The sequence below is a fragment of the Malania oleifera genome, chromosome 7 (assembly GCF_029873635.1).
Source record: "Malania oleifera isolate guangnan ecotype guangnan chromosome 7, ASM2987363v1, whole genome shotgun sequence".
Taxonomy (NCBI): domain Eukaryota; kingdom Viridiplantae; phylum Streptophyta; class Magnoliopsida; order Santalales; family Ximeniaceae; genus Malania; species Malania oleifera.
In genome coordinates, this window is record NC_080423.1 from 42,187,093 (window position 1) to 42,259,181 (window position 72,089).

Genomic DNA, 72,089 nt, shown 5'->3' on the forward strand with positions numbered 1-72,089 from the left:
TGGGTACCAAGTGATAGACATTCCATATTGATTCTCCACAAAACCCCCTAAAGACAGCAAATGAAGTCTCCCTGCGATTATGTCCATAAAGCCACCCTGAGCTAACACCAATCTCCCTATAACTCTGTCCACAAAGCCACCCTGAGATAATACCAGTCTCCTTGCAGCTTAGTCCATTTGAATCAGCAAACCATACCCAACACATTCATATCAAAAACTTTCAACAGAATTCTAAGCTGATCAGCCTCATTCAAAGCCTTTCTAGCCAATAACATGTCATTCACACACAACAGATACATCACTCCATTGCATCTTATCACCCTTTTCCAAACTGGAAGCCTCACCAACTCACACATCTGATACGTATGCAATACCTCCATTTCCTCCACCACAACACTTATCCTTTTATTTTCTCCTTTGTCATGCATTGCAACTTTAAAAATAGTAGGAACCTTGCTATTGGAAGTAATGAATGCATAAAACTCTAGAATGCTAAATTTATACTTGAGTGGTGGTCTGATAATGTACATGAGCCTGCCGTGATTTTGCTGGTCTTCTAAGCTAAAACTCCCTACATATAAACTATGTCATCTCTGCCCTGAGTCTGTTCCTCCACCTCCATCACATGCCCATTCATACCGTAATACTATTTATCTGAGATAGAAATCCCTGCATTTCTGCCTTGAGTCCCTAACTCAACCAAAATAACATGATTGCTGTTGCCACAGTTTTCTGGAATTTGTTTCTCTTCTTTTACCTGAGTACGCTGCCCCATGACTTTATCACCAAAATTCATGATCTCGATCACCCCTTTATTTTCCACAGGATCACCCAACCTGCACCCACCTTTCATATACCCCATAAAGTGTACTATTCGAGCATAACACCAAGCCTAGATCCTACATCACTAGAAAAGTGCACCGGTGCACATCCACTCATAACGGAGTAGTCTATCGCAAAGCATGCCCTTAATTCACTTACGACTCTCCCATCTAGTGATACCTTTCGTGATCAGTCACACAAGAAACACGTCATACTCACTTACTTCACCAAGAAGTACCTTTCAAACCCTATACATAACCTACGTTGCTTAAAAAACTTCTTGAATGAAACCAGCGTACTCAGCCCCAATGTTTGACCTAAGAATTTCTCTCCTAATCTAGTTCTCCACCTCAAACACAAGTTAAACCTAGGACACACACTTGGCTTGTGCGACATGAGATAAACCACAACCTTCGTACTACACCCACAAAAATCATATGTCTACCTCATGATGCCATCCTCACTGGTCCCCAAACATCTGAATACATGTAGTCATCCATATGCTCTAACCACATATGCCATGGAACATCTGACTCAGATTCAATAGCTGCAACTCCACCTACAACCGTAACACCCTACAGTGCATAGATATTTCCCATTATCTTTTCTCCTTTCATCACTATTGAGTCGCCTTCACAAACTTTCATTTCTCCACTTTCAAACTTGTAACTATATCAAATATAGTCTAATGTACCCAATGAAATAACATTCTTCCTTAGACCCGGTACATGCTTTACATCACATATGGTTCTTACAACACCATCATACATTTTGATTTTGACATTTCCAATAACAAATATTTTGCATGAAATATCATTTCCTATCAAAATACAAACAGCATAAACTGACATGTAGGTGTCAAACCATTTTCTAGGATAAGAGCATCTGGTGTATAAGATCCAAGAATCACTCGTGAAACAATCTGAACCCGATGAAACACATAGCATATATCCATCACTGCATTCTGAATCTTCCTCCACTACACTTGCAAATTTTGACGAAACCTTAAACATGTATTGGAATTCCAATTTTCGCCAAACTAATGCTGGAGAATCCTCATTCATGACATGATACAACACGTCATTGGCCAAACAAATTCGGATGGTTGATACTTCTGTTGCTCCCAATTCATTCCAAGTCGCTACATCAATGTTATCCGGTTGAATCCTGTATAAAACCTTCACCATGCCTTGCTGCACCAAAAGATCCTTTACCCTTCTTTGCACAAACCGAAATTCTCGGTTCCATTAAATTTGACAACATTAAATTTTTCAAACGAAGATGCAGATGCCATTACAACAATGCTCTAATACCAATTTTTATGTAAAAGCCCTTAAACAATGCACATCGGAATAACAATTTGTGTGAAGGATCAAACATAAACAATGCAACAATCTAAATGGTGAATATAGAATACTTCCATAACCATAGCAATATAAAGAAAGCAGTAAAAAGATTAACGACACCAGGAATTACGTGGTTCAGCGAAACCTACATCCATGGGAGCAAATGACAAGAATTCACTATCTCCTTGTCCAAGTTGCATAAACAACACATGAATCCTCTCAAGAATACTCTCAATCAATCATTGGCACCCTTGGCACACAAAAGGCACAAAAGCACACCAAGGCACAAGAGGCACACAATATACAACGTATTCTATGTATATATATAAGCCTCCTCAGAAGTTCCCCCCCCCCCCAAAACCCAACCAAAGTAACACCCAAATATTCAAAATTCAAAATCTGCATAGGTTCTACCGAGCAAATCGTCGACGATTTTCCTAAAATCGTCTACAATTTTCCTCCGTTCTACTGCACCTTGATTTCTTTCATGCTTTCCCTTAGTATGTGAGACATAATTCACAACATTCAGAACCATCGACTATTTCACTGCACCTGGGCAATCCGTCGATGGTTATAGGGAAACCGTTGACGCTTTGATCCTGCAAACTAGCTTCTTGTTTTCTACCATGTTTTCTCATTGTACATACATTCCACTCACTATATGAGTCATATATCACAACATAAATAAAGAGGAGGAAATTTTTAATCAGCATTTTTTCTATTTCTTTTTTATGATTTGGAACTCTATCTAGGCAAGTCCTTTGGATCCACCCATGCACCACCTAACCAAGGGGATCAAAAATATTACAATCCGCCCATTGACGCATCCCTGTTAATTTACTAGGTAAATCATAAGCACGAAATTAAACTTGAGACCTTGAGATCAGTAAAACTCAACTTTGCCCTTACCACTTGCACCAACCTAGTTGGGCTAATCAACATTTTTTTCTTATTATTGATCTCCTTTACTAGCAAACCTAGTTGGGCTAATCAACATTTTTTCTTATTATTGATAGGATACTCCTACACAAGTTTTTTTACAAGATTTAGAAACCAAGGATGTATAAGTTACTTAATAAAATAAAGTTTAAAATTTTAAATTACTTTTGTGACTCTAAAAAACTATTCATCACAAGAGCAAATAACAACATGACATCCCATTATTTGTTAGAATTAATTGACTTTTTCACACTTAATAGATTTTAACAAATCATGTGATGCCACATCAATGCGATTTTTTCTTGTGATACTTTCTTCTAACAGGTAGAGTTTTCCTTTTCCTAATAGCTACATCATCTACATATCTTCACTCCCATAACTAGTTGATGTGTCTATTATTTTCTATTGGAATTGGTGTATTCTCAAGAGGGGGGGGTGAATTGGATATTTTAAAAAAAATCTCTCCTGGGTTAAGTTCAGATTAACAGTCAGTAATTCACAACTTAGAGTCTTTCTATGTAATAACTGAGCAGATAAATAAAAACAGATATAGCAGGCTCAATATTTCCCAATCATTCACACTATTAAGGATATAAACATTCAAGTACTGAAATTAAAGTGTGGAAATTTAAAGCGTAGGGAAGAGAAAGCAAACACAAGATATGATATCGAGATTCGGCCAATACTTCCTACGTCCTCGCGTCAAGCAAACAAGTTAGAGGACTCCACTATCGTTGCTCACTTTTGGGTGGAGTGTCACTATTTACACTACCCTTTCCATACTGGGCAAGGGAATTGTAACACCCCAACCCCGAGGGGCCTGGGATATTAACTTTTTACTACGGATTTACAGCGGAAGAAAATGAACCCAATTTTTATTAAACCAGAACACTAATTATCCATATTACAATCATTTATTTCAAAAGAAGAAAAATTACACAAGCATAAATATCTGACATCATACTAATATTTCTAAGAAAATCTTTATTTTTCTATCCCCACCCGCATGCTTGCTAAGCCTGATTTCCAACATGCTCTTCAGAGTTATCTGAAATAAAAATATGATTGGAGTGAGACGACGCTCAGTAAGTAAATAAGATTATTATTAGTGTGTGGTCAAAATGAGCTTTTTTAAAAATTTTCGTAAAACAATATTTAATACTATAACTTCAAAATTTCTTTTATAATAAATATAAATTTAAAATTTTTTGCATAAAACTTTTGTCATCAATTACAACAGTAAAATTTTATAATTATATATTATAACTGTTAAATTAAACTCTTAACTTTAAAACTGTATAAACATTTAATGATAAACGTACATATACTTTTCCTTATACGTTTTCCTTTTAAGCACCAAAATGATCCTTTTCACGTAAACTTACACTTTTCCTTCAAATCATCAGTAACTTTGTACACGTAATTAAATATGTATAAACATATATTATAAAAACCACCCTTAGGCCTGTTTGCCGTAAGTCATGTTTACCCCCATGACTGGGTTGTGCGGTCCGAAGACTAGACTTAGCTGGCTGGCCGACTAAACTAAATCAACGTACGTAAACTTTAAGTGAGATTTTCCTTATTAAGTAATGATCCGGAACCAGGTGTGCACTCAGGAGAAATCCACTAACATAAATAACCACTCTGTAAACAGTGTGGGTGCACTCTGATTCGTATAAACTTTAAGCTGCGGTACCGAACATTTGTAACTTTGAACTTTCGTTGCCATAAGGGGTTTTAAAATCATCTTATTATAATTTATGCTATTTAAAATAATATCGTGAAAATCTCATCTTTACTCATATTTTCATAAAAAAATGCAACGTAGAAATAAACTCATGCCACACAATTTTTGTGTTAAAAATATATATAATTTTATTTTTGAATAGAAAGAAATACTGAAAATTTACCCGAGGGGATTAGAACATTTCTTAACCCAAAAATAGATGCAAGTATATTAAAGATAGAACTGATATAATTAAATATGCGTAAAAATGAACTCATAGAAATTTTGTGGAACTAATTAACATAATTGAAATTTACTTATAAAATAAACTCGGGTATGAATTTTAAATAAAAAAAAAAACTAACATAATCAAAATTTACTTACCTTCTTCCTTACGAACACTGTAACTATCTCTAAAAAATGAGATCGGAAAGAGTGGGTGATTGAGAACTTATTCAAAAATTCTCTCTCCACCACAAATTCTTTCACTCACTAATCATTCTCTTTCTTGAAAAATTGTTGTGAAAAATGAAGGTTGAGAGCTTCCTATTTATAGGAAAATTTTGGGGAAGAAATGGAATTTATAAAAGTATGGGGAGATGGGTGAAATTATAATTTTTTTTAAAATTAAAGAATTGGCAAGGGATGGGCAAGGTATAGGTTGAGTATGGGATGGAGATGAAGGCCATGTGAGAGTGCTTGCCACCATTCCCATTAAATAAATTTTTAATTAACCACTTACCTAATTAATTAATCAATTAGTTAATTAATTATTTTATTATTTTATTATTTTTCTTAATCATTATTATTATCATTGTTATTACTTTTAAACTATTTTTAGTATTTATTTATTTTTAAACAAGAATTAAATTTAAATTTTGAAAACTCATGTGGGCCTCACATGGTTTTGTGGGCCCCACACAACTTCGAGACCTGAATGGATCCTACATAACTCAAATAACTCTTATACGATTTTATGCATCCTATATAGCTTTGAGACTCATGTAAACCTCCATACGGCTTCGGGACTCATATGGGCCCCACACAGTCTTGTGGGCCCCGCATATGATACCTATATTATTATTATTTTATCATATATTTCTACAAATTATATCAGTCAAAACATTATTTTATGTACTTATTTATGTATATAAACAGTGTCTTGTGGCTTTAGGACTCATGTGGACCCCACATAGTCTTGTGGGCCCCACATATGATGCCTATATTATTATCATCTTATTATGTATTTTTACAAATTATGTCTGTCGAAATACTATTTTATGTATATATACAAACAATGTCTATCCTGTTTATCCTGTGAAATTCCATTTTGACCAGGCCGACCTCCAGGGGGCTACTGAGCCACAATGGTCTCTGAGCACTCGCTAAGACAAGGTCTTTCTTAGGCATCAAACATGGAATCAAGGATCCTACATAAAAACACTTTTGTATTGATATTAACTTAATGACCATTTTTATTATTTTATTATTATTGTACTTTAATTATATATATATATATATTTTTTTGGGTCATCATAGGAATACCCCAGGTCACATTTACAGAGCTAACCCCAACCTTTACAACTAAACCTTAGAAAGGTGTGCCTAATTTTCCTAACCTGGTCTAAACCATTTGGTGCTCTCCTAATCGAGTATGAGCAATTCGGGACTTTTCATAAGGCAAGTCTCCATCTTCTGACCACACATTGGGAATACAACAGATATTCAAATAATTTTTGTGTACAATACAAAGCAGATAAGAACACCACTAAGCACAATATAATCAATGCACTCACGAATGAGAAAGATTTAATGCTCAATTGAGATTATGTACTTAATCTCTTAAAAAGATATGTCAATCAGGTAATATAAGAGATGATGTTAAGATTGATCTTTGAATCAAATAGGTGTAAGTCAATAATGGTATTTCAAAGATCTATACTCTAAATAACTTTATCTCCACAAAATATTTTTCAGCAATAAAATCAGGAGATAGTAAAGATTAGCTTCTCAAAAAATATTTTTACAATAAGCGCAAAACCTAGCCTTTGAATCTTACAACAAAGATGCAAAGATTCTCAAACTGAAAAGAGTTATCCAACGATAGTATTTATCAATGAAATAATTTGGGATCAACTCAAGCTAACCCTCTAAAAATAATTTCAACAATAATGAATGAGAGAGTATACTAGCTTTGAAGTATATGTATGAAGCTCACAAATATACTCACTCTTCAAGTTGCAACAATAATGCAAATGAAGAGGATGAAATAAATGCTCTTTAATAAGATAATTTTGCAAAGAAGAATCAAAGAGAGACAAAATATACTTGATTTTGAAATATATAAACAATAATAGCTCAAGAAAATTTTAGAGAAATTTTTGCTAATCAAGTGCTAATCATCTTACTAATCTGGACAAATGAAAGGGTATATATAGAATTCCCACAAAATATAACCATTGGGGACATATTGGTAATTTTATAAAAGTTTAATTAAATTTTAACCCCGGATTAGTGCAATAAAAAATCCAGAACCTAATAGATTCGGTCGACCGAGTGTCAGCTTTGGTGTAATCCCAAGAGGGGGGTGAATTGGTATTTAAAAAATTTATCCCCTAAGTTCAACTAATCCAACAATCAGTATTACATAAGCCTAGGGTCTTTCTATGTAATTGCAAACCCAATCAGATATTCAGACAATAAACATAAACATACAGGTGCAGAAAATCAATTGTGAAAAATAAAATTGACACTAGATATGTTAATGAGGTTCGACCAATACTGCCTACGTCCCCGCCTTGGCACACCCGCACAAGGATTATACTATAAGCTCACTTAACGGGTGGAGCGGCACCATTTACAACCAAGTAAATTAACGGGGCTGACCTCAACCAACACCTTACCAAGATGGTGCACCTAACTTTCCTAACCGGGTCTAAGCCAATCCGAGACTATTCATCAGGGCTAGTATCCCTCTTTAAGCCCACACCTAGAATATAACAAATGTGTATAAAATTTTGAGTACAAGGAAATATGCTTCTTCAAAAGCCGATATGTATACCAGTATAGCTCAAGAAATAATGCAAACACAAACGATATGTAAATATGCTCAGTGCTTAAATTTGTGTGCAAAATACTCAATCAAGTAATAATAATCAATCAAGGTCTAGAGTGCATATCAAAGCAAGATTTGAAATACAATATTTGAATATCACAATATCATATCATGGTTTCAAAAAATGCTAGCAAGATTATTCAAACAACCTTAATAAGATGTTTTCAATATACTAATCACAAGGGATGTTTGAATGCAAGCTTGTAAAACAATTTTTGCACACAAAAATATAGGCTAAAAAACTTACAATGACAATGCAAGAACCACAAGCCTCTAGGTCTTCCCACACAAGATTTATCAAATAAAATCAATGGGAGAACTTAATGTTTTACTCTCAAAAAAATCAATCAATCACTACAACAAATGAGAGTACAAGAAAAATAGAATGAAGCACAAGCACACTAAATATACTCACAACACTTGAATGATCAAGGAAAATGAAGTGTATGAGTGTATGGGAGTAGTATGGGCTAAAATATGATTTTTGAATTTGTGAGAATTTTGGCCTTAATGATCTTGCTAATCCTTGCTAATTTTTGCAAATGAACAAGTATATATAGGCAAGGGCAGATTTATAAGCATTGGAGACCTAATAGGAATAATTAGATAATTTTTAAACCTGTTTAAAGAAAGTAACCCCATTCAACCATTTTAACTACGGTAAATATTAATTCAACCCGAGAGCTTTCGGCTGCCCGACCCAAGGGTGCCTGAACAGACACAACACAAAAAGGTATTTTTGAGGTTCAGTCACATGAAAAGTAGTTCAGTTTGTTGAATCGAGCGATTCCTCAAAAAATCGCAGTTCGAGTGCCCGGTCTAAACTTCAGTTGACCAAACTCACATGTTCTGTCGCCCAAGGCCATTTTGAATGCAAAGATTAAAGCACCCGGGTTGGTGAAAAGTACTATGACAGGGGTTCAGTTGACTAAGGAAGATGTGTACAATATGGTTCAGTCTGTCGAACAAAAGTCAACAAGTTGACCTATTCATGGTTCGGTCGTCCAAGGCATTTTGAATGCCACAAGTTTGGTTGCCCAACCTCTCAGTAGATTTTTAATTAAGTCCAATTTTGCTTCAGTTAATTCCCCTGATATATTTAAGTGATGTTGGGGACTTAGTGCACTATGTGTAGGTACCTAAAGTCCAACTAAGGTCGTTTTGAGCATCTACCTATCATGCATGATGCAAATTATTACAAGTCATATGGGTGTACAGTGCATAATAAAATTACATCCCAGAGTGAAGAAGATGAATAATAATTAAAAAAAACAACACATATTTCTTCATTCTTTTGCTTGATCACCGTACACCATAAATATGTGTCTTTCAGTTCAAATACACACATAAGGTTAACCTGCATGAATGTCTCAGTATAAACATCAGTACCAAGGGTATATGTCATTATCAAAACTAGGTGTGACCTATCATGTCAATAATCTCTCCCTTTTTAATGATGACAAATACTTTATGCAAAAGTGGGTACAGCCAAGAAAGGCTCCCCCTGACTTTAAGCATAAAGAGAATTAAAGCTCAAAGTACTCAATTTAAATTTAAATTGTTCATTGATGTACCCAATTTTGCCTCTTCTCCCCCTTTTGGAAACAATAAAAAGGGCTAAAAAATATAGCATGAAGGCAAAAGAAATCATTTAGATACAAAAAAAAAATACATTGGGAGGATTTCTAAAAAAAAAAAAATTCGACAGCATGCTATTTGAAAATAGAGCAATCCCAACATAACTTTGTACCTAAGTGACCTATTTTGAGTTACAACAAACAATATAGAGAGGATTTCATGCAACAACTCAAACAGATGATTAAGCAAGGATAATCATGCAGCATACAAGACTTAGGACATCAATAGATACCAATTATAAGTTGTTACAATTTTGCCTACTTTCCTAAGTGATGATTAAGCAAGGATGAAGATTAATTTTCATTTGGCTTTCACTCATCCTTTCAAAAAAAAAAATTTAATATTTAATTTATCATAATCATCTTTTATTTCCACTTGTCAGCAAAAAAATGCTTTCCCACAAGATATAAAGCAAAAAAAGATATGTGGGACTGATACCAAATGTAGGAGTTTTCAAATGTACGCATTGATACCAATTGTTAGTGTATTCCAACAAGATGTAGAATTATAGAACTGAATACATTTCATTTTCTCAGAGTCGTATGTTTTTCAAAGTAAAATGACTTCCCCTAAGAATGTGCATTTTCTTTAAATTTATACCTTGAACACAATGCAAGGCTTATTTTAGAAGCACAACTTAGGTTTTAAAACATTCATCATTTATAAAAGATATAGGATATGTGCAGTGATTTTTAAAAATTTTAACAGCAATTTGTCTAAAAATGTGATTTATCCTATAAAACCTTCCAATTTCAAAACATTTAAATATGTATGCACAAGCATCTCCAGATGATACAAATTAAAATGAGCTAAGTGCAGACATTTTAAAATCCAAAAATAGATTTTTCATGCACGTCCATTTTCATTTTAGAAAAAATTTCAATATTTTTGGGAAGATGTCTACCAAAAATCCGACAGCATGTCGTCTGTAAACAGGTTATTTCCCAAATTAACCTGCACAAGAAGATTCTCAACAGACAGTATTTCACAAGTTTTGAGCATGCTAGAACCTAAATCTACCAGCAGACAATACACAACCACTGCATTCGCCATGCACGAGGCTTTCATCACAAATATGCATTTCAGTAGTATAATCATGTAAGTATATTAAAAAAAAAAAAAAAACATGCAAGCCTAAATACCATCAGATATATATATATAATTATAAGAAAAATCACAATCACCACAAGATAGTATTTGTATGTATCTATGTATGTGTGTACGGCCAAAAAAGTAAAAACAAAAATTGTTTTAATTATTACAGACCGAATGTAAGCGTATGTAAATAAAGCATAAGATAAATCAAATAAAAATGAAATATGGAACAGTTGATCCCCACAATGCACCTCTAAGTCTCCCCGTCATCGTGATCATCATCCTCATCACCACTTATCTCCATCTAATCCTCTTCAATATCCTCCTCATCATTCATCTCTCTCAAGCGCTCATCGAGGATGTGAAAGTTCACCCGCACATCAGACTGGAACTCAGAGAACTCGCCATAGAGAGCATCAAGTCTAGCTTAGGAGGAGGACGCCTACTCTGTTATGGAAATCCTAAACTCTTGAAATGTTGTGAGATTGGTGATGGCCACCATGATCTCGACATTAAACGGCACATAGGGCAACTCTTGTGGGATCTCCTGAACGTCTGGACCTCTCTCAGGAACAGTGGGCAACCACATGTTGTTGGCGAGCTCATACCCCATTAACTTCAGGGTAGCAGAGGTGAAGATGTCGAAGGGCTCAACCTTCTTAATTATAGCTTGTGTAGTCCTGGTGACCCTCTCCCTAACAAACAGCCTAGAAAGAATACCACTGTAGGGCAGTATGATCCTCTTTCCCACAATCTTAATGAACATCCATCAGAGGATCAATTTAGGGAGATCCATCCTTGTGAACAGACACCGCATCACGAAGCAATTCAAATAAGACACGTGATCCCTAGATCATGACTTTGGCAATATATTGTACGAAATCAGGTGGTGTACCACCTTTGCCTCCAAAGTCAAAGATATGTAACTAGGTGCATGTGCTAGGTCAGCTGCAGAATGCGACATAACAAGGTTCACGAAGGTGCTCACCATAAAGTCCTACTCATTAATCTAGGTGGAGGTCGAATTAGGACAAACGAAGTCGCCACGCTAGATGTCAAACACGTCCGCTAGGTATGCATCATCGAAGCGGATGTCAGTCTCAAACACCCGAGAATAATAACCTTGGCCATCCTGCCCAAGGTTGGCATAGAACAGCCAAACGAGCATAGGATACATGCCCCTGGTCTGGAAAGTGATGAACTCGTACCAACCCTGGTACCTGAACATGTCCAACACATTGTTGAAGTGAGTTTGCATAAATTCGATGTCTAGAATCTTACTAAGGATGGGATCCTTGAGGCGGAAAACTTTATCATACTTGATCCATCTCTCAAGTGTACGGAACCATTGATCAAGCGAAATGCCTACCGTAACACGTCTTTGGTCTCTAGACATGGTGGGAAGAAGTTTTCCTAAAAGGCACTAGGCTGGAAATGAAAATGGAGTGGTTGGAAATGAGGAAAACCAAAGAAGCTCTCAAGGATGGATGAAAAATGACACTGTTTATGCGGGTTTTCTATATATAACAGCATGGTTCGGGCACCTGAACAATGATTCGGTCACTCGAATTGCAATAATTACAGAGGGCACTAAGTCTGTTCGGTTGACCGAACATGAGCTCGGTTGGCTGAAGTTCAAACTCTTTTTTAGTTTACCAATGCTTGGTAGCCTGAACTCAATTTGAACTGCAGAGTTCGGTTGGCTGAATTAATGATTCGGTTACCCGAATTACTCTCAGTAACCCGAACACTTTTGAACAATGAAGTTCAGCTGCCCAAGTGATGGTCAATGCACTGGTCAAACTCCAAGTTCGGTCGCCCGAACTGTCAAGGCACAAATGGATTCAGCGGCCTGAACTTGGTCAACATTTTTCCTTTGATCAAATCTCATATGGAAAGACCCCCTATGATTTAAATATGAGACCTAGGGTTCATGGAGTCTTTTTAACCTACCTTATGGACACTAGGGAACATATTTGTTTCAAGAAGAGTTGGGATCAAATTTGTCTTTCACTCTCCAAACTTGTTTCATTTTAACCCCTTTTCTTTTAAATGCACAATCAAATTTGGTATGTCCCTTATTTTTACACAACGCACAGTAGGTATGGGTATATGGACCAAAGAAGGTACTAGCATAATTATCGGCTTCTCTCACAAAGTACCCTATATACAGATTTTTCTTCTTCCTATTTCTAACTCCATTGTATCCTATACCTTCCCTATCTAAGGTCATCTTCTGTGATCCTAACAACTTATCAAAGTTGTCCTTTCCTCTAGTGAGCGTACGGATGATCTTAGTTTGGTATTCTATTTTCTTTTCTAGCTCTTGCATTTTCAAGTTTTTAAGACCTTTGCAAACATCTTATAATTTGATAAACTCTTTAGTCATATTGTTTGCTTTTTGTTCAAGTTCTCCAATCAAAAGATCTTTAATATTATCATTAGAAATTTTAGATTTCAAGATAGTCATTTCTTTTTTCTAATGATTCATTCTTGCTCACTAATCTTTTGATTTTCAGGTCATTTTCTCTTTCACCAAGAATTTTAGATTCACATTCTTTCATGCATGCTTCATACTTGTTTTCCAAAATAGTATATTTCTTGTTAGATTTAACAACTTATGAATTCTAACACACTCAATTTGCAATTCTTCACAAGTTGGCATGCTTTCATCATCAAAACTATCATATGATTCAGAATCAGATATATCATTTAAATCAGCACATGAATCATTTCAAGATTTATCTACTAAAACAGAAGGAGTAGAGTTTACCTCATTATTAGTTAAAGCAACAAAACATTGGTGTAGTGGCCCAAAAAATAATAGTATTTAAATAATAAGAGAGAGAGAGAGAGAGAGAGAGAGAGAGAGAGAGAGAAACAGATACAGAAACAGAAGGAGGTCATAGACTTCGTCGACGAACGCTTTACGTTTGTCAACAACATTGCATTTTGAGGGAAATAAAAATTTCAGAAATTTCCAGGGCTTCGTCGACGAAGGTATAAAGGATTTCGTCGATGAGAAAATACCGAGAGATGGTTCAGGCTGCTCTGAATTTCGTCGATGAATACAAGGTTTCGTCGAAGAATTTTATGAAAGACTCGTCGACGAGGTGACGTGTCTCGTCAACAAACCTGGCCCTATAAATAGAGGAAACCTGAGATTTTTATCATTTTCACCGTGCCTCTCTCTCTCTCTCTCTCTCTCTCTCTCTCTCTCTCTCTACGTCTCCCTCTCCCTTCTCTCTTTGATTCCGGCCCCACCAGTCACTGGATCGACGATCCAAGGCTACCACGACGCTCCTAATGGAGTTCTCTACAAATCTGCTGGAGCGGATCCTCAGGAAAATAGAGTTGGAATTCATCCCAAATTCAGGGTAAGATCTTTTAGTCCCTTTTTGGCCTTATGGTAGTTATAGAAAATAATGTAGGCAGAGAAATACTGATATTATGTTCTGGCGAATATTATTTTCAGGGTATTTTGTAGGAGGCCCTGCGGGTGTTAGGCTAGTATTTCGTAAGGGCTTTCCAGTAATCAGGTAAGGGAAATATGCTATGCTAGGCATTTCTTAAAATATGATACAGTTTATGTAATTACGAAAATTATGTATTTAGTATAGTGTGGCTTGTGAATATGTATATGGTACGGGGATATGTTTTACGAATTTAGTTTCATGATTTTCTGAATTTTAGTATTATGATTATGCGAATTTCAGTACCATGATTTTATGGATTTTGGTACCATGATTATACGGATCTCAGTACCATGATTACACGAACATCAGCATTATGACTATGTAGTTTTAGTGTTATGATTATTCAGTTCTCAGTATTACGACATATGAATTACAATACAGTTTATGCAGCATCATGGTTATTACGATTACTTCAAAATCATGTTAAATCAGATAGATTTGTATAGAAATATATTAATATGATATCAGACCCTGTTGGACTTGCAGCTATAGAGCACGGTACCGTTGCCACAGATATTATGTTACTTTATCAGTGCAACCACCTATTCAGATAATACATGGTAAGGTCGATCACCTAGGCCCTTGAAGAGGTTAGGCTCCCCATCCAGATATGGGTTGAGGTGGGCAAATCGACTAACAGAGTTCAATGATTTATTCCTGGTTGGCCAACCAGGGTAAATCCAGCCTACGGGCCACACAACCCTATCATGAGGGGGGGCAAGTCATGACACACAGATAGCCACATGGAACAGTTTCAGTTATTATTACATACGTACGGATTTACAGAAACAGGGACTATATTTATGTACACTAGAAGTACTTTGAATTATAACCATAATACTGTTATGTTAAGCAATAGGGAAAATGGGAGGTGTATTTTATTATTAGTATGATATTTTCGTATTCAGTTAATCATGTTTATATGGAAATAGATTTCATGATATATATATATATATATATATATATATATATATAGTAGCTCATTTGCCACACACTAGTAATAGCATATTTTGTCTTACTGAGCAATGGCTCATCCCAGTGTTGAAATATTTTTCAGGTGATCCAGGTAGGCGAGCAGATCAAGCTCGCAGATAGAGGGGCTTCAGTAGTGCCGTACCAGAGAGTGAGTATCATTTTTGGGAGCGTTTTTGTATGGCCCTTACCAGTGAGGTTATTTTGGGAACAGTGATATGTGTATATTTTGGGGAACATGTAGTAATCTGGTATTGGTTTTTGTATTGTATATATTTACATATGGATATGTTTATTCAATTCTGCTTCTTGCTGCTTAGGTTTATGGTTGGGCTATCCCAATATGGTATCAGAGTATGTTGAATGTTATGGTATATAAAAAAAAAAAAAGTTTATTTAGCAGGTCGTTACAATTGGTTACCTTCTTCAAGATCTGAAGGGCTTGAGTCACAAGTAGTGATCACTTTATTTTGCATGGATCTCCATATCTCTTCTCAAGTTCATCCCATATCTCCTTAGCACTGCTACATGCTATAACCTCATATAGAACATTAGAATCTAAAGGAAGTAGTAAGGTATTCATAACATCAAAATTTACTTGCACTAAGTTCCTATCAGTATCATTCAATTCACATTCAGATTTAGGAACATCATCACAATCAATGGATTTAACAGGCACATTATCACCCTAATCAATGGCTTTCCAAAATCTCAAATTTAAAGCTTTCAAATATATAGTCATTCTAAATTTCCATACAACATAGTTTTTACCACAAAATACTTGTGGGTGTCTGACTAATCTTCCCTCATATGAAGGGAAAGCACTAACATGAGTCATCATGATCTTTTACTAAATAACGTTTAAGTCTAAGTGACAAGACTCTGATACCAATTGTTAGCTTTGGTGCAATCCCAAAAGGGGGGTGAATTGGTATTTAAAAAACTTATCCCCTAGGTTCAACTAATCCAACAATCAGTATTACACAAGCCTAGGTTTTTTCTATGTAATTGCAAGCCCAATCATATATTCAGACAATAAACATAAACATACAGGTGCATAAAATCAATTGTGGAAAATAAAACTGACACCAGATATGTTATTGGGGTTCGGCTAATACTGCCTACGTCCTCGCATTGGCACACCCGCACATGGATTACACTATAAGCTCACTTAATGGGTGGAGCGGCATCGTTTACAACCAGGTCAATTAACAAGGCTGACCTCAACCTACACCGTGCCAAGATGGTGCATCTAGCTGTTCTAACTGGTTTAAGACAATCCGGGACTATTCCACAGGGTTAGTATCCCTCTTCTGGCCCACTTCTAGAATACAACAAATGTGTATAAAATTTTGCGTACAAGGAAATATGCTTCTTCAAAAGCAGATATGTACACCAGTATAGCTCAAGCAATAATGCAAACATGAATGATATGTAAATATGTTCAATGCTTAAATATGTGTGCTAAACACTCAATCAAGTAAGAATAATCAATCAAGGTCTGGAGTGTATATCAAAGCAAGATTTGAAACACAATATTTGAATATCACAATATCAGATAATGGTTTCAAAAAATGCTACCAAGATGATTCAAATAACCTTAACAAGATGTTCTAAATATACTAATCACAAGGGATGTTTGAATACAAGCTTGTAAAACAATTTTTGCACACAAAAATATAGGTTAAGGTAACTTACAATGACAATGCAAGAACCACAAGCCTCTAAGTATTCCCACACAAAATTTATCAAATAAAATCAGTGGGAGAACTTAATACTTTACTCTCAATAAAAATCAATCAATCAATACAACAAATGAGAGTATGAGCAAATTAGAATGAAGCACAAGCACACTAAATATACTCACAACACTTGAATGATCAAGGAAAATGAAGTGTATGAGTGTATGGGAGTAGTATGGGCTAAAATATGATTTTTGAATTTGAGAGAATTTTGGCCTTAATGATCTTACTAATCCTAGCTAATTTTTGCCAATGAACAAGTATACATAGGCAAGGGCATATTTATAACTTTTTGGGACCTAATGGGAATTATTAGAAAAGTTTTAAACATGTTTAAAGAAAATAACCCCATTTAACCATTTTAACTACGGTAAATATTAATTCAACCCGAGAGCTTTCGGGTGCCTGGTCCAAGGTTCGGGTGCCCCAACAAACACAACACAAAAAGGTATTTTTGAGGTTCGGTCACCTAAAAAGTAGTTCGGTTTGCTGAACCGAGCAATTCCTTAAAAAGACCGCAGTTTAGGTGCCCGGTCTAAAGTTCGATTGACCGAACTCACATGTTCGGTCACTCAAGGCCATTTTGAATGTAAAGGTTCGGGCTCCTGGGTTGGTGAAAAATACTCTGATAGTGGTTTGGTTGACCAAGGAAGATGTGAACAATATCGTTCGGTCTACTGAACAAAAGTCAACAAGTTGACTTGTCCATGGTTCAGTCATCCGAGGCGTTTTGAACACCACAGGTTCGGTCACCCAACCTCTCACAATATTTTTAATTAAGTCCAATTTTGCTTTAGTTAATTCCCCTTATATATTTAAGTGATGTTGGGGACTTAGTGCACTATGTGTAGGTACCTAAAGTCCAACTAAGGTCGTTTTGAGCATACCTACCTATCATGCACGATGCAAATTATTACAAGAATAAAATTACATCCCAAAATGAAGAAAATGAATAATAATTACAAAATACAACACAAATTTCTTCATTCTTCTATTTGATCACCGTACACCATCATGATGTGTCTTTCAATTCGAATACAAGCGTAAGGTGAACCTACCTGCAAGCCTCAGAACAAACATTAGTATCAAAAGTATTTGTCATTATCAAAACTGGGTGTGACCTATCATGTCAATACTGAGGATAGAGCCGGTTGCTTGAACACTCACAAAACTTTGAATTAAAAAAGAGGGTTCAATTTGCCGTAGGAATTACCAGTCGGCCGAGCCAAAGTGATTTTCCAACCCTTCGTGAGTTCAGTCGGCTAAGCGGCTGGCCGATTTGCCTAGTGGTCAAGTTCGATTGACCGAGGTGTTTTTTAACTGAAAGTTCGGTCGGCCGTGGTAACTATAAAAAGTCATTTTAAAGGTCAGTCAACCGTGAAAGTTTAGTTCAAAATAGTTCGAACGGCCGAGCGAAGTCAAACATTAACTGTCTAGTCAGGTTGGTCGACTGAGTTGTAAAACATCATGAAGGGTCAGTCGATTGAGGCTTTTTAACTAAGCCTAAAAAACGCAACGTCCGTCGACCTTTGTGATATTAATTTTGGCCCTACTTTGCCTTTGTACTTATCCAACCCTATGTGAACAAGTTATGGCATTTTAATGAAAGGGTCGTGAAACCTAATGGTCAATCTATGATCTTATGTATTTGAGCATTCAATCCTTACCATGCATGAGATGCAATTATTACAGACCATATGATTATTACAGACCCAAAGAAAATACAATGCAATTACAATTGACAGATTTTGTCTCCATTCCTTTTACACTTCGTATTGCCATGTCATACGCCAGATGATGTTGAATTTTAGCCCCTCATGGCTTCTATTTTATCCTTACCATTCGTGCATGCAAAGTGATAATCCTACTCACATACTCAATGCACAGGTAAGATACTTTGTATTTGTCATTATCTAAACTGGATATGACTCAAAAAGTCAACATTTTCGTATTTTGGTGTTTCCCTTTCTAGAAGATAATGGATAAATATTGCTGCTCCTGTTTCTATTAATTTTGGCCCTGTTCTGTATTGCAAAGTCCTAGCTAAGATTATATGTTCTATTTTATTAATTAATCCTAGCACCACAATGATTCAAAAATTTGGGGAGCTTTTAAAATAATTAAAGTTTGATTACATGATTATAATAAATTTTATTATTTTACTGTCTTGTTCATTTATTAAACCTAGACATATTATTTATTATGATTTTTTTTATTATTGATATGGTTGTCTACATTCATTATTCAAAATTTAATGTAATAATAACTACTTTTACAAAACCTATATAAAGGTGTTTTGTTAATTGTGAAAGAGATAGAACTATTAGTAAACAGATATGTAGAGGTGAAATGAAAGATATATAGATATCAATGAATTCCTTGTTTAATTTCTTTGTTTTAGTTGAGATTGGGTTCAACTTACCAAAAGCTATACCTTATTGAATCCTAAAGACCAAATGTTGACTACCAATTGCATTGAAGTGACTGCAAATTTGGTTTTAGGCCAACAAGTCACTATGCTTTAGCCAACAAATGCTACTACTTTGTATTATGATTTTTAATTTATTTATAATTTCATTTTTATTTACAATAATAATTTTTATTCATTATGTTGAATATAAATATTTCTAACAACTTAAAACTGGATTCTTTTATGCACAATGAGTACAAGTTACATAATAATAAAATTTATCGCAGCATGCATTTTTTTTTTTTAAATATATCTAACCATCTCGACATCTTGATTTGTTGTATTTAGATCTTGGTGTTTTCATTAGGTCATATACATATTATTATGCTATTATTGGTTTCAATCATTATTATGTGATTTAGTTTCCTTTTTTATGTGGAATGGCTCAATTTTGATCCAATGCAAAAGAATAGACTGAATATGCAAAATTGGATGCATCTAGTTTCTTGGGATAGATTGCAATTCCTTTCTTTGTATTCGTTAAACATCAGATGTGATATAGGTAACAAGTTCAATCACATCTTATCCTTTTGATTACATGGAACTAACAAAATTTCCATATATCTTTTGATATTAGGATAAGCTATCGCTTGTTGAGGTATTGAAATGTTGATTTTGTTGTTGTTTTTCTTCTCATTTGCAGATTTGACTTTTTATTTGAAGAACTCGTAGGAATTATCATGGCTACTCAAGAGATTTCCTAATTTCTACATACATATATAAATTAATATTTTGAGCTAAAATAAAAAGGAAGAAAAAAGAGGTTCAAAAGTTGATTTTAGCAAAAGAATGGAAGAGAATACATTAGAATGGATAGGCCTTAGAAGGGAAGGCAATGAATGCTTTTGTATTCCTAAGAAACAAAACACACACACACACACACATACAATAGAGAAGGGTCAAAAAGTGTAGTGAGAGAACTTAGAGATCATTTGCATGCTGATTGGAGGGATTAAATGATAGGGGGATGCTTGTAAATAAAGTGAGGCCAACAAAACAAAGCTGAGAGAGAGAGAGAGAGAGAGAGAGAGAGAGAGAGAGAGATTCACCAGCATGGTGACCACAGACAATATCACCATCCTCGACGACATTATTGTGTGGTTAGGGAAAAAGACCTACTAGAACAAGTTAGTTTAACTTGAGCCATGGTTGGTTAGGTAGTACAACCACCTCCCTACCTTAAAAAAAGCTTGTAAGGAATAGTTCCTCTACATAAAATTCATAATCTAGTAATAGAAGGATGAAGTGTAGTAAGGAAGTAGATATGGAGGAGAATCCCTATTCCCTCCCCAATTGGAAAATGTCCTTCTTTAATAAATTAAATAGGGGTAGGTTTGACCTAGCTTCACCAAACAAGTAGTCAGGTTGTGTTGGGGTTATCCTACGTCGGTTGTGGAAGGGGCTGGTGGTCAGTTATTAAATGTGAGGGAAAATCTCATCTCATGAGCTAACTTTTGGGGTTGAGAAGATCCAAAACCACCCAACATTGGTATCAAAGTCAAGGTTCAACATTCACCCCGAGATGCCGGTTATGTGGTGCCGCCGATTCGTAACCCAATATGTGAGGAGGAGATTGTTGGGGTTATCCCACATCGATTGTGGAAGAGGCTGATGGTCAATTATTAAGTGTGAGGGAAAGTATCATCCCATGAGCTAACTTTTGGAGTTGAGAAGACCTTGGTCCGCCCAACAGGTTGACCAAACACAAAACCCCTTTTCACTGCTTCATTCATGAGTTGGATGACCCAGTTCGAACTAGGTCATCAAATTGGTTTGATCAAGTCTTCCTCTTTTATTTATTTATTTATTTAATAAGAATGCCTCAAAATCATAAATATCCTTAAAATTTAAAAAAAAAAATCATAAAAATGTTAAAATTTTGATTAGAAATTAGAGAAAATTGGGGAAGCAAACTCACTGGAAATAAGAAAAATAGAATTTAGAAAATAATGAGGAAAAATAGGAAATTTTGTTAAAAGCCAAGAAATATTTAGAAAAATCAAGGAAAGGAAAAAAAAAAAATAGATTTAGTATTTTAAAGAAAATTTTGAGGCCCCTTTATGGTTGTGGAGTCTCCTAGAATCTAATGTAACTTTTCTTGTTTGCTTCAGAATTATAATAATTACCTTTTGTACATAGATACGTACACACATACATAAATACATGCTCTCACTCTTTAGATAAAATTAAAAATAGTGTGAAATATTTTTGAATTGAAATTTTATTTTTATTCTAAATGACACATCTGTTTTAGTATATAGATTTATTAATGATTATTAATTTTATATATGTAGATCACATCTATTAATTAAAAAGAGAATAAAATAAATTTAATTATAATTATTATTTTAATGTTTTCAATCCTTGTCTACTTTATTTCTTTTAATAAAAGGAACTTATATCTACAAATTTTTCACACTAATTAACATTTATTCTTTTTAAGGTAGTTATATATACACAAACGTATATATAACTAATTTCACCCTAAATAATACAATATATTTTATCTTATAACTAAAAATAATAACTCATTAAATTTTATTTATTTTAACCTATCTAGGAAAACATGAAAGTATTCTAATTTCAAAGAGGTATAAAATTAATTTAACCTCAAAAGCGTTCGAAATTTGAAATATTTAAATTCTTTCAACTAAAAAAATTTACATACAACAATCTTAGGTGGGTTAAAATGATTAAATTTTTATGTGTATATGTTAATATTAATGTTAAATTACATGTGACATTCATCCAATTTCTAGCATAATTTGTACTATATACAAATGTTGTGTGAAAAATTTTTGGAGTGAAGCATTCCAAAGTTTTTCTTAAATATCGTATCACTTTTTTTCTATGTAGATTCAATAACCTTAATCTTCAAATTGATATTATATCTGAATGAAAATAAAAATGATTTGATTTTAAATAAGTTGTTTTGCAATTCATATATTGTATTAATTGATGAAACTAGGGACGGAATAGAGGAAAATATAAAATGACACTCATAGTTAGAACTATGGAGAGAAGTTTTGAAATCTAGAGGCTTTAGAATAAGTAGAAACAAGATAAAATATATAAAATGTAATTTTAGTAATGATATGAGGAATATTGGAGACGAAGTTAAACTTAATGATGAAGAAATAAATAGCACTTGTAGATTTCAATACCTTGAATCTATTATGCAAACTGAGGGAAAAATTGAAGATGATGTAATGCATAAAGTTAAAACAGGTTGGGTAAAATGGAGAAATGCTTCAAGTGTACTTCGTGATCGTAAAATACCCCTAAAATTAAAAGGGAAGTTTTATAGGACAGTTATAAGATCAGTTATGTTATATGGATCAGAATGTTGGGCAACAAAGAAACAGAATATCCAAAAAGTAAAAGTTGTCAAGATGAGAATGATTAGATCGATGAGTGATATAACATTGAAAGATAATTTAAGAAATGAACATATTCGTGGTAAATTAGGTGTAACTCCTATAGAAAATATATAAGATAAAGAAGGGACGACTCATATGGTATGAACACTAACAACGTAGGCCACATAGTGTATCAGTGAAGAAGAGTATGTTAGTTACTGTGAGGGATAATATAAGGGGAAGGGGTAAACCTAAAATAACTTGGGAAGAGATAGTCAGTAAGGATTTAATATCCTTAAGTATGCCAAAAAACAATGGTCAATGACCACATAAATTGGTAGAAAATGATTGATATAACTAACCCCACCTAGGACTTAAGGCTTGGTTTTTTTTTTTTTTTTTGTTGTTTTTGTAATTCTTTTGCTTTTTAAACTTGATTTCTAACATTTAAGAATTCAGATTAATACTTTTTTTCACATTGATTAATATCTAGTATTGATTTGGATAGAATAAATATTTTCACATTTATCCTAAATAGTGTAATATCTGTCTTATGTATAAATTCGTATCTGGTCTCCAATTCTCCATCTAGCCAAACAAAAATAATACAATTCAACCTCGAGAAGACTAAAAAGCAAAAGTGATTTAATTCCGATAAAATTATTATTTTAAAATTGCATCTGATCTCCGTCTAGCCTGAAAGGAAACAAAAGTAATATAATTAAATCTCAAAAAACATATTAAAAAAAGTAATTTAATCATTATTTATTAATGTATTTTATATCTACATATATATATATATATATATATATATGAATATTAATTATTAAATTTCTTGTGATCCTTGGAGCATTTTTAAATTAACGTGCATATTCTTTTATAAAGCTTTAGTTGATCTTTTATCAAAATGTCAATTTGATTCTGAATAATAAATTTTCTATGCTGATTTGTTTTATATTTGTTAATCCAAGTATCTTAGCCTTCGCCAGGCACTCATGAAAATCAACCCACATCCATTCAATTCAAATTTTCATACCTAAAGTGGGAAGATGAGAACCAGTGAGTGAGTCAATGCCAAGATTATGCTTGTTTATTTCATATTTATTCCGTTCAATTGGTTCTCTGTGCGCTTGAATTCTTGCTCTAGTCGAATGAGCGTGGACTCTTTCTCCAGGGAGGGTTATAATTGCAATAGAAACAGAGAAGAGTTGAACCTAGGTGCCACTTGGGCAAAACCAATTAAAGGATTAAACAAAAAAAAGAGTGTGTGGAGATGATTCCATGTTTTTCTTTTATATTATTTATTGAGTGAACCCTGTTTCTTATCCATATACATAAAATATTTGCTCTTTTTTATCACCCAGAAGTTTATCCAACTACATGAGAGATGCAAAGGGCAGCAGCTCAAATCATCATCACTTGTTGTATTTCTGAGTTTATATTGTGCAATGTATCTTGGTTTGCAGATAAAGCAAAGACTGATCATCAGAAGCACTGGGAGATGGCCCCTTTGCACCTCTTCCCCAGCTTTTCCCCACTACGAGGATGCATACAGAGTTGAGAACAATGGGAAGGGAAGGAAAGGGAGGAAAAAGAAAAGTGAAACAAATTAAAAATCAAAAAGAAAATCCTTTGGGCATTCTGAATCTGATATCTAACCAGGTGGCCATTTCAACTGTCTCCCGCCAAGTACATGCAAGTGGAGATGATAAACAGATTGACCTGCACAGAGAGAGAGAGAGAGAGAGAGAGAGAGAGAGAGAGAGAGAGAAATTATGCATTTTGGAATCAAAATGCATGAAAATTCAAAATTCTGTGACTATTCCAAGTTTTCTTCACCTATCCCCACGGTCAGATGGGGTCATGAGAAAAAAAAACCAAGAAAAGGAAATATAAGAGCAGGAGATTATAGCTTACATGCAGCTGGACCATTGTTAATGACAACACGAAAACCGTCGAGGATACCTTCTTTCTCTGCCACAATTTTGGCAGCATAGAGAAGATGGCCTAATATCTCTCCATGCCTTGCGTCAGCCTAAAAATAATATGAACACAAATCAACACAAGGGTGCAAGGCAATATCCAATATACACAAATGTATATGAAAAGAAACAACAAAAAATAAATAACTAAATAACAGAGAGAGAGAGATAGAGAGAGAGAGAGAGGAGAGGGTGGCAATCTTTGCTTCGCATTCTTGCTTTGAGAAGGTCATTTTCTCCTGCATGTCTTCTGCTCAGCAGGTCAGTATTTCAAATTGCTAGGAATGTCTTAATTTGACAAGCTTGCAATTTATATTGTGTGGGAAGCTGATGGGCTCTCCACCCCCACTATGGCCATAACCACGTGCATGAAATTTGGAGATGAAACACAATTTTATGCAGGTTTCATATAGCTTTTGGATGACGTGGTTTATGTTGGACTTTCTCAATCCTAAAAAGGTTTTACAGCATGCACAATAAAATTATGGGTAAAACACACTAACCACCCCTAAAGATTTGACAAACAGACAAAAACCTCCCTAAGGTTTCAAAATCTCAAGGGCCTCTAGATTTCAAAATTTTCATAGACCATCTCTAAGACTTGCTAAAAAGGCACATACCTTCCCTTATATTTGGTAAGAAGACTTTTTTTAGGAGTATGAATATCCCAAAAATCAAATATCAATGGAGGTCTATGGAATTTTAGAATCTCAAGGTCAATGGAATTTTTAAAACTTCTAGGGAGGTTCTTGTCTTTTTACCAAACCTTAGAGGAGGTTAGTTTCTTTTGCCCTCAAAATTATTTATCAAGTTGAGATCTGGCCAAGGGGAGGCAACGAGGGGATGTTGACTGTAACTGTCCAGTCATAAACACCTCAAGAATATTAAAGTATCTGTAGTGTGTTACTATTTTTGTAATAGCAATGTTGAGTTTTCAGTTCATATAATTTAATTCTTCAATTCCTAGAGGTCTACCTTCTATTAATACTTGATTATAACCTGGACTGCACAAATTCTTCTTTGAATCTCTATACATGCAATAAAAAACAAATAAATGAACATGTATCCATCTCCGTAATAGCAAAGATGCTATCATTCATAGTGACAATGAATAAAGTAATATCTACAACTAAGAAGACAAAGAGGCACCTTTAACATAAAAGGTGTAACATAAGGCAATCAAGGGAAATGAAGGGAATATAACTCCTAAATAAAGAAGGAAAATAAAGACACATGACAAGACTTGATAGCTCCTTACAAATTAAAGGCACTCAACATTGAATACTTTGAAATCAATGGCCGACTCCACTTAGGGCCTAACTTTGGTGATCAAAGAAATCATTGGCGGACCCATAAGCAAGACCCAAGAGTCGATACCTATACCATTAGATGCGCTTTTCTATCATGGCCAGTTCAAACAGCCATGCCAGCCATTAGTTTCACAAGAGATTTGTATGGACACCCATCGATCATGGCTGATAAAAGCAACGCTACGTTTTGTTCAATGTTTTGCTTACAGCCTCCAAAAATGTTCATATGATCTTCTCTCACTTGGGATTGCGCAAGTGTGATTGAATAAAGCGGGCATGGTGATCAAGGACCACAAGTATGTCCTCCATTTGTTACTCCATGTTCCCACAAGAAGTGCGCATTAGGTGTTTGTTAAAAGTCCCAATCAAGGGGCCAAGGACTCTATTGGATCCTATGGCTCCTTTGAGGTTAAGGCTGTCTTGGGACTGATTTGAGGCAAAATTCTCATCCTAGAATGGTGTCTGCTAAGACTTTGCTAAAAGATCTCTTATGTACAGCTATTGGCTCACCATGCATTACCATCCCATAAGGAATTGCACATTGAATAGTTGTGTGCACTGAGCTCTGGTAAGGCGCCAGCATTGAGTAACATTAGAGTATAACATCCTCAATTCTCATTTGAAATTGCCCATCTTCATCGCCCAGTTCTCAATTATACATAACTACTTGTAACTAACTACTTTGGAATGCCCCATGGGCTCTACTACACTTGGCCTCCATTTGGCACATTTACACCAAGACAACAATAAAGCAGTAAAATTGATGCTAAAGACTCAAGAGACTTCGACCCAACGCCCAGCCCAGCTTCCACGCGATTAACACTCTCGGCCCACGATGACCCGGCCCACGAAGAGCTCGTCTTGTGAAGAGACGTCACACCTAAGCCCCTCAAGCTGCTTGGCATCTTCTGTTTGAGTCCCACTGCGAAGCGCCTCAACCTGCTCGGTCCACATACAAAGATCCGAGCTCCTCAGCGAAGAACAGCTCCTTTGTGAAGAGCCGTCCGTTCATCCCAGCTGAAGAGCATCAGTTCGTCCGAGCTGAAGAGCAGATCTATTTGTCCAAGCCCCTTAGTCTGCTCGAACTCCCCCCCTTGGCTTGAGTCTCATAATCTCCCTTCTGGTCGTCTACTCATAGCCTCCCGCCCGAGCCACTTCTCCTCTCTGGTCGTCTGCTCGGACTCCCCGACCTTCCTCGGTCTCAGCCCGTAGCAATACCCTCCCCTTTTGAGCACGTTACCCACAAGGTGAGGAAACTTCTCCTTCCACTTATGATACCACTTCCACGCATCCTCCTCCTCCTGTCCCTCGGCAACTTCAACAGAAGCTTACTTCAAAACTTCCCCTACTCTGACTTCTTCAAACCAGAGCTCAAATAACAGCGAAGCCACCTTCTCTTCTTCATCCTCAGCTTTCTTCAAGGCTGCAATTGCTTTCACATTGATACCTGCTTTAATGTAGAAATTAGCCACCATGGTGGAAGTGCTCCAATCCATGGAGATGTAAGGTTCACTCTTCATTTCTTCTAGAAGCTTCTCCATGTTCTCAATATCAGATCATGTCCCATACGAGTTACTGCAAATTCTATAGCCACAATTATTAGGAGAGGATCCAGTCTCCTTCGTCCCTGATAGCACGTTAGGAATTTTCTCAAGCATGCCAGCCTATGTGTAGAGAACCCATGAGGTTATTGTAAGTGAGATTTAAGGAGATAAAACCCATCTCATCCATTGTTATGCTAGTCTCTGCAATATTAGTTGCAATTATAACCTTTTGTATGTCATGAGGGGGCCATAGAAACACTTTTTCCTGATCTGCAACAGCCATGAATGACGGTAAAGGAAGAATCCAATCAAAAGATGCCCCACCAAATTGGTATGTAGCAGTTAGTCTATCAAGCAACACATAAATTTTTGAGACTCCGGGCAAAAATATGAGTATGGCACCTTCGGCATCAATTTCATCAATATGGCAAACCAAGTCTTCAAGAAGATCATAATCAATCACACCTTCATTCAATCTTTTCAAGTCTGCTCGCTGAATGATTGATAATTCTCAGGAATATAGTATAATTTAATATAATTGTCAGAGAGCAAAGATTTGTCACCCCAAGCAGATAAGATGAGATTTTTCTACCCCCTCTAGTAGCTCATAGGACCTTTTGGAAGCTTTGCTTTCATGAATGATGTATTTGGTATAGATGCTAGAGAATCTAAAGCAAGATGATAGTTGAGGCTTTGATATGTATCCTCCAAGAAGTTTGTGTAACAGGATGTGTTCGGCCTTGAGCAATAACAATTGGGCAATGAACAAAATATCTTGAAAATAAGTTTGAATTGACTGTTGCCGACATAAGGATAACTTTCAACTTCTGAGTGCCATCAGCAGATCGTTTCTCAACCAAGTTCGTCAAAACAATAAGCAGAGAATCACCCAAAAGAGACTGCTCATGCACTTCATCAACAATGACATGAGTAACACCAGGCAAGTTGTTGTCAGTTGCAATTTTCCTCAGAAGAATGCCTATTGTGCAGAATAGAAGCTTCATTTTCTCATTCCTTCCACTATCAAGACGAACTTGATAACCAACGAGAGAACCATCCAAACCAAGTGAAGGTTCACAACCCTCATGAGCAACTCTCTCAGCCACAGAAATAGTCTGCTCGTCAGAACCCACACTGACTACATTATCCTTCCACATTTCAGATTCATCCTCTTCCTGTTGCTCCACATAGTGACGAATCCAATCTTCTTGAGATTTATGGTGTGACTCTAGAGTATCATCATCCCACCGCAACATATTGTCTGGATCCATCAATTCAGGTGTATAGTCTCTCGGGTCAAACACAACAGATTTGTAGTTTGCTTGAAGGAATAGATCTTTGTTGCAAGGCTTAATTTTCTGCATCCTTCTTGGAGGAGGAGGAGGAGCTTTTGTCATGTTGCATGTGCACAGAAGCACTGGATCTAGACACTTTCTTGCTGGATTGGACAGACTCAATCCCTTCTCGATCAGCTGAGTGAGTCTGGGACTGCAACTGGATTTTTGTTGATGCAAATTTCTCTTACCATTAGGTCCACTCATTTCAGTCACCTTTTTGGACGACATATCCGAGTCTACAGTAACTGGAGTTAAGGGGTCTGCTCTCTCTGTATTGTGTTGCTCTCCATCATAGCCCTCATAGTGTTGATGTTTGAAATCATTGCCAGATGTCCCTCCTGGGCTTTCTTGGTTGATCTTCTGCTAGCCGAGCCGCTTCCCACTCTCGGAAAGAGCTTCCAACTATTGAGTAATAGTGATCTGACAAGCGGTAATGGATTCCAAAATCTGGTTTATGCGAGTTCCCTCTCCCATGGTCGCAGGAACCTGGCTCTGATACCAATTGTAATGAATCTGCTAGTGTGTGTTGTATGATTGGATGAATTTCAACAGGAAAATGGAATGAATGGAATGAATGATTGAATGGAGATTTACTGAATGCAATAAAAATGGAAATGAAGCTACAAGTTGGCTGGTTCGAGAGAGCCACTCTCCAAAGAAACAAAGAAACAAACAGATTCCCAATTTTCTAACTGACCCCCTATTCCCGCTAGCCCCCCAGCTTTATACAAAACAACTTGTAACTAACTACTCTAGAATGGGGCTCTTCTACACTTGGCCTCCATTTGGCCCATTTACACTAAGACAACAATATAGCAGTAAAATTGATGCTGAAGACTCAAGAGACTTCGTCCCAGCGCCCAGCCCAACCTTCACGTGATTAACACTCTCGGCCCATGATGACCCAGCCCGCAAAGAGCTCATCCTGCGAAGATACGTCCCACCTGAGCCCCTCAAGCTACTCGGCATCTTCTGTTCGAGTCCCCCTGCAAAGCGCCCTAGCCTGCTTGGTCCACGTACAAAGATCCGAGCTCCTCAGCAAAGAACAGCTCCTTTGTGAAGGGCCATCCGTTCGTCCCAGCTAAAGAGCCACCCATTCTTCCGAGCCCCTCGGACTCCCCCCCTTGGCTTGAGTCTCGTAATCTCCCTTCTGGTCGTCTGCTCGTAGCCTCCCGCCCAAGCCACTTCTCCTCTCTGGTCGTCTACTAGGCCTCCCCGACCTTCCTCGGTCTCGGCCCATTGCAGAAAGAAGTAGAAAATGGTGCATTTGCCAACCAAGGGTCTTTCCAAAAACGACTAAGAGAACCCCTCCCCATCTCAAGTTTAGTGTGAGGAGTGAAAGAAGGATATATCTAAGAAATGGACTTCCATGGACTCCCCAAAGAGCATCATAAATTAGCATTGGTATCCCACCCGTTCTAACAGCTAATTGTATTCAAGATTATCTTGTGCAGTTTTGTCAATATGCGTGTTTAGTCTCCAACATGCGATGTGACAAAGACAGTCAGACAAATCATATTACAGCAGATAACACAAAATAACGCAGTAACCCAATTATTGCATTACAAAACCTTAAAACTGTTCTGTTAAATCAAAACTTTGTGCAGAGCATATGACAAGCAGTAGGATGTTGCCTTGAAGTATTTCATTTCATGCATGCAAAAATTTGTCTCCTAAAAGGAAAAAAAGCATGTGTAGCATCCATTTAAAATTGGTTCGTGCATAAAATATGGTAGCAACAAGAAAAAATAATTACCTTGCCAAGCATTGTCAATCCATCCCTAAACTTCGGAATGACCAAAATATGAACGGGGGCTTGTGGGTTGATATCCCAAAAGGCTAGGACCTTTTCATCCTCGAAGACTACCCTTGAAGGGATCTCCTTAGCTATGATTTTGTCAAATCTGTCAATGAAAAAAAAAATCTTTTATATGACATTCCAGTGCTAACTAGGAGTTGGAAGGTTTAAATACCAATAACAATACCACAGCATTTTTTATAGTATCTTTTTTTTCAGAAATCCTCTTTAGTTATTGAAAAGGCATTTAAATTCTAGTAAAAAAATTATGAATTTGTATTACAACCTTCTGATAAATATAAAAAATCCAATCAATACCATTTCCAATTATTTGACAGATTTTCAATAATCTTGCCAATATAATCGATCTTCCTCACCCCCTATTTGCTTTTTATTCATTTTTTCATATGGACTTCCATAATCCAGCTTCATCGCATATTCTTTTAAATATAAAGGCATCCAAATCCATTTCAATCAAAATTCAAAAAGTATAATCACGAATAAACAATTGCATGATACAAATAAATATTATAATTTAATGTTATCTGTTGATGAGGATGATACATGGTTGGAGATCCACTGTCAGCATCAGCTGCAGCCGCTTTGGCAGAAGTCTCTTCATTGTTTGTAGGACTAACACAACATATAGACCTGGAAAATATAAATGAACAAGAAATTTTTCAATACATGTACAAAATAATCTCAGTTTACACTGATGGAGATCAAAAAGAACATTTTGAAATACAAACCTAGAGATGAACTTAGAAGGCAAATTATAGATGTAGTACTCATTGCTAATGAATGAGTGGACATAGTTCCATGGACTTAAATTGTGAGGGAGTAAATTCCAATAATTGGGAGTTCCAGTTGAACATTTTGATGTACAAGTTTTATGGTGGTTTAGAGGAAGCAAAATCCTCACTGTATCTCCACTTCTAGATGCTCCGCACTTGAAACAGTTGCCCAACAAAATTTTCCCACCTCCATGAAAAGTCCAAGGGTAGGGAACCTGGACACCTTTTCTCCCCTTCTTCCCTTCTTGCTCATGCTCCTCATGGAAGTTCTTGGCAAAATGTCGAGTGAGTCTTTGAGAAGGGTCTCCTTCATGGTCTCCAAATTGAGAAAAAGGGTGGTAAAGAAGTTCCATTTCTCATCTCCACTCTACCAATGATACCATCGAGTCTCATTTATGCAGATTGTGATCAAATCTCTTACTTGTAGAAGTATTTTTCTTTTAGAAATATTATCACGGTACAAATTCAAACTTTGAAGGAGGACCATGTGTTGGGTAAAGCGGAAGCATAAAACACACTGAGATCAATGAAAATTGATAAAGCACATATGCACAAACAAGTTTGGCTAATACACCTACATCCATTAATTAGAAAGATATATTACTGCCATAAAGAAATTATGTCAGTACAAACAAAAAACTCAACATCTATAACCTAATCCCCAAACACTAGCTTCTCCCTAGTGTTTAAAACCATGGAAAAAAAACCCAATCCCATGTAACCTGGTGTTTCCCTAATCTTTCTACGTCTCTAAACCCTTGCCAAAACCCTCACAAGTCCCTCACTTCTTATATCCTCCTTAATGGTTAGAACCTCTATTTTTAAAGAAGACACTCTGGCCACCATGGTCTTTGACATGTCATCAAGCCAACTTTCTCTCTTCCTAAGATGCTCGGTCCTCAAGTAATACTTGTCCACCAAGTGCTTGACACACACAACAAGAACAATTAATTACCAGACACTTACAACCAAGTAGAAGTGCTTGATCTTCTAAGCAACTTAGGAAACTAAATCTCTCATCAATAAAACAAAAATACGATCCAAAAATTCCAATAATCTCTACCTTGGCGTGTATCTTGCCACCTTGAAGAGTCCTTGCAGCTCTACATCAACAAAAGACTGGTCAAGATAACTTTCAATCATCCTATAATGAGCCATACTGTGCATACAATAGGTACCCACACCATCTGATCCAATGGCTTTCTATTGCTTTCTACACAAGCAAGATCATTCTGCAAATTCCATTTACAGCACAGAAACTCGATAGAAGATCATTATCTGCAAAAACAAAAGAAACCTCCAAGCTAATTGCTTCCATTCTACATTTGTTTCGACTTTTACATGCACCATTTACAACCATGTGTCAATGAAGATGAATAACTCGCCTGCCAGTAAGTCACAAAAACAGAACCATTACAAATTATCAGAATCAGCTCTGGCTTCACCTGGTTCATGTAATGCAGCCAATACCCATCTGCAGCCACCAAGTCAACTATACCCGCTGGCTTAAGAGACAAACCTCAATCCAACCTCCCTCCTGTAGGAATTTCTCTCTCTCACCCACACTTGCAGATCTGATTTATCACACCATCAAGATTTTTCCATTGTGTATCCAAGCCAAACAAGTTCACTGGTATCATAGAGAGAGTGTATGAGTCATACACAATTATTTCTTTGCAGTTATCCTAGATATATTCAGAACTACTCCATCTGTAAGTGAAATCCTACTGCAGTCCATCTCCTCTAGTGAGTTTCCAATGTCACAAACATAACCTCTTATGAACAAACCAACCTTTTATTCCTCTTTGTTGGGTAGAGCAGAAGGATAAAACACACTGAGATCAATCAAGTGCAACAAATGACACACACAATAGACGACAATTTCACACAATTCAACAAATACAACTACACTCCTGAAGAATAGAAATAATCCACTATTGTGGAGAAACTGCAGATGTATAAACACCAAATATCTGACAACCAGAACCCAAGTCTCAAAACAATATAGTTTCAAGCACCCTAGTGCATAAAACATGGGATAAAACCCCTCCATGAAACCAGCATTTCTCAAACCCTTCGTGTATCTCTACAACCTTGTGAAACCCCTCACAAGCCTCCCATCTCTTATATCTCATCTCCAAAATGGCTAGAACCCCCTCAATTTATACCTCAGCCACCAAGCACTCTGAGATCAAGTCAACCTGCTTGTTCTCCCAGACGCCTTGTCACCAAGAAATACTTGGCCTTGAGTACTTGACTACACACCAAGCATAATAAATTACCAATTTACCAAGAATAGCTAACTACCAAGTACTTTCTAACCAAATAAAAACTGTTTGATCTTGGCAGCAACTCAAGAAACCAACTCTCTCACCATTAAGATGAAATATATACTATATATATATATACGAATAGTGTAAATCATTTTGTGGACAAATATATCCTTATCTTTAAAAAATAAGACCAAACATTCCTAAAATAAGTCAATTTACATGTTATGTGTAGAAGTATGATTATTGTCAATCATTTTGTGGACAAAACAACCTTACCCTTTAAAGGTAATGTGTTACGTATAGAAGTATGATTAGCGTCAATCATTTTGTGGACAAAATATCCTTATCTTTTAAAAGTAAACAAAACACTCCTCAAAGAAAGTAAATTCAATCAATATTAGATAAAATTACAGTGCATTTAGAATATCTAGAAATTAATGTTTGAACCTAAAAGGGAAAACATTCATTTGGTTAAAAAAATAAAATAAACTAAAAGCAGATACACAATAAATAAAAGTATGAGTACTGTAAATAATTTTGTGGCAAAAATATCATATAGTCTTATACATATTAATGAACTCTTTCTGTTTCTTTTCTTATGTTTGTATTAGGAGGATATCTTGTCCTCATTTCTCTATAATTCTCTCTCATACATATTAATGAATTTTTTATTCCCATGCAATCACATGCAATGGACAGGACATATTTACTAGCACGCACCAAAAATCCCAATAACTTGTTTCTTGGAAAAGCAAGTAGTTTTACTTTGAATATATGTGGTATTAGAACGTCACAAATCACAATATCAGGCTAACTATACAGCCTTTTTATTAAAAAGGAAACATCTAAGAAGAGTTTGTTTAAAAAAAAAAATCTCAAATCCCTAATACAGCCAAAAGGAAAAATAAAATATACCTTTGAGATTTGTAGGTGGTACCGATGGAGTTCTCTCCTGAAGCTTTAATATTTGACATGGCTCTTAATGACAAAGAAATGCATATAGTTGTTGAAGCATTCCTAAAAATGAGGAATTAAAATGAAATAATATTACACTTCACAACCAATGTGCAGCAGCAATATAAGAGAATTCTTAGCATTAACACAGCCTTGGTAAATCATTAAAGGTAGAGAGGATTCATACGGTGAATTCATTTAATAGGGGGATTAAGCCTTAGATGAGTTTAGTCTAGTTGTAAACAACTAATTTTTGGTAATGTGAGTCACTGAATGGTGGATAGATAACATCTTAATGTTTAAATGTGTATGTGTTTATACAAGCAAGATCATTATTTCGACAATATAATGCATGAACCATTTGAAACTCATTGGTGATTGCTTCAATTAAGAAGAATTTAATTTACCATCATTGGGCACTGAAAAGAAACAAAGTGAAGCCTTAGAATAGAAGAACATTGGGCATTAGAAACAAAGTGAATTTCGGAAAACCAAATTACGAACAAGAAGCATCTCACTCTAATTAAATTTCACTTTCTTGTTTTTTCCCTCTTGAAGATTGCTTGTCCAAGTTATAATCTCCTTTTTCTCTCACTTAATGTGTTTTCTTCTATCATCAACAATATTGAGGGCACGTGATTCTTAAGCTTCAACTTGATAACTACAAATACTTTAGCTACCAATATTAGGAAATATGAAGAACCTAATGCAAAACATTTGGGAAATCAACCTCAAGTATTATAAGCACACAAATTGCATTGGTCAGTAAATTGTTGTATTGAGAAACACAGTATTTGTTATTTTAAAAAAAAAAAGAGGAAAGAGACTTTCTTAATTTATACAAACATTATCCACAGCAGCAACAATAACAATTAACAACAAAATATTAGAAAAACAAAGGCATAATTCCAACTAAGTGAGATAAGTTATACGAATTGCCTAGTCTAGCTTGAGCAATGTTAAATCCTTCCTTCCAACATCAATCTAGGTTCTTCCAAGTTAACTCTCTTCCTCCTGTAACCTTTAATGTTAATTAAATCACTCTTTCTTACCCGTGCACCATTTAACCTATGTTGCAAGTGCCCAATCCAGCTTAACTCCCCTACTATATATATATTTTTGGTCTTGTTGGAGGCCCACAAGGCCTAGGCTACACAACGAGAGGTAACAAATCTTTCATGCCATACCCTTTCCCACCCACACACCTCGCCCAGCCCAATGAACACATGACCTCCTCATGGAACTCCTAAGCTTTAACCACTAACATGTCCCCCAGAGGACCCTAGCCCTTATATTATACAAGTGATGCTCCTTGCATAATTTATTCATTTAGATTGATACCAGTCATACCATAGATATATTCATTTCAAGTTAAACAACTCATCCACAAATTTTCTAGCTTATTCATTTAGATTGACACCACTCATCCTTACATTTTGTATGTGTTGTTTCTTGCTTGCACCAACATTCTCATCTAGATTTCATAGCCCATCACATACACTTGGAGTGAGCATGCGAGAAGTTCGGTAAAGTTAGATGAAGAAGAGAAGAGAAGGGGAAAAGAAGCAAAAAAATTCAGGCGGCTGTATGATCCAGGTCTACCTGCTTATATATTAAAAAATAAAAAGAAATTAAAGATAAAAATACCTCAACTTGCATCACATAATTACTAAAATAGCATATTCTCTTCAAACACTCCCCCTAAATATAATATCACACAGCCCAACTTGCTAAAACCTTTAGACAAGGCAAGCTTAACAAAGCCTTCATGAAAACATCGCCTAATTAACTAATCCACAAATTTCACAAAATGGAGTCCTCACAGCCTTCTTCAATGCAGGATCCTCCCAAAATGAAGGTCAATGTCAATGTGCTCTATCCTCTCATGAAACACTGAGTTCCTAGCAGTATAAATGGCAACTTGATTATCACAAAGCATATCCATGTGTTTGGCTACCAAGAATCCCATCCTGACATAAGAGACTTCAACCACATAAGCTCATTCACATTATGAGCCATAGCTCAGTATTCTACTTCAGCACTAGATCTTGCTAGTGTACTAGTTTGTTTCTTACTGCACCAGGTACAAGATTATCTCCACAATTGCATAGTATACAATAGTAGACCTTCAATCATCAACAAAGCCAGCTTGATATGCATCACCAATACTATTATCTCACAATTTCTTTATACATCAAACCTATGTCAAGAAAACCCTAGAGATACCATAGAATCCTTCAAACAACATCCCAATGTGGTTGTTTTGTGGTTTTCAATAAACATGCTCACCACCCCTACTACAAAGAATATGTTAGTTCTAATGACAGTCAAGCAGCTCAACAACCAACAACCTATATCAACATATGTCTTTAAAGTCCAATACAACATACCTAACAACTTCATGTTGTGATTCATAGGAATATCAACTGGTTTTGGGAATCAACTGGTTTTGCTCCCAACAAAGCGGTCCACTTAGCAAGTCTAATGTGTAAATATGGATTCAACCCTTTCTTACATTGGACAATCTCAATACCAAGAAAGTAATGTAGAAGGCCCAAGTCCTAGATTTGAAATTTTGCTTCAAACTGCTTAACATCTACAATCCCGTTCATCATTGTCAATGATGATCATATCGTCAAAATAAACTACTAGAAGTACAACATCATCTAGTTTTTGCTTACAAATATGGAACAATCAAGTAGAAAGCCAACTGCATAGACCACCACACTAAATTTGTTGAAAAAAACTTGAGGAGATTGATTAAGACTATGAATGGTCCTATGTAGCCTGCATACCTAACAATCTCTCCCCTCGGCAACACACCCAAGAGATTGCTCCATGTATACCTCTTCCCACAACTCTCCACAAAAGAAGGCTTTATTCACATCCAAATGATACAAGGGTCAATCAAAACTAACTTCCAAGTAGATCAATACACAGAGAATTTTGTAGGGTGATAACAAGAGAGAAGGTCTCAAAACAATAAAAAAAACCATAGGTTTGAGTGTACCTCTTGGCAATCAATCGAGTCTTAAGCCGTTTGATAGATCCCTTGGGAAGACATTTGATGGTCTAGACCCAACAACACCTAACCAACTCCATAAAAGGAGGAACATCCACCAAGTCCCATGTCCCTTGAATGGTGGAGGCTCCCATTTCTACATCTATTGCATGCTTCCACCCACAGTTAAATAGCATTTCAACATGTGAGGAAGGGATAAAACAGAAGAAATGAACACATAGGACTAAGAAGGAGAAGAACCAAAACATCATAAGCAATAGGATAAGCAACTAAGGACTGCTCAGCAACATGTTTGTGTACCTTTCCAGTGACCGAGTGGCAAATCCAACTCATGTTGAGATGGATCTCCAAACTAGAACACAAAAAAGTGAAATGCAGAGAAGGTAATTGCATGGTGGTAGTGATGTCTATGACTGCTTTCTGTCATCGATAAACCCTCAACTGTTTCTCTAGTCAATAACTAATGGAATTCAAAGAAGGGTGGGAGTTCTCTCCAAATGGATAAGGGTAAGAGCAAGAGAATCAAAATATGAGGGGGTAAGGGAACAAAAAATCGTTGGAGAAGTGAAGAAGAAAATAAGAAAAAGAAGAGAGAATATTCAAGCAGCTGTTTCCTGGAGCACACATACAGCTCCAAGTCTGTCCTCTCATCCATTAATTATAAAAGCTATGAAAGATAAAAATACCCACACTCACACCACATAATTACCAAAATAGCAATATCTCCTCTAGAGAAGCATAAACCGGAAAAAAAAAAAAAAAAAGTAATTTACTGTTCAATCTTCATCCATGTATGTCAAGGACACTTCATTAAAAGCATCAAAGGTTGAACATCAAACAAAAATTAAGAAATTATCTTGCTCAACAGAACATTAGAAGGCATCATATAATCCTTGAAAATTTATTGCATTATATTCCAGCCAAATAAACCAAATAACTAGGAAAAAAAATAAAGAAAAGAAAAACACACACAAAATATCAAATAACTTCCCCCCCCCCCCCCCCCAAACAACAAAAGAGGGAAAAAATTGCAATACCCATGTAGATCTAAAGGAAAAAACCTTCAAAAGAAGGCAAACAAACCCACTATTGCCAAAGGAAAATACACACAAACACACACACATATATATATATCATGCCCAATGCACTAGGCAACAATGCAATAATAGCTGAGTACTGCATTCAGAATTGTGAAAACAAAGAACACGTGTCATGTAAATACATAATAACGCTTTGTAAAGGCTCCTTTTTTTTTGTTTTGCAACAAATCATTAGTAATTCTATATCAAGAACTGAGGTCCAGAAAATTGTCTTAAGTTAGGAGGGAATCCTAGCTTTCTACATAAAATTGTTGTATTAGGATCACAAACCAAAGGGTAAAAGAGAGTTGCAAGAAAAAGTATGAGATACTCCAAATCTTCTAGCTATTATAGAAGAAAACTAGAAGGAAATAAGCAGCAAAACAAGAAAACTAATGAGGCGTTTGATAAAATTAAGCATTAAGTTGTAAACACTACGTCAATTTCTTAAATAATGAACCAGTTTCAAAACTATATTTGAATTTGAACACTGATTCATTTATACCTTGTGATAATTGAACTACTTAAACATCTAAATATGTTCATTTTCACCTTTTAAGCCTACCAACAGAGCCCCATGGGAGATCTTTGACCATCTAATTTGCTAAGTACTATGCAATATGTATGTTTACATATTATTAAAAAATAAATAATTTAAGACATAACAATAATAAATTGTAGATGTATATAATTTTTTTTTTTACTATTTCTTATTTGATTTTCTCATTCAATTTGATTGATCAATATCTAAATAAATGACACTGGAAAATGTTAGCCTTCCCAAAAACTTTACATTGTATCACAAATCCAACTTGATACTCCTTTAAGTCCTATCCAATCATTAATCAAGCCTAATAAGTGGGACCCAAAGAACCACCACATCAAATTTCATATGCATGTTTGTAAAGTTATCAAGAGTGCTAGTAGCACAATTACTAATAATTTGTCATCACGCTGTCAACTAATAGTGTGTACCTTAGAATGCATGTGATTTTGGACGAAAAATACAAAATTAAATTGCCCTATTTAGGATATTTATTAAACAAAGCATGCAATTAATCTACATATCTACCTATGCATTTAATGGTAGGCACTAGACTTAGCCTTCCTAGGGGTTGTGTCAAGAGGCATCTTGGCAATACAAAGTAAGATGTGGTGTCCATATGAGTGTGGGGTCCACACACTCTTTCTAGAAGCCTCCTGGAACACCGCCCCCAGGAGGCCAACATTTTTGTGCATTTATTGAATGTGTTTTGTTTTTAAAAACGTCCAATAAATACATACATTAAATTGTATGGGCCATTACAATAAAAATGAGTGGAAGATGTATGGCAAATGAGTTGAATAAATGCGTTTTTTGAATTGTGTTATAATGAATGTATTTTTTATTAGTTATTTATTTAATTGTTCAAAGAAGTCTTGATTGGTTCTTCTAATTTTATTTTATTTTAACTTCATAATCACAAGAAATTAGTACTAGGGTTTTGGAGGCCACAAAGAGGCCCTTGTTTTGCTTATATTAGTTATATATACAATTAGAAAGATTATAAACCAATACAAGAAGAAATTTTTCTTTTTTTTTTATTACTTGGTAATTAAACGAAAAACAAATCACTAGCAATTCTTGCTAAAGTAAAAAATAAAAAATAAAAAAAATTTAAATTTAAATTTTTAAAAAAAAATATATATATATATATATATATATATATATTTCCAGTTTTTTAGTAGGTAGGAAAAATTTCGCCAACAAGTTCACTCAAAATAAAACGCAAATAAACATCTTTCTAATTTTACTAGTAAATGTGTCACATATGTTGCACGTGATTGCATATGAATAATATTATTTAAATATTTTATAATTCTTAATAAAGTTTAGATATATTTTAAATCAAATTAATAATATATTGTCATAATTTGCTCACAAATATTAAAGTATGAATATTCAAAGTTATTTATATAAATTTATAATTTTAAAGAGTATAAAATATATACAAAGGGAAGCATAAGATGCAATTATGACACTGCATAGATACAAAGAGAAGAAAAATCTTTAAAATATAGGATATGATATGATAGGAGTGCTCTAACTAACATTACGCTAAATATTAAATTTAATATTTATATATCATTATATACAAAAAAAAAAACCTTAATAAATACATATATATATTTTTATTATTTTTTATTTTGTAAAAAAATTTCAATAGATACTTCTAACGAATTTTTTTTATACTAAAAGAATAATTTCATCAATAGATTATGAATATACAGCCAGGAGACTTAACAGAGTTTGGAAAATCCAGGAAAAAAAAAACCAAACAAACAACTTGAAAACTAAAAAATAAAAGAGACAGAGAGAGGAAAAAAAAAAAAAAAACAGCATAAACTAGCAATCCAACACATGCCCATGGCACTGAATATCAGGAAAGCTCACCAATAAAATTCCCCTGTCCCACACACCGAAGAGAGGCCAAATAATTTATCTTTTCCCAAACTAGCAAATGTGAGGACTTTTTCCCTAGAAAAATATGTGCATTACACTCCATCCAGTCCCCAAAAGACTGCAAAAAAAGCACATTTACAGAGCACTGCTCTTTCATTTTTCCTGCCAAAACCAACAAAAGAAACCACCAAAAAGTCCTCCACTGGTTCTGAACTCACCCAACATTCACCTAAAGTACCAAATAGCTTATTCCATGCCCTCCAAGCATAATCACAATGAACGAACAAGTGCGATGCAAATTATGAACAGTTAAAACAAAGAACACAGACGTCTGGTAGCCTTCAAAGGTCTCCTAACCTGCAGAAAGTTATTGATATTAATTCTATCAAGCGCAACCAACCATATAAAAGCCTTAGTTTTAAATGGGACTTTGGCCATCCACATGGATCTGTAGAGAGGAAAATTTAAATTAGACCTATTCAGAAAATCATAAAAAGATTTGTAAGAGTAAACCCCCGAAGGATCCAAAGACCAAGACCGACTATCCTCCTCTAAGGAAAAATAATAGTTATTCAACAAGACTAATAAAGAGGATAGCTCTACCAAATCCCTATCGCTTAATGCTCCAGAAAAGTGGAAATCCCGGGAAGGCAAAGAACCACCTCGATCAATATCAAAAGAAGAAACGGAACCATCCTGCCCTAACCTCAAGCGAAGAAGGCCTGGAAAGGAGGCGGACAAAACTGCATTCCCATACAAAGGATTTTTCCAAAAACGGATATTAATAAGTCTTCCCACCAGGAGTTAATATGGGAAATGAAGAGGGAATAACTCTAAGAGACAGTTTTCCACAGACTCTTCAAAGAACATCTAAATTTCAAATTAGTATTCCACCCATTCTCGTTTAATCCATACCTACTTTTAACAACTAAATGCCACAGGGAAGAATTCTCTATAGGAAACCACTAAAGCCATTTAGCCAAATGAGTTGTGTTTTTAGACACCAAGTCTCCAATACCCAAACAACCCTCCTATTTAGACCTACCCACCACTTCCCAACTAAAAGTCCCTCATTATCTTCTCAATCTTGCTAGCAACCCCCACCTGAATCTTAAAAATTGAAAGAAAGTATAATGAGATACTAGAAAGACAAGCCTAGATGAGCATAATTCTACCATCGAGAAAAAGAGGAGAACCTTTCCACCATTTAGCCTCTTAGAAACCAAATCCATAATAGGATCTCAAAAGCTCACAGATCTAGGGTTACCCCCCAAAGGAACCACTAGATAGGACAATGGCCAATCCAAAACACTAAAACCCACCTCCACAAACAACTCCTAACACTCTCGACAGGCATATTGATAGCCGTAATACCGCTCTTCCCAATATTAATCTCAAACCCAAAAACCTTCTCGAAAAATATTAATTAAATATTGCCATTTATAAATTATGATTAGCTACCAAAAAAATTTATAATTACTCATTTACTTAATTATCAACTAGTTTTTTTTTTTTTTTTTCAAATAAACTTAAATTCATTGGCTTAACTGTATAAATATGACATGTGGGTAGGATGGGACACAAGAGGGAATTTGTCCATGGCATTCTTGCGCATGTTATGAGTGTGTAATTTTTGTCTTTAGATAAGAATAAGGTGGGGGAGGTGTAGCTCATGCAATACTATCTTTGCGTGTGTCATACTTCCTTTTACACACATTTGCAAGATTAACCAAAATATTTGAATGCCTCATTGGCTTAACCAAATGAGACTTGGTACTATCATAGTGTCAACATATGCTATGAGAACTTAGACCCTGTGACAAAGGCCATCGTGCAAAAAAAAAAAAAGTTTAAAAGTCTTTTAAGTTGGGTTTTAGAGGAGTCAAATCTCAATCTTATGATTCAATTCGATTCATTAACTCGCCCAATGAATTGTATATCTTACTTTTAAAAGATTAGGATACTTTTGGCCACACTCTTCACGCTTCTGTATATAATATCCAAATTTACTTGTTTAGGAATTTTTTGTCTTACTTTCAAAAGATAAAAATATTTTTGTCCATGAACTGATTTACACTATTCACACTTTTATATATTATATAAATATACAAAAATTAGCCTGCAATTTCACCCAAAAATCAAACACAAATCAACTTCTTTCAATGTCTTGGATTGTCAACTGTGAACCTTGAAAACTGCAATAAATCTGCAACTATAAATCAAGTGAATAACAATTGTAACAATTCAACAATGAACCTACAAAAATGAATCTCGTTGTAGAGATTTAGATCTTGCATCCTAGACATTATGGCCATTGGTCCACATTCTTGTCGCTATCCATAGCACTAACACAACTGCTTATTTGTGACTAGGAGAAGACATGAAGATAGATCTATCTATCATCATCTTTTGTAGCACTCCATCACTGAAACTAATAGCAAAGGAGCAAGGGAAGAGAAAGAGGGCGGCACGAGAGAGCTATCATTGAGACAAGTTACAGAACATGAGGGGGAGAGTGGAAGAGAGGAGAAAGAAGCATTCATGAAGACAAGGGCAGTCACATTCTACACAACTTATGATTTGATAATCGAAGAATTAATTGGTGAATGAATGAGAGGTCTTTAAAGGGTACTCAAAAAGTGTTTCCAAACAAATCCGCTTCACTTAATGGATTTAAAAGTAAGTGCACCATCCAATTCAAGGCCTATTCAACTCAACCAAACAGCCATTAAGATCTTTAGTCTCACCCTCATCCAAGTAAAAATAGATTTCCCTCCTATTGCCATCTAGCCTCTAGTAAAAAAATAAAAAATAAAAGAAATTTGCATTCATTTTACACACTACTTGGTCCTTCATTGACATGATTAGTTTTGCCAATGTGATCCAAACTTATTAAAATTTATTAGTTAATTAATCAATATATGTGACTAGTGACAATTTAATGCCCCTTAATTTATGGTCTGATGCTGCCTCCTAAACATTAGAATTTGCTGATGCTCACCCGCAAGGAGAGTATTTAAGCAAGCTTTGCTCCCTTCCCTTTCTCATTGTGCTATTTTTGTTACCCTGTTAATACAAGAAGCAGCTCTTTTAACTTGCATCATTGCCTCAATTGTGCATGCTCACAGGCTTCCACATTTCCACACTACTCATGTTTAATTTTTCGCATCGTGGATTTGTGCTAATACATCATTTTTCTTGTGTGGATTCGTCTATGACATTCTTGATGCTCAATTGACTTGCTTTGTATTCAATGGATGACATCAAGTGCCACAAGGTGTTCTAGTTAATCAGCTTGCACTGTGACAAGGAATGGCAAAGCCTTCCAAGGAAAGGAGATTTCCTTTGGAAAAGCTGAAAGAAAAATATTTGTTGGATTAGTAATGTTTACTGCAGCAATTTTGGATTCTCTGCTAACCTTGTTGTAGTTTCTTTTGCGATCTTCCCTCTGTTGTATAGCTTTTTTTTCTTTTATAATTATTATTATTATTTTTTGGTTTGGTATTGACTGACTCCCTTTCGGAGCCATTAACATACACGTTTACATTTCAAGAATCAAAATAAACATGCGTGCCTAGCACCATCCCACCTCCTACACACTATCACTGTCTACGCAATGTACTTTTTCTTTAAATGCAGTAAAATAGCCTTTTTTCCTCTTAAGAATTTGAAAAGCCCCAATAAATCCCAAAAATTGAACAAAGAAAAAGCAGAAAAAAGGTTCAACAGTCAAATCTACCTATGAGACTTTTGGGTGATCCCAACTGACTTAGCTCTTGGAGTTTTGGTAGCCGCTATGGTTCTTGAAGACAGAGAGACTCCCCCAGTTGCCGAAGCATTCCTGCAGTAGGGAAATCAAAGAGAAGAAATCAGAAGAGAGAGAGAGAGAGAGAGAGAGAGAGAGAGAGAGAGAGAGAGTACTGATACCTCATGAGAGAAAAGGAACGCAGCGAAGCCATGGACAGTGAGACAATCAGCACAGAAGACGCCGTAGAAACGGCGTGGGACGGGAGACGACAATTTGGCCCGGTGGAATTTTTTACAGGGAGCCGCAAAATGGCGTGGCAAACATACAGACAAAGAAAGCGTGCGCAATCTCTGGCCGTTCGATCCGGACTTGCCTGTGGACGGCCGTGATTAATTGCAAATTGCAATTCGCAACAAAGTGCAAGAAAATCCAATTCGTGATATAATCACCGACACCACTGAAAGTCTCTTTCCAGACTTCTTTCTTATCTTTGGTCTCTGGCAGGAGAAGACCCAGAAAGGGGAACAAGGAGGAGTGAAAATGGCATGGCTTCTGCGAATCCCAAGCAACCCGAGGAGCTTCTCCGTCTCCGTTTCTTCAAATGGTAATCTCTCTCTCCGTCTCTCTTTCTCTTTCTCTAGATTATTACCATGTATAGGTGATTTGTGTTAATTGAATTATTGAAGGGGCAGCTTCTTCAAGTGGGAATGGAGGTCAATCCGGGAGAGCTGGGGCTGGGCCGGTGGTTGTGGAGCTGCCGCTTGACAAAATAAGAAGGCCGCTTATGCGCACCAGAGCGAACGATCCGGCGAAGGTGAAGGACCTCATGAACAGTATTCAGGAAATTGGTCTCCAAGTCCCCGTATGTCGACAAACCCAAACCATACAAACGAGTAGTTTCCCTCTCTCTTGGTAATTTAGCATTTTGAAAATACAAAAAAAAAAAATGGAAGTTGAAACATTTTAATACTTTAAATATTCGTTAAATCTTGATAGTTAGTGATGTTAAATTGTATTTTCTCTATAACTGTGTGCTGATGATTTAACTTCCCTTGTTGGTGGTAAAATGTGTAGATCAAATTGGTATAGAAAATTTGAACATGTTGATGTTTCTAATATATGATCTTCCTACGCAACTGAAAACTTAAATTAGGTCCTACCAAGCTAGAGTGGTGGGCACACTAAGGAATGCAAGGTGCAGGTCATGTGTTAGGCTTGGTCAAGTTAGCCATGTATAGTCATGTGCTAGACCTAGGTTGGTCCACCATGCGCAAGTGTATGGGTCATGTGCTAGACCAAGGTAGGTCCGCCGCGCAAGTCAGGTATCAAACCAAGTTAAGTCAATCAAGTGCAGGTTAAGTGTTTGACTTAGTCAAGTCGACTACATGCAAGTCACATGTCAAACTTCAAACAGGAAAGGCTACATTGGAGGAATAATTATATCCTCCCAAAGAGGGCTAGTCATATGATGACCTCCATCTATAAAAAGAAAATGAGCATTCCCTTATACGGTAAGCACTCAAACCCAACACATCATAGAAATATCCTCTTTTCTCTTAATTTTTCTCTCTTAATAGGGAACCCTTGGAGACCACCAGGGCCTCCCAAGGGACTACTCTCGTATTGCAAATATTTAAAGTGACTACCAAGCCTTACCAACCACCCATCAAAGAAGTCTTTGGAGCAATAGTTTGTTATTTGACATTGACAAAATTAGTGAATCCACTAGGAAAGATTTGGTCATCTCTAAACTATAGAATATTTTGCCACTCAAAGCCAAGAGAGTTCTCTTAGAAGGGGCAGGCCAACCTCCTAGTTCTGTCGTGAAGTTGAGGTCAGGACACCTCCTACCAAACCCACCATCAGAACCAGTCACCTATGACCAATTCACAACCTTGCAATGAAGAATTATAGGGATTCATGAAGAGATCCTACAAAACCAACAAGCATCACGCCTAAAAACTAGCAATAACCCCCACTATCATTGCAAAAGAGAAAGAACTATCAGCTAGACAATTGCCTCCTAAGTTTAAGAAGTCACTCATTTAGTTGTTGATAGATTACTAAGAAGTATCAATTTGCTCAGATAGTTGCTAATATGTTAGGATTGACCCCTCTATAACTACTCATCAACTCAATGTTAAGTGGACCTGTAAACTAGTTCAGCAAAAGAAAAGGAGCTTTACATCATACCGAGCTAAAGCAATATATGAAGGGGTGAAGAAGTTGCTAAGCACGGGATTGGTTCGCATTGTTATATACCCTAAATGGATAGCCAATATGTTTTTAGTGAAGAAAACAAATGGCAAATGCGTGCATAGATTACATTGACATGAACAAAGCTGCTTCAGCAAATAATTTCTTACCGCAACAAATAAATCAACTTGTTAACTTAAGAATGGGTCACCATCTCCTTAGCTTTATGGATGTTTTCCCGAGCCATAATCATATTATGATGCGTCCAAAAGATAAGGAAATAGTAACTTTGTAATCGATCATAGATTGTATAAGACCAGCTATGCTATATGGATCGGAATGTTGGGCGACGAAGAAACATAATATCTAAAAAGTAAAAGTTGCCGAGATGAGAATGCTTAGATGAATAAGTGGTATAACATTGAAAGATAAATTAAGGAATGAACATATTTGTGGTAAGTTAGGTGTAGCTCCTATAGAAGATAAGATAAGGAAGGGACGACTTAGATAGTATGGACACTTGCAATGTAGGTCTTATAGTGCACCTGTGAGGAAGAGTGACTTAGTTACTGTGGGGGGCAATAAAAGGGGTAGGGGTAGACCTAAAATAACTTGAGAGGAGATAGTAAGTAAGGATTTAATATCCTTGAATTTATCAAAAGAAATGATCCATGATTGCATAAATTGGTGAAAAATGATTCATATAGCTGACCCCACTTAGTGGGACTAAGACTTGGTTTTGTTATTATTGTTGTTGTTGTTGTAATGTCATTTAAATTAAAAAAATATAGGTGAAACATTTTAAAGGTTCATTAACAACATGTTTGAGGAGCAAGTCGAAAAAAACAATGGAGGCATATGTTAATTAGTGTTGGTGAAAAGCAAAGTGGTAGCAAGCACCCGATTGACCACAAGACGACCTTTACAATACCAAGGAAGTACCAAATGAAGTTGAATCCAACAAAGTGTGCTTTTGGTGTAGCCTTTACAAAATTTTTGGGTTTGGTTACCTAAAGAGCAATTAAGGCAAACCCAAAGACAATCCAAGCATTGCTAGACATGAACTCCCCAAAAACACAAAAAGGACACGTAGAAGCTCATTGAAAGAATATCTATCGTCAGTTGATTCATCAACAAGACAGTAAAGAAATGCCTACCATTCTTTAATTCCCTCAAAAGTGCAAATAAATTTGGAAGGAAGAAGAATAAAAGAAAGCATTCCAGGACTTACAAGCTTATTTAGGCTCAACAACACTTTTAACTAAACCTCATTCGAGAGATGAACTCCTATTATACCTTGCATCAATTGAGGAGAATGAGAGCTCAATTCTAAGAAAGAAGAAGTAAGCATGCAAAACCTAATTTACTGTATAATTTGAGTTCTCAGAGGTGTTGTCTCAACTACCCATCTACTACTAAGATAGTGTATGTCTAAGTCACCACCACCAAGAAGTTGTGTCCATATGCACATCGAATAACAGCACTCATCAACAAACCCCTCAAGTAGATTGTTGATCGATGTAGAGTCCTTGGATGATTAACAAAGTGGTTGGTAGAGTTAAAAAAGTTTGACATCCACTATCAACCTTGTCCTGCTATAAAAACACAAATCTTAGATGACTTCATAGTCGAGCTCACCTTAGAAGAAACTTACAATGAAGAACAAAGTATGTGGATTATCCATGTAGATGAGTCATCTAGTTCTCAAGGTAGTTGGGCAAGTCTAGTCCTAGCCTCCTTAGAAGGAGAAAAGACATAATTGATTTAAATCTAAATTTTGAAGCAACCAATAAGGAAATAGAGTATGAATCCCTAATAGCATGCATGAATTGGTAGTAGAAGTAGGGGTGAAATATCTCAAGGCATTTAGCATCTTGTGTTGGTGGTAACCTAATTAAAAGGAGATAATAAGACCAAAGAAGAAAGGATGACCCTATATACAAAATAAAGTGATGAAGTTAACAGAGCATATAGAGAAGTTTGAGTTGTGTCAAGTAAATTGCAAAGAAAACCAAAAGGCAAATGCATTAGCCAAACTTGTATCAATGTGACTAAGAGAATGGGAATCCAAAGCCCATATGGAGCATTTGCTCCAACTAATTTTTAACTCCAAAGAGATGAATCTCATAGATGGGGAACCTAGTTGGTTAAACCCTATTTCGAGCTTTCTATAAAAAAATTCAAGTACCAAACAATCCAAAAAAAGGCACTAAAGTTAAGGAAGACAAAACCTCAATATGTATTAATAGATACCATACTCTACCACATGCCATTCATAATGTCATGCCTAAGGTCCCTCCAGCCCACTGAGGCAAATTACATGCATGCTAATAGAGATTCATGAAGGGATATGTGAAGGTCATTAAAGAGGAAAAATCCTTGCTCTCAAGGCTCTTAAGCAAGGCTATTATTGCCTATTGTGCAAAGTGATGCTCAGCAACTGGTGCAGAAGTGTGACAAATGCCAAAGATGTTCAGACGTACCTAGAAGACTTGCCAATGAACTTGTACTACTTATCAACCCATGTCCTTTGCTCAGTGGATATTATCCCTCCTCGATTCCTTGCCAGTAGCTAGAGGAAGGAATCAACACCTAATGGTCATCATTGATCATTTCACAAATGAGTGAAAGAAAGGTGATGGCAGCATCATAGAAAGGAACACTACCATCTTCTTTTCGAAAAATGGTGCTTGCAAGCATGGGGTTCTAAGTATTGGTATCACAAATCATGTAAAACAATTTGATTGTAAGAAATTTAGGCATTCTTCTTGGACTTAGGAATTGAGTTAAGATTCTCATTGGTCATGCACCAACAACAAGAGACAAATGAAGAACATGAATAATATGATATGCTTCTTGTGGGGCAATTATATGCTATACTCCTAATAGTAGTACTTGAGGATTTAATTTTTCTTTTTTGTGCCATGAGAAATTGTTTAAGTATTGCAATAACTAGAGAACCTACCAAATGGTTAGGTCTCCTTTTCTATTTATCATAAATATCATCCACAATAAGTATTAGTGTGCGTCCAGTCCCACATCGTCTCTGTGAGCAGTTCCAAAGTTAGTATAAGATCCTCTTAGCTCTCTCTCCTTGACACCTAGGTTTTGAGGATGAATTCTCTAACATGGTATCAGAGCTAGGCCTTGGGCTGCTTGACTCCTTCGTGGATTGGACTTCTGCTCGCCTCATTTCCCCCCATGGGCTCTCCTCGCCTCATTTCCCCCCATGGGCTCGAGGGGGAGTATTAATGTACGTCCAGTCCCACATCGTCTCTATGAGCAGTTCCAAAGTCAATATAAGATCTTCTTAACCTTGTCTCCTTAATACCTAGGTTTTGAGGATGAGTTCTCTAACATGGTATCAGAGTTGGGCCTTGGGCTGCTTGGCTCCTCTGTGGGTTGGATTTCTCCTCGCTTCATTTCTCCCCATGGGCTCAAGGGGAAGTATTAGTGTGCGTCCAGTCTCACATCATCTCTGTGAGTAGTTCCAAAGTCAGTATAAGATCCTCTTAGTTCTCTCTCATTGACACCTAGGTTTTGAGGATGAATTCTCTAACAATAAGTGACATTTATATCTAACGCTCATAAGTTATTACAACCCCTTCTCCTCTCTCAATGACTTAGTAAATTAATAATCCAATTGATATTCAAACTTCACATGAGTGGTTCTCATAAGATTTTCTACCAATTCCTCTAACAAAATATCAGCCAACATTAATATGCTTTACTCTTATTGAAAACTAATTGGAAACAATATAAATAACTACTTGATTATCACACATCAAGTATGTTAGAAAGCTCTTGTAGCATATTCTTAAGCCAAATCAAGTGAAGTAGTATGTGGCATAGTTCTATACTTATTCTACACTCCAAGTGATAGAGTTTTGCTTCCTTATTATGCTCCTCTTTACAGTCTCCTCAATATATTCCTTTTCCACTTCTTCATCTCCTTTTTATCTTTTAAAAAAGGCACCTTAAGCTCTTATTTAAGACTAGGGTTTGTCTTAAAGTTAAGGCAGCCATTTAAGACTCCAAACTACTCAGATATTGATCAAGGATCGAACATTGTGTCTATTTAATGTATTGGATGCTAACACTAAGGAAAAGGTGTGTGTGTGTGTGGTAAAAATACAAATAATGTGGAAGAAGTCTAAGGGTTGTGCTTAAAAGCCCCTCCATTTATATTTGCATTTGTTTCGAATTTATTATTTTTGTTATATGTATATTTTTTATTACAATTTGTTTATGCCTTAAACTAAGTCTCAAATCATCCAACAAAATACGGTGTCTACATTACCATATACTATATAATTCAACATTGACCTTTTTGACATTTTCTATATGATGATCTATGCAGATTGATGTACTTGAGGTTGATGGAGCCTACTATGGTATGCAATCTAAAAAAAAACACTCATTATTTTAATTCTTTTTTTCTTTTTTTCGCTTGTTTTAGTATTGAAGCTTTAACCATTAAAATATGTAGCAGCTCCATGAGATAGTAAGGAACATATCAAGAAAATTAAGGCCTTGTAAAAGGCATATTTATTGATTAATAATAATAAATTGGTCTTTTTTCTTATCTCTCTAGTATTTATACTACGTCCAATTAGTCCTCGTGCATGCCCTCTCCTTTCCCTTTTACAAATAGGTTTCTCTGGTTGTCATCGATACGAGGCTCACCAACGCCTAGGACTCCCAACAATCCGTTGCAAAGTTCGACGAGGAACAAAAGAAACTCTGAGGTTTATTTTCATCTTTAATGCCAATGATACATGCATACACGCACGCATGCACGCGCGCGCACACACACATATACACACACAAATATTGTAATCATTATGTAAACCAAAATATCTTTATATTTTCAAAACAAAAAAACTAGTGATGTCATATCATATGCTATATTTTAAGGATTTGTTGTATCGTTTTATCTATGTGATGTCATTATTGCATTTCATGTTTATAATTGTACTTATAAATTAAACAAAATATAACGTTCATAGTTTAATATTAGAAAACTTAACTATGACGATATATTATTTAATTATCTTTTGAAAAATATCTAAACTTTGTTAAGAATTATAAAAATATTTTACACAAGATTATTCACATGTGATCATGTGCAACCCACATGACCTATTCACCAGTACACACACAAACAAAATCACACACAGGTGCTTGTATTTTCTGCATAGTAGTAGTCGACAATTTTTTATTTATAATTATTAACTTGCAGGCATCACCTTCGCTGATTCACAAGCTGTGCAAGTCGTCAATCAATCATCAAACTTGAGCTTGTGGATTTAGAAGTCCAAAGAACTATATAGTTTTATAATAAGAACTAGTTGGAAATATATGTAGATACCATATGTGCTTGTATGCCAATATGCATTGGAATGTCTAAGTTTCACATACTACATAAAATTAAAGATATAATTGGAGTAATACTCATTACATGTTATGTATATTTATATTCCAAAATGTTGGATAATTTCAAGAAAAAAACACAAGCACTTAAATTTATTGGCAACTTGCATCTTTTTAGTTAAGGTGTGTTATAATTCTCCATTAAAGGTATTGAGATTTATATGTAAAATAACAAAAAAAAAAATGGTGGGAAGCTAGCATAATCTCCCTCTCTCTCTCTCTCTCTCTCTCTCTCTCTCTCTCCTCGATTTTTCCGCGAAACGCGCGCCGATTGAAAAACGGATATCCTTGGGTTTCAAATTCAACCACCAACATTTTAACCGGAGTGGATTCGTCATTTGGGCATCGTAGGCACCACTCCTAATATAAGGTAGGGAGAATGAATTTTGTTAGATATATTTTAAAATATTTCTGATTAAATCTGAATATATGAACTTAATTATATTTATGTAATTTAAATACATGCCTGGGTTTGGGGATATTTTGGAATTAGATTAAACTGCGAGGATTTGATCATATTGGTGTTTTTAAATATGTTGGAAATTTAATTTAAATTTGGAAAGTGGATCATACCTACGTTTTTAGAATTTAATCGGGTAATGAGAGCGTGTAAGCCTAGGGATGTTAGGATAGCAATTATTTTGGAATTTAGTTGATTAAGCTAAAATATATGGTTACAGGATTTTGTGTGAACACCGCAGACATTATTTTAGGATTCTTGTAGGCATTTCTTCAGGAAATAGGTAGGGGAATAAGTTATGTCAGTAATTTTTAGAAATGTTCTATAAATGTTTTTCTGATTATATATGCATGTGAAAAATGATATTTCAACAAAATCTATATTTTTTGGGGAAGATAAGATGTTATAATTTATTAGATAAAATTTGTGTGGCATGAGGATAATTTTTATGGTTTGGTTGTATATGATGATTTTACCAATGATGATATGATGGCTATAACAGTGAGTATGATATATTGATTTATACTGGAATTGAAAATAATAGTTTTATACCGAGATGTGTTTTAACTGGTTGTTGATTTATAATGAACTTGAGAATGATGGTTTTATATAAAATGTGATTTGATTGGCTGTTTACAGATTTATGAAAATAAGATTTTGATACCATTGTTATGAAAATAACAGTATAACATTGGCAGGATATGAGACGTTTGTTATATTGTTGGATATGAAAATGGCAATATAACGTTGGCAGGATATGAGGAGCTTGTTATATTGTTTGATTTTATGAATATTATGGAAACTGTAATATAACGTTGACAAGATATGAGGAGTTCATTATATTGTATGTTTTATGAATTTTATGGAAACCGCAATATAACGTTGGCAGGATATGAGGAGTTCATTATATTGTTGGTTACGAATTTGCAATGTAACGTTGGTAGGTAATGAGGAGTTCGTTATATTGATATTATATAACGCTATGTAAATTGCTATATATATGAATTAAGAACCCTAGTAAACTATTGACATATAGAGCACGGTACCGTAGTTACAAAATTAAAGGAGTGAATGCAACCACACTAATCTAGTATGGTAATGTTGGTGATTGACAGTCGATTGGGCTTGCAGAGAGATGTTGACTGCCTTGGGTCCGGACCAGTTGCGGTAGGCCAATCGTACTACAGACATATATTGAAGTTGACTTAACCTGGTGATGGCCAACCTCGATTAAGTCCAACCTTAGGGTCGTACAACCTTGTCATAGGGGGAAGCATGACGTTAGCTAGGAAAACCCTACGGGGGAACTTCTTTATGAATATATGTTGGTTTATTTACATGGAGACATTTTATTGAAATTGAACATGTTTTAAGAAAAGTAAGTGTTATCAAAATATATTTATATGCGTGAGTACAGTTTTATACATTTTCTCAATTGAAATTAATGATTAAATTGATGTATTTTATTATATTAAAACTCATGTTACCACATACTAACAATAATTTATTCCTTTTTACTGAGAGGTGTCTCATCCCATGATTATTTAATATTTTTCAGATGCCCTGTGAAGTATAACAGTGATCAGAGTAACTCAGTGAAGCGTGGGTGGGATACAAGGTTGTATTTAGAGTAGATCTTTATTAAATTATGTTTTTGATGTATTTAGAATTTTAGGGGTATTAATAGTGATACTGGAAATGATATTGTTATATTGAGATAATTTGTACTCTGGTAATGTGTATTGGAAGTCCTCCGGTGTATGAAAATATTTATTTCAGATGGTATCAGGGAATTTTAAATATGAAATTTTTGGGTCACTACATTTGGAGTGACGAATTTATCTTTTTCGGTTACCTTATATCTCTTTTCAAGTTCCTCCCAAATATCACATGCATTTTGACATGCCATAATTTCTCAAAAAATGTTAGTATCTAAAGTAGAATATAGCATGTTCATAGCACTAGAATTGATTTGCAATAAATTTAAATCATGCTCATTCATTTCATTTTCTAGTTTGGGAAACTCTACATTTTGAATAATTTTCATTGGGATATAGTTCCCTTGAGCAATCACTTTCCAAGCCCGGAAATCTATTGATTTGATAAAAATACTCTTTTTTTTTAAAAAAATTTTCACAAGGTGTAATTAACACCACAAAATAATGGAGGCATTGGAAATGATTGTCCTTCACAAAATGAGGATACCCCAACTTGAGCCGTGCTCTTTAACAAAAACATTTAAGCTTTTTGTAATGAGTCTCTAATACCAATTGAGAGGATTGGTGTAAACCCAAGGAGGGGGGGAGGGGTGAATTGAAATTTTAAAAACTTTTGCGGATAATTTAACCAATTTACAAACACAATATACCAATCAAAATTAAATTTAAAGCGTGCACAATAATCATAACAAAATAAATGGCGTGTATGTAAAACAATCACAAAAATAAAAATAAAATCATACACATGCGAAAACTTAAAGAGTAAAGGGATAGAGAGAATGACATCGTGATTTTTATAAGGTTCGGCTATCCCCGTATACATCCTCGCCTTGAGCAAACCACTTAAGGATTTCCACTATCCGCTCCTTCAAACAAGGCAGAGCTACCTTTTACAATCCGCTTCTTCCCAAGGCGAAGCTACCTTCCGCTTCTTCACACGAGTCGAAGCTACCTCTACAATTTGCTTCTTTACACAAGGCGAAGCTGCCTCTTCAAGCGATGCCCCACACCTAGCACGGTTCACAACTCGAACCACAAATACTAATGATTTTGTAAATAAAATTTTTTGTACAGTAAAAATGCTTCTTCAATAAGTTGATTTGTACAATGAAAATAATTTATATGCACTCTTAAATGATTTTAAATATGAAGCCCAATAGAGTAGGATAATCCTCTCAAAAATAATTTTCAAATAAATGAATGAGAGTAAGGAAATGCTCTTCTCAAAATTTGATCTTTAGAAATACCAAGAGTAGAAATGCTTTGATGTAATAAGTATGAGTGTAATTATACTCAAAGCTTTCAAGACTACCTCGAGAACAAGAAGGTTTCCAAGCAATATATCTGAGTGTTAATATATGCTCAAACCCTTCTTGTATAACACAAAATATTTTCTCCAAAAAAATGTTTTCAAAGGAAGAGTTGGAGTAAAATATTTCCTGAATATTGACCTTTCAAATATCGAAAAGCAAGAAGGTTTTTCAAGCAAAATATATACATATGAATATATGCTAAAGCCTTGCAAGTTTAACCCAAAAGAATTTCCCCAAAAAGATTTTTAAAAAGAAAGAGTAGGAGAAATATGACCTTGATCCTCAAAATGGAGTATAAAATATGTTTGGAAATCAAAGAATAATGAAGTATGCTCTCAAAATGATTTTTTAACAGTTTACAAGTTGTTTAAGCTTGTATTTATAGGCCAAACCCAAAACTAGTCGTTATATGTGAGAAGAAAGGTGTACTCCCAAGAGAGGGGTGAACTGGGTTTTAAAATTTTCTTTGTAAACTTTTAGTTAAGTATAACCCTTCTTCAATTTTATTCAGCAATCACACTCTCCAATCAATTCTTATCAACAAGAGATGATATTGCTAATTCAACTTTCAGAATTTTTAATAGGTAAAAATTTAGATAAAATTTTATTTTCGGTATACTTCAAAGACAATATTGATTTCTAAAAGTTATCTTGAATTTTCTTTTAATCTTGTTTCAATATAATGATTTATTAAATAAGATTAAAGATTCAGCACTTTAGAAATTTTAATCCAATCAACTCCTTGATTCAAATCAATATTCAATATTCAATTTCAAGTTCAAACCTTTGAGGTGAAGACACAGCTGATCTAAAATATGAATCAAAAACTTAATCAACCAATCAATAAGGTTATAGTATGTTGATTTCACAATATGAATCAAAATAAATATTTCAGCAAGCTTCCGAAATTCGGACTTTGAATTTAAGTATGAAACAAATCAGTAAGTTAATGAGCTTTGATACTTATCAATCAACACACTTCCTTTAATCAAGGTTTCCGCAAAAGATTAATCAACGTAATCCCTTTGAAGTTTCTATAAAAGATCAATCAACACACTCCCTTAAATCAAAGTTTCCTTAATTCCCAATAACAGATTAATTTTCAACAATTAAGTAAATATACATGCAATTTATATATACGCAGAAAATTAAAGAGATTAGGGAAGAGAAAAATAAGATATTTTACGAGGTTCGACTATACCCACCTACGTCCTCGCTTTAGGCAAATCACCCAAGGATTTCACTATACAGCTCCCTTTATCGGGCAAAGCAAACATTTTACACACTCCTTCATGTAGAATAGAGTCCTCCTCTCCAAGCGATACCCCACACTTTGTACAACGATTCAACAACCTGAACAATCAAAAAATAATAACAAAAACAAGAGTCTTGTATACAAGAACAACTCTTAATAAGAGCATATTAGTATAAGTGATTAGCACAATATAGTTCAATCAAAATTCAATATAGAAATATGAAGCTCAAGAATTTATCACCGGGGTTCTTTAGATTTGAAGAAATATCAGTTAGAGCACAAGAACCTTAAGTTTTAATTTAGCAAATACTCAGCAAATAGCTTCTCAGAAAATGTTCAATAAGAACTCTTTGAATGTGAAAGAATTTGATCAATAGCTGATTTTTTATCTTTGTTGGTGTGTGTAATCCTTGAGTTTAGCATGTATTTATAGAGTTTAAAAAGTATTTTTCATGTTGCCCAAGTTGCTTTCAGTATTCCCCAAGTTTTTACAAAGTTTGGGGGCCAAGTAAACACTTCTGGAAAGTTTCCTAGCTGTTAAAATTTGAATTTTACAAAGGTCAGTCGCCTGTCAAAAAGTGTCAGACGCCTATCACTTAAAAATCCAACGTATTTCAAAAGTAAGTGTTGTGTCAGTCGTTTGATTGTGTTCAATCAGTCGTCTGACTCCAGTCAGTCACTTGAGAATACTCAGTCAGTCACCTGAGTTGTCAGCTTTGGCCATCCTTTAATATTTTGGTCATAACTTTTTCTATACAACTCCAAATTCAACATTCTTAGTATCAACAGAAATCTAAGAGAAAATTCATAACTTTCATGTTGAACACTTTTTAAAACAAGGAGTTTTTGATAGAGAAAAGTGCTCATTAATGCAGATGTAGAAAAAAGAAGGGAATTTGGAGAATCCTGTTTTGGTGCTTTTCATTCCAAAAATAATTTTAACCTTTTTGAAACAACTTTTGACCTTATAAAAATGTTTTCCAAGTATTTTAAAAGATATCTAGGTCCAAGAAATTAACCTAAGAGTTTTATGTAACATCATTGAAATTGTTTGAAGTACTTACACGAGACTTCTTAAAAGACTCTAACTTTTTAAGCGTTAAGTCTTCATGTATATGTTTTGCTCTCAGTATCTTCATGTATTTGCTTTGCTTTCAATATCTTCATGTATTTTCTTTGACTTCCTTCATAACTTATTGACCTAAGTACATACTTCATCAAGTTCTTCTAACTTTACGTACAAGCTTTCAATGAACTTTTCAAGCACTTGACCTTGGTCTTTTATCAACACTCTTGAGTCCTGAAACTTCACTTAACCAAATATGTTAAGTTCCGTTACTTTGTTATCATCAAAACAAGATTCTAAGCCTTGTGAGACCAACAATATGGCCGTTTGGGAAGTAAAATATTGTTTTACTTTGAAAATATGGCCGTTGGCGTTCTTTCGCTGTACGAAACCGTCGACGGTTTTTCTGGGCTCTCCCAAACCATCGACGTTTTCATATAGGTCAGACTTATTTTTGGCCTTTTTCTTTGAAACCGTCAAACCACTTAGTTTGAATGTAACGTTTTCTACACAACTCCAAATTGGACATTCTTGGTATCAGCAAAAAGTTAAGAGAAAATTCCACAACTTTCATGTTGAACACTTTTTAAGATAAGAAGTGATTGATTGAGAAAATTGTTCATCAATGAGACGGAAGAAACATGAGGGGGATTTCAAAAAACTTGTTTTGGAGTTTTTCATTTCAAAAATGATTTTAACACTTGAAATAATTTTTGTACATTTGTAAAATAATTTTCCATAAAATTTAAAGTGCCTAAGGTCCAACTAAGGTCAGTGTTTAAACTTAAATTTAAATTAAGAGATCATGCATGCACATTTGAAATCTAATTACTATATCAACTCAAAAAATTAAACAAGTCTTCAAGCTTTGCTCTTTTGAATTCCCACGGAATACGCCAAGGTATGTGCTCGACTAGGTACTTTGTGCCATGTTGCATCAATCATCTGTACTCTAAAACTATAAACCTATTCATTCACTAAATGCAGAAATGAGATACATGTGATTTGTCATTATCAAAACGGGATAGGACTCAAAAAGTCAACACTTGGTGTTGGTGAAGTGGTATAGGTCGTCCCTCTTAATTCCCATCCCAATCATCTTCATTAAGCGTAGGCCCTAAATGAAACAAAAATTAGAAGAAAAAAAAATGATAAAATGATGGATTTTGCATAATTTACTAACGTAAATTTAGTTGAAATGAAAAGTTGAGACACAAAGGACATTGTCTAAAATAAGATTGGAAGAGAAATGATCTGATCCAATATGAGAAACGGTGGCATGAGATCCATTCGGTAATTGAACAGTACAACCATGTACTGGGAAAGATTGGGTGAGAGTAGTGGGTGAGCAAACTATATGATCGGTTCCGCCATTGTCAAGAATCCATAAGAGATCATTATGATATTTACCTAACAATGAAGATTCGACACTACCTACTTTGTGTGCCATGGGTTGAGAGGGAACGAAGTTGTTGAGAATAGCCAAAAGTTGCCAACACTATTTAGGGGTGAAAGGAAGGCTGATGGGAGATGGATTTGAAGAAGCCAGATGAGCACTATGCTTGGGACCCTAACTGGGTTTAGAGTTACGAGGCCCTGGAGGGAAGCCATGGATACGGTAGCATTGATCTATAGTATGGCCCTTTTTTCCATAGTGATTACATTTGAGAGACTTCTTGGATGGACCAGGGCGTCTTTCCTTTTGTGGCTAATAGTTGGTGGTGGCTAGAGCAATGCCTTCAATGGATGGTGGAGACAAAATACTACGATGACATTCTTCTTGAAGCACAAGGGCATAGGTGCGGTTGAGAATAGGAAGTGGATCAATCAGAAGTATCTGCCCACTGATTGTAGTGTAGGAATTGTTGAGCCTCATTTAAAACTTTAAGATGTGATCTAGTTGTTGTTGTATGAGAGTCTTCTTGTGTGCACTACAGGTGTAGGTAGATGTTTTTTGAACTACACATAACTCATCCCACAAACTCTTCAATTTGGCAAAGTATGCATTAACTGATAAAAATCCTTGAGCAAGATTAGCAATATCTTGTTTAAGCTTGTATAGGCAGGGGGCCATTAACTTGGAAGTATTAATCTTTCAAATTGTCCCATATGGCATAGGCAATTTCACAATAGATCACACTATTAGAAATCTCTTTCGAAATGGAATTGAGAAGCAAAGAAATTACCATAACATTGCATCATCTCCATTGTGAATATTCTGAGGATTCGAAAGATGGTGGAGCTAGCATGCCATCAATGAAGCAGATTTTGTTCTTCTCTTGAAGTGCGAGAATCATTGAACGACTCCAGTGGAATAATTGTCCTCTGTGAGCGGTGAAGAAACTAAAATCAATCTAGGGTTATCTAATTGCAAGGGGCATAAGTGATGATTGGGATCATCATATTTTCCAACCTTCATTGCTTTTTTAGCCATAAGAAGTTAACCTCTTCCTTTTTTTTCATTTTTTAGAAATATAGACTAGGTTGAACCTAGGGCGTGGCCTGGACCTATGACATGGGTCTGATTTGGGAAGTGGGTCTAGGCTTCAAATTAGAATATGTGAAGAGAAAGAGAATCTGGCAAAAGAAAAAAAAATTTCTTTGGATTGGCCTTTTGAAACTATAATAGTGTGAAACTTAGGAAAATAATCCAAATATGATCTTATTCAACCTTTGAACAGAAAGAGAATGTACAAGTTGTGCACCTCAACTGTTCGACAAAATGGCCAATGAAAATAAAAATTAAGTTGGACAAATTGATTGAACCAAGTGGAAAAGAAATAGCATCAGAATAATCCCACAATCAAAAGCAACAAAATTTTGAAAAATAAAAACTCACACTCAATGTTTGAATTGGTGTATTCCCAAGAGGGGGGGGGGGTGAATTGGAAATTTAAAATTTTTATCTCCTAGGTTAAATAAAATACCCGTATAATACGACCTAGGGTCTTTCTATGCAATTCCAATGTGCTAATGATATAATGTCCAGAAATTTAAATCAACCGCATCATTCAAACCATAACATACACGTGCTTTAAATGTAAAGTGCAAAAAGTAAACAAGGCACAAGATATGTTATCGAGGTTCGACCAACTGCGCCTACGTCCCCGCCTCTAGCTCGCAAGCCCGAGGATTCCACTAATAACTCACTTAACAGGTGGAGCGGCACCTAATACAATCAGGTCAATTAGCACAGGGCTGACCTCATGTAACGACCTACTTATATATTCATATAAGAAAAGCAAAATAAATAAAATAGTCAACCTGACCCCATAGGTAGCGGGGACACTTGTCACGCACAGCGGAACCTAAGCAGTAGTAAATGTAAATCACAAACACATAACCACAAAATACATAATACCAAAGTCAAGTATATCTCAAAATATTGTGTTTATATACAATCTCCCAAAAATACAAAACATCCCTAGGACCTCACATCAAAATCCCTTGATCTTTGTCCAAACTTACCCTCGTAGCAGGGTAGTGCAACTGACTCAACGGCGGTCACGCTCCGCTGGTCTTTTTTGGGTTTCCTGAAAATCATTTAATGTTCGGGGGTGAGACTCTTCTCAGTAAGGGAAAATAAACTAAATACAGTTGTGTGACAACATGAATATTTCGTGTTATAATACATATACTATACATTTTATAAGTTGAAAAACATTCTTCATAGCATACCGAATAATCATATACTCATAGTTTCTAATAATTCATATTGATCATGAAATATCTGATATAATTGTAATACTGAAAATCTACCCAGTATGTATAACTAGCTGATATCATGTATTACCCCTCATGACGGGTTGTGCAGCCCGAAGGCGGGACCCGACAAAGGTTGGCCGACCACTGCTGAGTCAAAAATGTCTGTAAGTACGATGGGCCCACCACACCCAAGTCCAGACTGGCAGGTGGACGTTTACAACTCTACACTGAAAGTCACATCGACTATCCATCTCCCACCCCTTTGTGGTGTGGTTAGCACAAGTCCGAACATAAATATCTGATCTATATAATTACGGTACCGTGCTCCTGAAACTGAACTAAACTAACATCCAGGTCTTGATAACATATAGTACATGATAATATAATATTTAACATAAATGGATTGATAGCATTTCTATATTTTCATAAATATGACCTTGCGCCTAACATTTCATAAATACGGCCTTGTGCCGAAATCATACGTAAAACACGGCTTTGCGCCGGCTATCAATCATGGCCTTGCGCCAAATATCTCATACATATCGTTCTGAATAAATAAATCAATTATCACGTATTTCAAAATCATAATGTACTGTATTATTTCATAATTCCTGAAAACATGCTTTACTCGTAAAATTTACCAGAACATAATAATTATCATGTAAAACCGTATTCATGCCATACAATGCTGAGTAAAATTATATATTTTATTCTAAAATCATATTTCCTACATAACAGCAGTATTTTCCTGAATATGCATTTTCTCAATAATATTCAAATATAATACATGCTTTCCTGAAAATTAATTTGCTGATAAATAATAATAATTTGCATGGAAAATAACTGCTTTAGTTTATTCCCTTACCTGATACTGAAAAGAAAGCCCCCTAAAAATCTACTCGTCCTGCACCTGCAAGGTTCCCCGAGTAACACCCTGAAACCAACAACTCACAGAGCTAAACTTCAGTATTTCTCCGTAAATAACCTTTAGTTATACAAGAAGACCAAATTCTGAATATTTAGCCTTACCTTGAATCAGAGATGAATTCCAACTCACTCCCACCAACGATCCGTTATAGTAGATTTGGAGAGAACTTTCCCAGGAGCGTCGTGGTGACCTCAGATCGTCAATCCGGCGAAGGATAGAGCCGAAATTGAAGAGAGAGGAGAGAGAGAAACCGTAGAAGGAGAGAGAGGGAGTGATTTTCTGATTTTTTTGCTTTTAAATCCGAGTTTTAGGCTATTTATACAAGTGGCTTCGTCAACAAGCCACGTCACCTCGTCGACGAGGTCAAGAGGAAATACGTCGACGAACTCTCCCCTTCGTCAACAAAATTCATAGGCCCATACCTCCTTTGTTCTATTTCCATTTTTCTCTCTCTTTAATATTTAAACACCATTATTCTTCGGATCATTACACCTCAACCTTTACAAACTCTCCTTACGGGGCGGAGAATGCCCTAGGTCAAATTCACAGGGCTGACCCCAACCTGATCCTTTAGGGTTAGATCAAACCCCCTCAGGCCATACCTGTAAATACAACAGTATTTTTCACAAAGTAACTGGTACAGAGATTATGCTTCTCAAGTAAAGTAGATATGTACCCAATACGTGCAATCACATATACCACAAATAAAATATAATAAGTAAGCTCAATGTGGTTTAATATATCAACTCTCAAATATATTTGCTATCGATGTAATAAATGCGTGAGAGTGCAAACCAGTATGATCTTTGTATCACAATATGTATTCAATCTAAAAGCTCACACAAAGATGTCAATCAACTCTCAAATATTTCAGTCACCTAAATATCTCAATCATATAAAGCTTAAGCAACGTATAGATTTGGTTTGCAAAAAGAAATTTAATCTTTGTATTCAATAAGAGATCAAGCTCAATGAATATTGCCACAAAGATTTTTAACTCATAAACAAATATCACTTCAAATATTTTTCAAGATAAATCACAATAGATATTTGTAAATGATTTTGAAAATATTTTGCAACCAAAATAAAATACGAGCTTCTTAAGATGTTGCAACGAATATGCAATCTCAGAAGATCAATGAAAGTCTTCTTAGGATAGACTTATTAACAAAGTCTCCTAAGAATACTTGGGTTTGGCTCTCTAGAAAAATTATATCAAGTAATCACAAACCGGATGAGAGCAAACCCTTTTTAAGAAAACAATCACTCAAAAGAAACTTATGAAGGATTTAGACAATAGTAGAAGGTAAGTATGAGTGAATGGAACTTAGAAATGAGTATTATGGGATTTGGGAATTTCAGAGAATTTTTCTTAATCAAGATTGTTAATCCCTTGCTAATTATTCCAAATGAGGGGGTATTTATAGACTTCCCCTGAAATATAACCGTTAGGGATATGGTTGGGATAATTAGAAAAGTTTTAATGATTTTTATTTACTTTAACCCCGTTTAACTGAGTTAACCACGGTAAAAAAAATAAGTCCAACCAGAGAGCACTAGTCGACTAGGACAAGTTTGGTCGACCCAAGTTGTGACGCCCCGATTTTCGTACAATTTTTTTCTCAATAATAAATAAATAATCACTCTTCATCCACAACATCCCCAAATCGGCCACGTCAACAACCCTACTAACATTCGTACGACCCGACCCACATTGGGTACCGGGTAAAAAGTCATTTTATTTATAAAACCTAACAGCGGAAGACAATGTATTTATATTATTCAGAATACAATACCCAGAGTGTAACATCCTTAAAATTCTTACCTTATATATATATGTATATATATATATATATATATGTATGTATCTATATATTTATATATATTCATACCTAAGTAGCGGAACACAAATCACATAACCACATCTATATGTATTATTATACAACACCAGAATTCAGTATTTTCAACCATAGCTACAAAATACATCTCTCTCTCCAGTGTCAACTACCCAAAAATACAACACCCTACACAAAACATACCCTTTGAACCAAGGTAATCAATATACTCTCTATTCGTGAGCCTGATCTGCTCGCCCAGCTGTCTCACCTGAAAAATGGTTATGTAATGGGGTGAGTCGACGCTCAGTAAGTGGAAAAATGCTATTATTAGTGTGTGACAATTAAGTTAAGAATATTTTTTAAATAGCAACTAAACTGTAATGCAATAAATAATTTGTAAAGCATATCTTTCTTTTCACAATTTAAAATATAACTGTATCCTCTGTACTTTATACTTTTCATACTACTAATATCATACTATACTCATCATATACCATAAAACTGTATACATATACATAACTATGCTTATCCCTGAGACTCTGTATGTCATGATTTGACCCCTCATGATAGGGTTGTGCGGCTCGTAGGCGGGACTTCATCTGGTCGGCCCTCTAGATAAGTCAATATACTCTACACTACCTCAGCTCGGCCAAACTACATACTCTCCTAGGCGCGGGACTGGCTACTACCTCGTCAAACTGGCCCCCTCCACCCAGTGAACTGGGGAGCTGCACACTCTCTGAGCATGGCTGACGGTACCCACACACTATTTGAGATATATGGTTGCACTCTATCTGTATATAGCAACGGCATCGTGCTTTGTATTCTATATCTGTATTGTATCTGTCTATAATCTTTGCACAGGGATCTGATACTATATACATATATAAATATATATATATATATATATATATATATATATATATATACTCTTTTACTGTTTTCATCATGTTTCCAAAATTACCATAACGCTATCTTTCTATACTGTAAATACTGTAATCTCTGTATACTATATCTGTAGCATCTTGATGCTATCTCTGGATATCTGTATGTATACTTTGTCTATATACTCTGTCTGTATACTCTGTATGTTATGGTACATGACATGCTATAAACACTGTATATACTGTTTTGTATAAAACTGTAATATAAAAACCAATCTGAGTAAAACTATATATGTGACGCCCCGATTTTCATACAATTTTTTTTAAATAATAAATAAATAATCACGTCATAAATCCACAACATCCACAAATCGGCCACGTCAACAATCCTACTACCATTTATACAACCCGACCCGCATTGGGTACCAGGTAAAAAGTATTTTATTATATTCAACCTAACAGCGGAAGACAATATACACATATAAGTCAGAATACAATACCCAGAGTATCAACATACATAAATACACAACACTATCTCATACCCAAACATAATACAAATCTAGGGAACCACACCTCCCTAGTCAAAACTCACCTTGTATCTCAGGGTCCCAGCTCCCTATGATCACGAAGCTCTACCACCTGGCCTATCTCTGTCCCCTGAAAAATTTAGATAATTTGGGTGAGACACATCTCAGTAAGAAGGAATAAATTATTTACAGTGTGTGGCCAAATGAGTACAATTATAATACACTTTATTTTTCAAAACACTATTTCATCTGAGAAAATACACTGATATTCACATACACATAATCATATAGATATCAACACAAGCTTTTATAAGCTTTAAAATCATTTATCAAATTCAATGATTTCCAACACATATTTACCCGCGAAATTCCTGAGAATAGGGAAGATTATCCGCCCATACAGGTAGCTTCCCTCTGCCCTAACACGTTATGCAGCCAGGTATGGCCACATCTGATACCCATCAGGGCACTCACCTTACTCAGTAAGCCCTCAGGTGGAGAGTTTCACTTCGCCTTATTATTTATATTATTAACTGACACTGTTCCATTTCTCAATTTTATCATTCTTTATTTCTCAATTTCCATTCTTTCTTTCATTTCTCATTTTAGCCAATTTTATCATTCTTTCACTTTTCATTTCCACTTTACTTTCCGGCTCATGAGTATCTTCAGTATCAAATACCAACATCGCGTCTGTAACTCATGGCCACCCTGAGGATCTTTCTATACACGTCATGCTTCCCCCCATGGTCAAGGTTATGCAGCCCAAAGGCTGGATCTAACCACGGTTGGCTGACCTAGTTAGATCAAATATCATATCATATATCGCGTCTGTAGTACGACTGGCCAGCCTAATACCCTGATCTGGACTCAGGGGGCCCAACAACCCTACACAATGGCACAATCGACTATCACACCACACGCTCCAAGAGTCCGTGTGGTTGCACTAACACCACTTGCAACGGTACCGTGCTAAATATCATAACCATCCAACAGAGTTTACCACCACATACTCGCAATCATTATGCGGTATTGGCATTTCATCAATTATATTCCAGTATATCACAATTTAGTTCAATATAAATATTCTCATCATTTTCTGTGCACATTTCATCATCTCGTAATATCATATATCATATTTCATGTATTTTTCACACTTTCCCAAAATACTCATTTCTCATGCAAATAATTTCCACTCACAAATAAATACCACATTTCATTATTTTCCAATATCAATAATTCACAAAATTCCATTTTCCAGGCAAAACATTTCTACTCATATAATATTACCATATTACATTATTTTTCACTAATCACATAAGTAATTCTCATCTCAATATTTTCTGAGAAATTACACATTATTATATTTTACACTCCAAAATATCACAATTTACAATTACTCAAATGCCACACAATTTATCTGATATTTATATCATAATAATTTTCAGACAAAATATCATATGCTCAATTTCACGTATTCATTCAATAATAATTCTAAAAACACTGCTATAATTTATTCCCCTTACCTGGCTTACTGAGAGTCTCACTAGAATTCAAAATTTCACGCCCTTGGCACCCAAAATTTAACTCCTGCAATTTACATTTTTCCCAAATTAATTAATCTATTTCTCCAAAATAATACCCATCTAGCCTTCCTTAGGCCCCATATACCTCAAATTAATATTTAAACTATTATTTAAAACACCCACTTAATTTTCTAAATTTTTCCTGTGGGTCCCAAAATTACACCCGCCGGTGCTCACTCGGTCCCTAAATTCTAGAAATCCTACTTCAACCCAAAATGCTCAATATTTTAGCATTTCTAAATTAATGCTAATTAATTAAAAATAAGTTCCTTAATAACCGCTGCACCCCAAATTTGGGGTTTTGACCCGACACCCCCACGAGAATTTCGTCCCGCTAGACTTGTAGAGAATCATCCCTAGATTTCCGTGGTGGTGTCCGTTCATCAATTAGGCTTATATTTTGCAAAAAATTAAAAGAAAAAGGAAAAAAAAGACTTACCCCAGGGAATACGCTTACGCCGCTCCTACCACAGACCCACTTCTGTAGAAATGACGGTAGCTGCGAATGGAATCCAGTGGTATTTTTGGATTTTCGATCGGGCGAAAATCCGTCACGAAATCAAGGAGAGAGGGAGAGAGAACGTGAGGAGAGAGAGAGAGAGAGAGAGAGAGAGAGAGAGAGAGAGAGAGAGAGAGAGAGAGAGAGAGAGAGAGAGAGAGGCTGCAGGGGCTGCGCGTGAGAGAAGAAAAGAAAAGAAAAGAAAGAAAGAAAAAGAAGAAGAAGAAGAAGATGATGGGGGGGGGGGTTCAAGAAGTTACCTGAAGCTTGGGTTCAAGAAGTTACCTGAAGCTTCAAGCTTCAGGTAATAATAATAATAATAATAATATATTTTATTAATAAAAATAATTAATTAATTTTAATTAATTAAAATTTCTTTCTTTTCTTTTTCTTTTAAATCCAATTAATTAATTAGTTAATTAATTAATTAATTATTATTATTTTTTTGAAATCAATCCACTAATCTTTTATATCTCTTTTTGGGGTTTTTACAATATACATGTATATGTATATACATACATACATATATATATATATATATATATATATATATATCTATTTTATGAAACTATTCATATAAAAGCTGTATATGCATGTATATTTCTCTATATAATCTCTATCAAAATATACCTATGTCTCTATATTCTGTATAACTCCATGTACTAGGAAAAACTATATTAACTGTATATACTGTCTATATCTGTGTATTTAGTATAGTATGATATATTATAAAAGCTATATAAGTTCTTCATCACATGAAAATCTACTCAGGTCACACAAGCATTTAAACTCATATCCTATAAAAACTATATAATAAAGTGGTATAAATATGTGTCTATCAAATCCCTGTTAGCATTATTAAAACTCCTAGTATAGCATATTTCCCTTACCTTAACTTTGAAAAGCCCCTATAAAATTCTGGCTCTATACCCGTAGGGTTCCTAACTCAACATCCTGAAAATAAAATCCCCCAGAACAAAATATCAGTATTTTCTTACCTACAAAATTTCTTATAACTGAGGGAAAGACAAATACTGAATAAAATGCCTTACCCTGAGATTGGGACAAAATCCAAACCAACTTTTCCAATGATCAGCTCTAGCAGACTTACAAAGAACTTCACCAAGAGCATCGTTGTAGCCTCAAATCTTCGATCCGGCAAGAAACGGGCCCAAAAACGAAGAGAGAAGTGAGAGAGACCGTATAAGAGAGAGAAGGGAGAGAGAGGAACCTTGAAATTAGATAAAAATCCGAGTTTTTCACTATTTATAGGGCCAGATTCGTCGACGAGACACGTTACCTCGTTGACGAGTTCTTCAATAATTTCGTCAACGAACTTCCACCCTCGTCGATGAATTTCAGGTTACCCCGAAACCTCTCTCGGTATTTTCTCGTCGACGAGACGTGGCTTCGTCGACGAGATCCCTTATACGCTCTTCGATGAATCCCCTGTATTCGTCGATGAGACCCTGTGCAAAAATCTCGGGTTGTTACACAGAGTATCTACATACACACATACGCATCATTATCACAAACTCAAAAACCTCTCAACACTAGGAGAATTACACCTCCCCTAGTCCAGAAACTCACCCTGTGTGTCAGGGTCTCAGCTCTCAATGGTCACGGAGTTCTATCGCCTGACCTATCTCTATCCCCTGGAAAATTTAGATAATTTGGGTGAGACACATCTTAGTAAGAAGGAATAAATTATTCACAGTGTGTGGCTATATGAGTTCAATTATAATACAATTTACTTTTCAAATCATCGTTTCATTTGAGAAAATACACTGACATACACATTCTCATACTCATATAGATATACAACACGAGCTTTTAAAAGCTTTAAAACCATTTCTTAAACTCAATAATTTCAACACATACATATCCATGAAGTTCCTAAGAATAGGGAAGATTACCCACCCATACAGGTAGCTTCCCTTTGCCCTAACACGTTATGTAACCACGTATGACCACACCTGATACCTATCAGGGCACTCACCTTACTCAGTAAGCCCTCAGGCGAAGAGTTTCACTTCGCCTTAATTATTTATGTCATTAACTCATAAAGTTCATTTCTCATATTTAACATTCTATATTTCTAATTTCCATTCTTTCTTTCATTTCTCATTTGAGCTAATTTTATCATTCTTTCACTTTTCATTTTCATTTTACTTTCCGGTTCATGAGTATCCTTGGTATCAAATACCAACATCGCGTCTGTAACTCATGTCCACCCTGAGGATCTTTCTATCCATGCCATGCTTCCCCCCATGGTCAAGGTTGTGCGGTCCGAAGGCTAGATCTAACCGCGGTTGGCCAACCCAGTTTGATCAAATATCATATCACATATCGCGTCTGTAGTATGACCTACTGGCCTATAACCCTAATCCAGACTCAGGGGGCCCAACAACCCTACATAATGGCTCAGTCGACTGTCACGCCACAAGCTCCAAGAGTCCGTGTGGTTGCACTAACACCACTAGTAACGGTACCATGCCCAATATCATAATCGTCCAACAGGGTTTACTACCACATACCCGCAATCATTATGCGGTATTGGCATTTCATCAATCATATTCCAGTATATCACAATTCAGTTCAATATAAATATTCTCATCATTTTCTGTGCACATTTCATCATCTCGTAATAACATATATCATACTTAACGTATTTTTCACATTTTCCCAAAATACTCATATTAGTAATTTGTACAAACTCATTTCTTATGAAAATAATTTTCACTCACAAATAAATACCACATTTCATTATTTTCCAATATCAGAAATTCACAAAATCTCATCTTTTAGGCAAAACATTTCTACTCACATATAAATACCATATTTCATTATTTTTCACTAATCACATCAATAATTCTCATTTCAATATTTTCTCAGAAATTACTCATTGTTATATTTCACACTCCAAAATATCACAATTTAAAATTACTCAAATGCCACACAATTTATCTGATATTTATATTGTAATAATTTTCAGACAAAATATCATATACTCATTTTCACATATTAACTCAAATAGTAATTCTAAAAACACTGCTATAATTAATTCCCCTTACCTGTGTAAGAACCTGAACCGTGAGATGTGGGTTTATTATGTAAAAGAGGGGAAAAATGGAATTTACACAGACTTCTTTGACGAGGCCATAATTTGTTGACGAAGGTAGAAAGCTTCTCATCGACGAAATTCAGAGGCTCGTTGACGAGAAAAAGCCAAGGGGTTCAGGAAAATTTGGAATATCTGGCTCGTCGATGAGGCTGCCGATTCGTCGATGAGGCTAGTGAAGAATTCGTCGACGAGGACACCAATTCGTCGACGAATCCACTTGGGTCAAAGGTCTATAAAAGGATATTTTTGGTTGCTTTGGGGCTAAGTTTCCCCAAACACTCTCTCTCTCCTCTCTCTCTCTCTAGAACTCTCCCTACACTCTCTCTCTTAAGGTTGGTTTGCCGATCATTGCCCGGTTCGTAAATCCAACGCTACTGCAAGGATCAGTGAAGGATTCTCTACATTTCTAGCAGATTGGAATCTCATTTCGGAGGATTTCCGATTTCGCGCTAAAATCGAGGTAAGGCTCGATTTTTGTTTCTGATTCAATTTATGTGTTATAGTACGGATTGTAAGCCTGTATTATACTGTGGTTTGTAGGTTTTGGAGTCTCGGTTCATAGTTTTGAGG

At 35.4% G+C, this 72,089-nt stretch overlaps 2 protein-coding genes across 5 annotated transcripts; one reads left to right on the forward strand and one right to left on the reverse strand.

Moving 5' to 3' along the window:
* Nucleotides 1–24,102: 24,102 nt before the first annotated feature.
* On the reverse strand, nt 24,103–45,299 carry LOC131159186 (14 kDa zinc-binding protein). 2 transcript variants are annotated; one of them, XM_058113898.1, is made up of 7 exons: nt 45,167–45,299; nt 44,979–45,080; nt 34,657–34,758; nt 31,239–31,325; nt 30,633–30,780; nt 24,621–24,738; nt 24,103–24,425 (listed from the first exon to the last, which is right to left on the reverse strand). In XM_058113898.1, the coding sequence occupies exons 1-7, from the start codon at nt 45,196–45,198 to the stop codon at nt 24,358–24,360; spliced, it is 657 nt and encodes a 218-aa protein (XP_057969881.1). In that variant the 5' UTR covers nt 45,199–45,299; the 3' UTR covers nt 24,103–24,357. The 2 variants fall into 2 exon arrangements, with proteins under 2 accessions (XP_057969881.1, XP_057969882.1); XM_058113899.1 differs by having other exon boundaries at nt 24,103–24,738.
* Nucleotides 45,300–45,458: 159 nt separating this feature from the next.
* Nucleotides 45,459–52,712, forward strand: LOC131159188 (sulfiredoxin, chloroplastic/mitochondrial). Of its 3 annotated transcripts, none has more exons than XM_058113900.1 (5): nt 45,459–45,591; nt 45,674–45,849; nt 51,544–51,577; nt 51,838–51,931; nt 52,426–52,712. In XM_058113900.1, the coding sequence occupies exons 1-5, from the start codon at nt 45,528–45,530 to the stop codon at nt 52,439–52,441; spliced, it is 384 nt and encodes a 127-aa protein (XP_057969883.1). In that variant the 5' UTR covers nt 45,459–45,527; the 3' UTR covers nt 52,442–52,712. The 3 variants fall into 3 exon arrangements, with proteins under 3 accessions (XP_057969883.1, XP_057969884.1, XP_057969885.1); XM_058113901.1 differs by having other exon boundaries at nt 45,680–45,849; XM_058113902.1 differs by lacking the exon at nt 51,838–51,931.
* Nucleotides 52,713–72,089: the final 19,377 nt, after the last annotated feature.

Coding starts and splice junctions, on each gene's coding strand:
- LOC131159186 (XM_058113898.1), bottom strand. CDS start 45,198: ATGGCTTCGCTGCGTTCCTTTTCTCTCATGAG. Junction 31,326..34,656: donor ACCACCTACAAATCTCAAAG/GTATATTTTATT, acceptor TATATTTTCCAG/GTCTATATGTTGTGTTAGTC. Junction 24,426..24,620: donor TAACAATGGTCCAGCTGCAT/GTAAGCTATAAT, acceptor CTCTCTGTGCAG/GTCAATCTGTTTATCATCTC.
- LOC131159188 (XM_058113900.1), top strand. CDS start 45,528: ATGGCATGGCTTCTGCGAATCCCAAGCAACCCGAGGAGCTTCTCCGTC. Junction 45,592..45,673: donor CGTCTCCGTTTCTTCAAATG/GTAATCTCTCTC, acceptor GAATTATTGAAG/GGGCAGCTTCTTCAAGTGGG. Junction 45,850..51,543: donor AAATTGGTCTCCAAGTCCCC/GTATGTCGACAA, acceptor TGATCTATGCAG/ATTGATGTACTTGAGGTTGA.